Source organism: Lactuca saligna, chromosome 4 (assembly GCF_052625555.1).
Source record: "Lactuca saligna cultivar CGN05327 chromosome 4, ASM5262555v1, whole genome shotgun sequence".
Taxonomy (NCBI): Eukaryota; Viridiplantae; Streptophyta; class Magnoliopsida; order Asterales; family Asteraceae; genus Lactuca; species Lactuca saligna.
The window spans coordinates 170,903,377-170,975,465 of record NC_136420.1 but is presented as its reverse complement, the minus strand read 5'-3'; the positions used below and the strand labels follow the sequence as shown (position 1 = coordinate 170,975,465).

Sequence of the window (72,089 nt, the reverse complement as noted above, 5' to 3'; positions counted from 1 at the left end):
ACCATGTTGACACAGAAGGTCGTATCATTCAATTGGGAGGAGAAACAGGAGAAGGCATTCCAGACTCTGAAACAAGCCTTATGCACCGCACCAGTATTATCCCTGCCCGAAGGAGTTGAAGATTTTGTTGTGTACTACGATGCATCGAATCAGGGGCTCGGTTGTGTTTTGATGCAACGAGGTAAAGTTATCGTCTATGCCTCAAGACAGCTGAAAATGCATGAGGTAAACTACACTACTCACGACCTCGAGTTAGGAGCAGTCGTCTTCGCACTAAAAATCTGGAGACACTACTTGTATGGGACGAAGAGCGTGGTGTACACTGATCACAAGAGCCTCCAACACATACTAAACCAGAAGGAGCTCAACATGAGACAACGCCGATGGGTCGAGCTACTTAACGATTACGATTGTGAAATTCGATATCAACCAGGAAAAGCCAACGTGGTAGCAGACGCCCTGAGTAGGAAAGAGCATTTTGGTCGAGGAACCAAATCGTTAACAATGACTATCCATTCGCATCTGTCCTCACAGATCAGGGAGGCTCAGTTGGAGGGCTTGAAGCCTGAGAATGTGACGAGAGAATCCCTACGCGGAATGGATAAGAGTTTGGAGGTCAAGGGTGACGGAGAATACTATCTTATGGATCGAATCTGGACTCCGCGTCATGGAGGTTTCAGAGATCTGATCATGAAGGAAGCACACAACACTCGATATTCCGTCCACCCAGGTTCAGATAAGATGTATCTGGATCTCAAAAAGCTATACTGGTGGCCTAACATGAAAGCGGAGATCGCTACCTTTGTGAGTAAGTGCCTTACTTGCGCGAAGGTCAAGGTCGAATATCAAAAGCCATCAGGACTCCTCCAATAACCAGAGATACCAGAATGGAAGTGGGAGCGGATTACAATGGACTTTATAACCAAACTACCCAAGACAGCGGGTGGGTTGGATACCATTTGGATCATCGTCGACAGATTGACCAAGTCTGCACACTTCCTACCCATCAAGGAAACGGACAAGATGGAGAAACTCACAAGAACATACATTAAGGAAATAGTACGGCTGCATGGCATTCCTATATCTATTATCTCAGATAGAGATAGTAGGTTTACCTCAAGGTTTTGGCAATCACTACAAAAGGCACTAGGGATGAGGCTAATTATGAGCACAGCCTACCATCCGCAGACTGACGAACAAAGTGAGAGGACAATCCAAACTCTAGAAGATATGTTGCGAGCTTGCGTGATCAACTTCGGTAAATCGTGGGATACACACTTACCTCTTGTGGAGTTTTCCTACAACAATAGTTATCATACGAGCATCAAGGCAGCCCCTTTCGAAGCCCTCTACGGACGAAAGTGCAGATCCCCTTTGTGTTGGGCTGAGGTGGGTGATACTCAGTTAGCTAAAGGACGAACTCCTGATAGCGCTCTCACTGGTCCGGAGATCATTCGAGAAACGACCGAGAAGATTGTACAGATTCGTGAACGATTAAAAGCCGCTAGGGATCGACAGAAAAGCTACGCCGACAAACGGAGGAAACCCTTGGAATTCCAGGTAGGAGACCGAGTCCTTTTGAAGGTCTCGCCCTGGAAGGGCACGATACGCTTCGGAAAGCGTGGAAATTTGAACCCAAGGTACATAGGGCCATTTGAGATTCTCGCTAGAATCGGCCCAGTAGCTACAAACTCAACCTACCCCACGAACTAAGTAACATACATCCTACCTTCCACATCTCAAACTTGAAGAAATGCCTGTCCGATGAGACTCTCGTGATTCCACTCGACGAGATCGAGGTCAATGAGAGCCTCAAATTCGTGGAAGAGCCTGCGGAGATTATGGATCGGGAAGTGAAACGAATGAAACAAAGCCGCATCCCAATTGTGAAAGTTCGGTGGAACACTAAATGGGGACCGAAATTTACTTGGGAGCGTGAGGATCAAATGAAACTCAAATACCCCCATCTCTTCGCTTAGTAGTATTGTAATACTTATCTGTATGAATTCTAAATTTCAGGACAAAATTCCCTCTAACGGGGGGGTGATGTGGCAACCCAAAAATTTCCGTTAGTTTTAACGTCGAAGTTAACGTTAAAAATTAACGTCAAATTCTATTACGTCAAAAATTAGTCTAGTTTATCCCGAAAATATTTTTGACCGTATTTAAACCCGTTGGAATATTTTAATTAATATTCATCAAGAGAAAATAAATACACATAAATTATCTTTCCATTTATTTGGAAAAAGAAAAGTTTATTTTTATTTACGGCCATTTAACTGGGTAAAATTTTAAACCTCGTTAAACATAAGTATAGGGTAGTCGTATACCGGGTACAACACCCAAGCCCTATATAAGGGTGGGTGGACACTCCTTAGAAGCCTTTTCCCACCTTAGACTCTCTCTGTCTCTCTCTACTTTCTCTCTCTACAAACGGGTTTTGGTCAAAAATCGTCCCTTCGAGCCTCAAATTGGTAAGTAAACCTCCCTAGCTTGTTGTTTAACACTTCTATCTTGCAAAATCGTGACTTAATCATCCGGAAACCTCAAGAACATGATATTACGGCCCATGAGCACCTTCATGGACCGTAAACACTCATAAAATGGTTTTTATGCTCAAAAACCCTTCCAAACCACTTCTCATGCTTAACAATGGCTTAGATGCTTACCCGAAAGGACTTAGAACACCAAAATCGGACCAAATGGGGAATAAACATGAGTTTATGGTCGAAGAATGTTCTTGGACCGTAAACCCATGTTCATGGACCATAAACACCTTTTATGGTGTCAAACTACCCCTCAAACACCTCCAAGGGCTTCCATGAACTTCCTAGGGTGCATAGAACTTTATTTTCCCTCATTTTATGCACCAAAGCATACAAAAATCATGTCACACATGAGTTTATGGCCCACGAAGGTTCTTGGACCGTAAACACCCATTCATAGACCAAAAACACCCCCGAAGGGTGTTAAAACGCCCTTAACACTTTGTATGGCTTAGATTTGGACCTAGAACTTCGTATGCTTAACCTACAACCACAAAAACGCATGATTTGGGGACCAACATGAGTTTACTGCCATAAACTCATGTGTTTAAGGTAGTAAACTCCCCAAGTGTATCTCCTTAGACCGTAAACTCATGGGGGAAAGGATCTTGAAACCGTAAACACCCATAAGGGCCTTCATTTGAGGAGTAAACTCCAATGTGAGTCCATACACACCTTCTATGCAACCCAGGACACTTCTAGCACTTGTAGCAAAGTGTTTTTATGTCGTAATACACCCTTAATTGCTTAATTAGTTGTTAAGTGACTAATTAGATACTTAAATGTATCATTACATGTTAAATAGGATCCGCGTGTGTGGTCAAGTCCTCATTTGACACTTAACATCCTATACCGGCACCTCCGTCGGATCCACTTACAACAGGTGAGTTCATGCCCCTTTAATGAACCTTTCAAATGTTTTTATATGTTTTAGGGGGGGGGGGATACAAGTCAATTATACATGTTTATGGACATTAATCACATGTGATTCACTATACGTAGTTCAAATCACATGTGATTTACCACTATGCCTTATATAAGGATTTTACGTTTTCAAAACTATTTTGAATAAATAAACAACTTTTTAAATGTTCACTTTGGACAAGATTTTTCTTAAATAAATTTTCTTATAAAATGTAACTACACTAATATATTTATATAAGTAAGACTTGAAGGACTTAGGACTGATAGCTCACCTTATTTCCTGTTCTTGTTTGATTGTGGGCTTAGGGTAGTTGTTATCCGTCCGATTGTCATTGATTTCTTAGTTATATATCATGTATATTAGTGTTGGATACGAGCATTTTCATTTCATCCGATGTTTAAACCACTAAATTGGTAAGAACTATACACACTAAGTTAACTATAATAGGTATAGTTAAGGCCATTACTACTCGCTATCACTACTACTCTACACACCATAATACACACTATTATGAGACGATACATTAGTAAGAGAACACACTATGAGCTATACAAAAGACTACTACACTATAATACAAGAAAAGACACTAAACAAAAGATAACACACTAACTCACTACGAGATACTCTATTCGCTACATACTATGCCCAGAGTTTTTCCGACCGGAAGACGACACTACTTGTATAGATCTATACGGGGCAGACACTATAACATCCCGACTGTTAACTTCAGTCCGAGCCGTGCAGGCCCAGGGATGCCACTACTTCATTACATTGTGTATGACCGGGAAGGTCATGGGGTCCTCTATTGCTCACACTATCAGTAACATACAAGGAATACACTATATCTACACTAAAATACTAAACTAAAGTCTAATTTAACATCCCGAAGTAAACAAGTATCTATCACTCAAGAGAGTTTGCACCTTTATTACTAACTACAAGCATATCCTATCTTATCACATTACTTATTGGAGATTCCATAATATACTTTTACAATAAACGGCTTTAAAGATGAAGATTTCTTGTTTCTTAAAGGTTTTCACTTATAATGTATTTTCTGGAAAATATAGGATTTTCTAGGGTTTTCTACTACTTATGAATGTAAATTGCAGTTTTTCATACAATTGGTTCTAATGCATGTTATACAAAAACTCACACTAAACTCTTATGAACTCACCAGCTTTATGTTGATATTCGTTTTCAAAATAACTTGTATTCTCAGGTCAAAGATAGACAGGTACAGGTGCAGCATTTTGGAGAAGGTGGAGCATACAAGATCCATCTCTTATTTTTGTATTACTTTTGGTGTTGGTTGAACATTACAAAACACACTTGTAATTAAACTCACTATGTAAATGAAATGGTTGTATGTTTCTTGTTTTTACTATTATGCAATTGTGATGATACTGTACATGATGTCCTCCACCCCGAAACGTATTCCGCTGTTATCGGTTTTGGGGTGTGACAAAACAAGCCATGGTTAGTCTCTAGGTTTAGTTCCAAAGTTTGGAGGGACAATGGGCACACTTTGGCCCTAAATTTATTGTTCACGGTCCAAGAAGATCTTGGGCCATGAACACCATTTACTTGGTGTTTTGAGGTTGTTTTCTAGCCTTAAACTCATTAGTGTACAAGTCCAAACTAGTTTCATTGCTTAAGGAAGGGACTAGGCACCATTTGGCCTTTATAAAATAGTTTACTCCCCAAGTGTTCTTGGGCGGTAATCTCTCAAATCTTGTTGTTTTGTTATGATTTTGATGTTATTAGGCACAATCTAGGCTATATAATACAACTAGATAGAAGTACTCACGTTCAAGGACGAAAGTCCGAAGATCCGTGAGAGACAATTCGGCTTTTCTCTAGTTGGAAATGTAATTAATGAATAAATATGGTTCAGAATCCTATATATAGTCCTGGGATTTTGGGTAGAAAATATTTTATTCATGAAATGAACTCTAATATCATAGAGTTTTGGAATAACAGAGTTGCACAAAACCCTAGTGCATCCACTCTCCTGATATCTCCTTAGGTGTAAACCCTGAAATACTCAAACTTATACCCAAAAGTCCGGAAATTCACTGTAACTGTTCTAACTTCTATTGACTTGATATGGTTTGTTCAGAATGGAAATTTCGGGTTGTCACAGCTAGTCAGGAAAATCCAATCTGTATGCTACATTGCCAACCTTGTCAATGAGTTGAAATGGCCCAATATATCAGGACCCCAATTTGCACCTCTTCCTGAAGCGTATTACACTTTTCCAGGGTGATATCTTTAGCAAAACCATGTTTCTAACCTGGAACTCCAGCTTGGATCGACGCTTGTTGGCATAACTCTTTTGTCAACTTTGAGTTGTCGGCAACCTCTACCTGATCTGCTAAATAAGCTATGTCATCTGAAGGACTAATCCAATCCTTCCCATAACCTTGTGATCGACCTCTCCATAGTATACTGGGGTATGACACTTCCTCCTATAGAGAAGATTGAATGGTAGTTCACCGACACTAGAGTGATAATAGTTGTTGTAAGAAAACTTAGCTGAAGGAAGGTAGGAGTCCGAAATTCCATTGGAATCTATGACACAAGCTCTGAACATGTCCGCAAGTGTCTGAATGGTCCACTCATTCTAGCCATCAGTTTGTGGATGATAAGCAGTGCTAAAATACAAACTCGTACCCAGTTCTTGGTGAAACTTCTGCAAAAAACGAGATGTAAACTGAACATCTCAATTAGATACAATGTAGACTAGAATACCATGCCAAGAAAAAAAAATCTCATTTACATATAAATTAGCCAAATTATCAGCCAAATATCTCTCTCGAATGGCTAGAAAGTGGGAGAGCTTGGTAAGACGGTCCACTATAACCCATATTGCATCGAATCCCATAACAGCCCGAGGTATCTTGGTTTTGAAATCCATAGTAATATGTTCCCATTTCCACATGATAACCTCCAATGGCTACAGCTTTCCATGTGGCCTCTGGTGCTCGGCTTTGACCATACAAAAAGTCAAGAACCTCTCGATGTACTAGGCTATAGGGATGAGATTTAAAACCGAAAAACAGGACCAGAACCGGAGTCAGACCGGAACAGGAACCGTTAGAACCGGAATATATAGAACTGGTTCTAGTTCTGGGTTTACAAAATGGCTTTATTTGGGTTCCAGGTAATCTGGGTTTGGGTCCATCGGTTCCGAGCAAACCGGGTCTAAGAACCGGAACCGGTGTTAGGAACCAAAACCACTTTTAGGGGCCGAAATTGGTTTTTGTGAAACGTTTAAAACATGCATATCTCATTCGTTTCCAGTTGGATTGACATACGTTTTTTTTCCAACGTGTAGTTTAGAGTTTGAACATGATTTTAGACTATAAGTTTGTCATTTTTAGTTTTATATTCATTGAATTACAGTCCCCCAAAGTTGAGATATCAAAGCTGGAAGTTTTTAGTTTTTCAGCTTTTTTGTATTCTATGAAAGTTTTTAAAACATGCATATCTAATTCATTCGAAGTCGGATTGACATGATATTTTTTCCAACTTCTAGTTTAGAGTTTGTACATGATTTTAGACTTTAATTTTGTCATTTTGGTTTAACATTCAAGGACTTACAACCCCCCAAAGTTGGGATATCAGAGCTGAAAATTTCAACTTTTCAGCAATTTATTTTTGCACTTTGAATTCTATGACAATGTTAACACATACATATATCATTTGTATAAATTCGGATTGACATGTGGTTTTTTCCATATTGTAGTTTAGAGTTTGTACATGATTTTAGACTATAATTTTGTCAATTTTGGTTTCATATTCAATGACTTACAGTCCCCCGAAGTCGGGATGTTAATATGAAAAATTGTAAAGTCGAACCCACTTAGTAGTAAGCAATTACCAAAAAATTAAGGGTTTTTCGGGGTTTCCGGCTCTAAACTCACTTTATCTGGTTCGAACCTACCCACTTTGATGTTTCCGGGTTTTCTGGTTCTAGACCTACTTTACTCAGTACCATACCCAGAACCGAATCGGAACCAGTGCCTATATATCGGTCCGGTTTTTGGTTCTACAAAATCCTGATAACCGGTTCTGGGTTTTCCGGGTCGGGGTCCATCTAGTACGATTTTGGACCTACTTTCATCCTTACCAAGCTATCTCTCTCTCTTCATGCATGGCCACCCGTAACTGAGTTGCAGATCCCGATACATCTTGGTGGCTCCAAGGTAGGGGTGAGCACTTGGACATGTGGACCATACCAGAACGAACCAGACCGTTTTTTGGACCCCGGGCCAATTCTCGGTTCTAGGTTTTGAGCAAAACCGATCCGGTCCGGCTGGTTCTAGGTAAAAACCAGTTTTCGATCGACTTATTTTTTTATTTTTTTTAAATTGTATTATGTACAATTTTTTAAACAAGCATATCTCATTCGTTTTTAAGTCGAATTGACATGCAATTTTTTCCAACGTGTAATTAAGAGTTTTTAGATGATTTTAGACTATAATTTTGTTGTTTTTGGTGTTATATTCGATGATTTACAATCCTTCAAAGATGAGATATCAAAACTGAAATATTTATGCTTTTCAGCAAGATATTTAAACTTTTGTATTCTGTGAAATTCTATAAACAAGCATATCTCATTCATTTTAAGTCGTATTGACATGCGGTTTTTTCTAACGTGTGATTTAGAGTTTTTAGATGATTTTAGAATGTAATTTTGTTGTTTTTGGTGTTATATTCTATGAGTTACAATCCTTCAAAGATGAGATATCAAAGTTGGAATATTTCAGCTTTTCAGCAAGAAATTTAAACTTTTGTATTTTGTGAAATTCTTTAAACAAGCATATCTCATTTGTTCTAAGTCGGATTGACATGCGATTTTTCCAATGTGTAACTTAGATTTTTTAGATGATTTTAGAATATAATTTTGTTGTTTTTGGTATTATATTCGATTAATTACAATCCTTCAAATATGAGATATCAAAGTTGAAATATTTCATCTTTTCAGCAAGTAATTTAAACTTTTGTATTTTGTGAAATTCGTTAAACAATCATATCTCATTCGTTTTAAGTCGGATTGACATGCGGTTTTTTCTAATGTGTAATTTAGATTTTGTAGATGATTTTAGACTATAATTTTGTTGATTTTAGTGTTACATTCATTGAGTTGCAATTTGTCAAAGATGAAATATCAAATCTAGTATATTTCAACTTTTCAGCAGGAAATTTAAAATTTTATATTTTGTGAAGTTCTTTAAACAAGCATATCTCATTCTTTTGAAGTCGTATTGACATGCAGTTTTTTCCAACGTGTAACTTAGATTTTTTAGATGATTGTAGACTATAATTTTGTTGTTTTTGGTATTATATTCGATGAATTACAATCCTTCAAAGATGAGATATCAAAGCTAAAATGTTTCAGCTTTTCAGCAAAAAATTTAAACTTTTGTAATCTCTGAAATTCTTTAAATAAGAATATCTCATTGATTTTAAGTCGGATTGACATGCGGCTTTTTCCAAGGTGTAATTTAGAATTTGCATGTAATTTTAGACTATAATTTTGTTGTTTTTTGTGTTATATTCGATGAGTTACAATCCTTCAAAGATGAGATGTTTAAGCTCAAATATTTTAGTTTTTCAACAAGAAATTTAAACTTTTGTAATGTATGAAATTTTATAAACAAGCATATATTATTGTTTTTAAGTTTGACATGCATTTTTTTCCAACATGTAATTAACGTTTGTAGACGAGTTTAGACTTTAATTTGTTGTTTTTGGTGTTATATTCAATGAGTTACAATCCTTCAAACAAATGGTATAGAGTATAAACAATTAAAGTTTGATCGGTCCAAAGGGCACAAGAAACGGAAGCATATTCATTTTTACGAGTTGTACCATATCAAACCCAAAAAAGCATTCATTTTACCGAGTTGTAACTTATCAAACCCAACAACATATTCGTTTTGACGAGTTGTATCAAACCTAAAAACGTGTTTTAACAAGTTGTACCATATGCATGTAAAGTTGTAACGATCCAAAGGGGTCCAAGAACCGGAAATCCCGGACATGGACCTGGATTGAGTAAGTCTCATCCAATCCAATCCACAGTCCACAATATTCTCTGAAACCGGTCTGATACAAAAGTTGGTTTAGTCCGGTCCAGTCCAAATGCTTACCCCTACTCTAGGGTGTATCAAAAATCTTGATTTGTGTTCCTCCTCTAACACAACCTACCTGACCCTACCAAAATTTGGTACCCAAATTTAACTGTATCGGGTGAATAATCCATGATTGTCGGTAGAAAACCTATCAATCTCACCCCTAATTCGCTCTGGCTTCCATTTCTCTATCTTGATTCCCTCCACATGAGCCTCTCTATTCATACCCATCAATTTAGAATCAATAGAAATCCTCATACAAATGCTCCCCAACAGCAGAACTAGCCGTTTTACGGCTCAAAGCATCAACGACCATATTTGCTTTCCCAGGATCGTATAGAATCCCACAGTTATAATCCTTTACCACGTAAAGCCACCTGCGTTATCTAATGTTCAGATTTGGCTGATACATGAGGTACATCAGACTCTTGTGATCTGTGTAGATGGTACAACGGACCCCATACAATTAATTCCGCCGAATATTGAGAGAAAACACCACTACTCCCAACTCCAAATCATGAGTCAGATAATGAACCTCATGCCACTTCAGCTATCGAGAAGCATAAGTGATAACCCTCCCTCGATGCATAAGCTGTTGGATTAGTGTCTAAGTCCATAACTATTTTGGTATGTACTTGACCCGATGGTGCATGGTCCTTTTGGGTTGCCTTCACCAAAACAACTTGATAGGATGAATTATGGAGAGAAAGGATTAAATATGATTTATTAATATAATATGGGAATAATATATTAAAGGAGAAATCATATTGTTTAATTAATATTAGTCAAGAATTAATAAGAATTAAGTTTGTGACTAAAAGAGATTAATTAAACTTAAGGGATCGGAATTGTAATTATCAGATAATTGCAATTGGGCTATGGATTACCTTATATTATAAGGTTGGAAGAATTCTATGGGGGAACCCATAAGAAATCGTCCAAGGCCTTTAAGTAAAGGAGTCCATGGGTTGCTTCGGGCTTAAGCATCCAAATTAGGGTTTCCTTGTTAGATAACCCTAATAGCCTCACTATTTAAAGAGCCCTTATGCCTCAAAAACGTGGACAAGCTACCTTCTAGGGTTTTGGATGATTTTGGGCAGCCTCCTCCTCTTCTCCTCTTCATCCTCTTGCTCATGGTGTTTGTGAACCATTAGAGGAGTGACACTTGTGACTCTAAGCTTTCTAAAGTCATTACAAGAAGGAATTGTGATTGTTATTGCTACATAACAATCAAGGTAATATCTTAAACCCATTATTATGTTAATTTCGATTATCATATGCTAGAATTAGGGTTTATAGTGTTGGATTAATTGCATGTACAATAGAGAAAGTTAGATCCAAGCATTAGGGTTTGTATGAGCACATAGGATGTTCTTATGATCAAAACCCATCAGTGGTATCAGAGCCTAGATTGGTTTCTATTGTACTGATGCATTATGTAGCTGAAAATCGTATTCTGGCCTTCTGTTCGACCTGACTCGGTGAGTCACTACCTGGACTCGGCGAGTTAGCCCTACTTGGCGAGTTCCAGAGTGTAACTCGGCGAGTCGGAGCGTCAGACAGAGGTATTTTCGGATTTTGTTGCTGTTTTGCTTAAGGATTATTACCATATTCGTTTTACACCTATAAAATACGAATTTTATTGTTTCTTAAAGTATATCCTTGCCAAAACACAAGATAATTACCAACTGATTAGATAATAACTTCCTTATATGATTAAAGTTGATTATTTGTATTAATTGGGTAACTTATTTTGCAACACATTGAAATTAGGACAAATATAGATAATGATGAAATTAATTGTTTAATTTATATTATTTGTTATTTGATCCTTGATGTTATGAAAAGTTTCAATTTTTCACCTTTAGGTTTTATAATTTAAATTTGAACTTAAAGGTTTTGTTTTTGAAATTTAAATAGTTAAAACCCAAATGTTTTGAATGGTTTTAAAACTTGTCCTCAAGTTTTTGAATTTAAATGTTGATTAAAAGTTAATTTAGAAATGTTAAATTCTTATACCCTAGTATTGTTTTGAAAAGTTCAAATCACACCCTTATGGTTTTATTAATTAATTAAGGTGTATAATTAAAAGAGGTTTAATAAATCCATAATAGTTTTGGTTTACAATTTAATTGAATTAAAAGTATAATCGTTAAATTTGACCACCTAGTATTTTAAAAGTGTAAAGTACACCCTATACTATATATATATCTATATATATATATATATATCTATATATATATATATATATATATATATATAACATTGAAAGTCTAACATTATATATATGTATGAGTAAAAGTCAGTCTTACCGTTAGTAGGCCTCATTCACGAAGTTGGTCTATAAGGGGTGTTTAAGGAAATTGCCAATAAAATGGCGATTAAATGGGTATCCACTCTTACCCACCGCACTCTTGACTAGTGGAGGGTCGTTAGCCAAACGGGTAGGATAGGACAAAACCTTCCATTATAAGTATAATGAAGTACAAAAGTAACTGAATGTTTTACAAATTCCCAATCTTAGTTACTTAGGCAAAAGTGAATTGATGCAATTTCATGAAATTACACTTTGTGCCCTTGTGAAGACGTTAGTGGAGCGTGTGTGGTTTACCGGCACACTAAATGGTTCTAAGCAAAGGTAGCAAAGGGTGAATCAATGTTTGTCATAGTTCGGTGGAGCGTGTGTGGTTTACCGGCACATCGAATAGGTGACCATAACATGTGAGGGCACCATGTAAGTTTTCATGGTTATTCACACCCGCTTTGTGATCCTCGGCATCCCAGTCACAAAAAAGAGGGGCATATTGAGATTTAAACATGCCATTGAAAAGTTCAATCAATCTCAATGGATCTAGGAGTTTTCATAGATTTAAAACTTAAATGTATTTTTCGTTTTTCATGGTGGAAATTAGTGAATCGTCATTCACTTACCTTCAAATATTCTGCAACTAGATTACGGCATCCCTTTTCTAGGTTGTAGCATATTGTGTTGGGTCCTATCCTTAATATCTCATTTGGGTGAATTATTAAGGACACAATCTATCAACTAACTTGAATTTGCTTTCACCCGTTTTGTAGATGTCAAAGTTCGACAACTATGGTCTTCCCAAGTCCCGTGGAATAAGCATTCCACATGAAGATGATATTCCATGATTCGATCAAGGAACAAGAAATCATGCTTCACTTCCTCCTCCTCCTCCCGTAGTTCTCCCTAATCCACAAGTTCGAAGGCTTGAAAAGTTCAAGCTCACTCAAGCCCTTTTGGCAAGTAAACATGAAGAGGGAAAGTCGGTGTGTGCACACGTCCTAGGGATGAAGTCACACATTGATAGGTTAAGAATGTTAGGATCCATTGTCTGTGAGGAGATGGCTGTTGATTGGGTTCTTCAGTCACTTCCTAACTCGTATAGTGAGTTCGTAAGAGAGTACTATATGATGAATTGCGGTGTGACCTTTATAGATCTCACATGTATGCTTATTGCTGCTGAATCAGAAATGGTTTGGTGCAATAGAAAAGAAAAGTTGATTGGTGAATCTACCTTCAAGACCTCTATGGATATAGACAATGGCAACGAAGGACATCCTATGATCGAAAAGTTTGATCATAAGAGAAAGGCAATGTCTAAAGTAGTTCCATGTGTTGTTCCAAAAGAGTCAATTTGCTTTTATTGCCAAGAGAAGGGGCATTGGAGACGAAGCTGCCCTATTTACCTAAGAGATCTAAGAGATGGGAGTATCAAAATGTATGGCTCTGCTTTAGGTAAAATCCATTGACTAACTCTTTTAAGCTCCTATTCTAGATTCTTAATACATAATGTGATAAGATTACAATTGATGTTTTGTAGGATCGAAGAAAAGAGAGGAAGCTTAAGGGAAGAAGTGAGCAGAATCTGACCATGAAGAAATGGATTTCGATCGCATTACTTGAAGATTAGATTCTTGAGCTACTACTTAGAGTTAGAATTAGATTGCAAAGAAATATGTATTAGAATAGTTTTTCAATGAATTGCATTGTAAGGACAAGATTTTTTTCCACAATAAAATAAATTTTGATTTTATATTATCCTTGCAATGGCGTGTATGAAAAATTGATGTTTCTATTATTAGCAATAATGGATTTGATTCTTTATTATGGAAATGTCGAAAAATTTACCAAATAGGGAGAGTTTCTCATCGCCCAAGTTTCAATTGGATAGAAACTTGGAATCATGCAACTTGGTTGCACGATGAATGAGACATTTCATATTTGGAAATTAGACTAATTCATTGACAAAGTGTCAAGAGAAGGACTAGGAGATCAAGCACACAAAGTTGTGTGTTGATCAAAGTCCACCATAAGAGTAACAAAGATATTCGTCATGATTTGATAAAGGTTTAGTAAATATGATTATACTTATAAGATAAAGTGTAATTCTGAATTGATTGAAAAGGTTTAAATCAATAGCAGAACGAATAAGAAAAATCAAGTAGGCAGAAAGACAAAAGTTTCTCCATTCTAAGAAGAAGGGAGAGTACCTTTTTACGCTTTATGATAAGTCTTAATGATTAAGAACCATATCTCAATTGATCCTCTAAGTAAGTCTTAGTACAATTGTATGTCTAAGAAGAGGAATCAAGAATTGAAGAAATGGTTAAATCAAGAAGTCAATCATACTTCATTCCAAAACAAGTCTTAGAGTTAAGATTGTGACATCGAGTATTAAGAAGGTTTATAACATTCATCAAATGAGGAAAGTTTTCATGTCCTGAATAAGACAAAGACCAGTTAGGACCTATTTATGAAGTGTTTTGATAAAAACTACACTAACTCTTGAATATTTGTCAAGAAATGTTTATTGACAAGAGAATATTATATGTCGAAGAGTCAGTGGGAGTGTTAATTGTCTTGAAAGCTTTCAAGAACAAATCAAAATAGACCTTATTGATCATCACTAGCACACGACTTGAGGTTTATAACCTATCGTGTTGATGTTATTTTGTTTCTGTGCCATTCCAATTGAGTTAATTATGCATGTGAGCCCTATGAGTTCTCATTTGAATACATAAAAAGGAAAGGACCTTAATCAATGAAAAGTACATTGATAGGAAAGGGTGAGCTGCCTAACTACTTGGAAGACACGGTGGGCAGCCATGTTACCATAAGGAAAGAAATCAAGATTGAGAATGTTCGGTCCATATCAGTTTGGATTTTTCGCAAACTTGGGTTTTGACAAATTCACATGGATAGGAACAAACACATACACCATTAAAATCCAAGTGTCATAAGATTCCCTCCTTCATGAAAATGACTGTGAGGAAATGCTTTCACTAAGAGAGATTTTAAGAAGATAGCAATTGCAAAATTGTATTCTCGAATTCGATTATGGTTACGGTATCCCTTTCCATGATTTGAATTGTGAGATTTGGCAGTTAGTCTTAATTGTTTAGACACATATGAGCTATCTTAGACAAAGGTGTATGAGATTAAGAAGCCTTGATAAAAGATTATCAAAGCATTAAGTATTAGAAACATGAACTTAAGAAATTTAATAGGTATTGTTTTTCTGGAAGTTAAGCTGCTTTCTGAATACATGTCAAAGCTAGTGGGAGCATAAGTGTTATGTTTATAATAATCATCATGATAGTGGGAGGATAAATGTTATGATTGTATGATTATTAAGGCAAGTATTGCAAGTTAGCAATATTAATTATAGAAAACAAGAGTCAAACTTTGCAAAGTTGTAAGAGTTGAGTAGTTGTTTTGCTATAATTAAGGGAGATAATATTATGCTTCATTTCAAATTTAAAGGCTTAGGTTGTGGAATGTTAATAGATTAGTCAAGAGTACATAGTACATTCTCAAAATTTCGATTATGATTATGGCATCCCTCTTCATAATTTGAATTGTGAGAACATAGTACATAGAATATTATGGCAGAAGATTGATAAACTATCAAATCCTTATGTAAGACATTATGAATCGTGTCCCATACGCTTCGGATATAGGATCGATTGCAAATGCTATAATATTTGACCATTCTAAAAATTTCCAAATGTCTAGCGCATTTAGACGGAAAAGGACTAAGATAATTAAACAACTATCAAAGGACAATCCAAAGTTTGCCGAGGATTGGTCACTTGTGAGTAGTTGGAAGTATAGTATTGAATGGACCATATCGACATTATTATGAATAGATAAGATTCTATTGAGAATGAGTTGTCATATGGAAAATATGAAAAGGTGTCCACATTGGGAATTGAATATTGAAAATATATGTCTAGATTAGAAACTTTTATGCAAAAGGTTGTTCAAAGCAATGTACTTTGAGTGAGAGACATCATATCTAAGGAATTGTATTGTAACAATCTCCGATAGAGGACTTTGTAATATCGTTGGCAATAGTCTTTGTGATTTTTTGTGCTATGACATTACGAAAAGGATCATTGCATAAAATATTAGAATCTAACATATTCTATAAGTGGTAAGAATTTGATATTCTATCACTTGTGGAAAGGATTAGGAGTTGTGAAATGAGTATGATTGGAAATGTGTTCATTTGATCTATTTCACAAAAGTAAGAACCATAGGTAAACATTGTGTGCATGTTGAGAGCATGGGACAAGTGTTGTAATTCAAGTAAGAAGTTGATTATTCGAAACAACAAATAATGAGTAATCGATATGGTGATAAATAAAAGGTGTTTTATTTTATACTCAAAGGTTTGAGGCCATATGGAGTTAGTATTATCCTTGTGTTTCAATTTGCATGTTCTGACTTCCTGAATAATTTAATTGGTTTAGAACAGTCAAATTATTCAAACGGGCCACAGTCGCTCATATGTTGGAAGTAGGTATGAATGAAGACTGTTGTGAATTGGTGTGTGGATTGTCTAAAGGGTATTAGACATAAGCAAATGTTTGTTCCAATGTTCATGAATGCTTTTGAATATGATTTGAGCATTGGATTAAACCCACGCTCACTTGGATCACTTCATGGATTTTATCACGAGTGATTGGTGAGACGATAACATCTTATATTCTTGAAAACGAGATGTGTGAGTTGTATCTTGCGAGTCGATTGCACATTTTTGATTCGGTGAGTGAGTGCAAACGAGCATTGAATCAAATTTTATCCATTCCTTTCATCCAAAGTAGGATAAAAGCGATATATTTGGGCCCATCGATGATTTAGTGATGACAAACATAAATGCTCGGCCGAGCTAGGGCTAATTTGATTTGTTCAATTAGTCAGTCGTCATAAATCAGAAGTCGAAAATGGTACAGAGAGAATGATTAGAAATCATGTCTTATATGATATCTAGAATGGATGAATATATGATCCCTTGTCTAAAGGACATGCGTATCTGATAGGATCAAAGTTGACAGCGGTTTGGAAAGCTACGATTGCAGATCAGGATCTGAAGTCATACGCAGTATAGTTATTAGACTTATCCAAGTGGGAGACTGTTGGATTAGTGTCTAAGTCCATAACTATTTTGGTATGTACTTGACCCGATGGTGCATGGTCCTTTTGGGTTGCCTTCACCAAAACAACTTGATAGGATGAATTATGGAGAGAAAGGATTAAATATGATTTATTAATATATTATGGGAATAATATATTAAAGGAGAAATCATATTGTTTAATTAATATTAGTCAAGAATTAATAAGAATTAAGTTTGTGACTAAAAGAGATTAATTAAACTTAAGGGACTGGAATTGTAATTATAAGATAATTGCAACTGGGCTATGGATTACCTTATATTATAAGGTTGGACGAATTCTATGGGGGAACCCATAAGAAATCGTCCAAGGCCTTTAAGTAAAGGAGTCCATGGGTTGCTTAGGGCTTAAGCATCCAAATTAGGGTTTCCTTGTTAGATAACCCTAATAGCCTCACTATATATAGAACCCTTATGACCCAAAAACGTGTATAAGAATCCTTCTAGGGTTTCACACGTTTTTGGGCAGCCTCCATCCTCTCTCCTCTTCATCCTCTTGCTCTTGGTGTTTGTGAACCATTAGATGAGTGACATTTGTGACTCTAAGCTTTCTAAAGTCAATACAAGGAGGAATTGAGATTGTTATTGCCACATAACAATCAAGGTAATGTCTTAAACCTAATTATATGTTAATATAGATTTCCATATGTTAGAATTAGGGTTTATAGTCTTGGATAACTTGCATGTACAATAGAGAAACCTAGATCCAAGCATTAGGGTTTGTATGAGCACATAGGATGTTCTTATGACCAAAACCCATCAGGTACCATTAATTAGCCCTTCATCTTTTATTATTTTTCATTTTGGGCCTTTGTGTTGCATGTACAATGGAGAAGTCCACATTTTGGAACCCCCCCCCCCCACTGCATAACAACCTCAATCTTGGCCGGTTCAATTATAATATCATTTTGGTTAATGAGATGCCCCAGGAACTGGACCTCTCATAACCAAAAATCACACTTTAAGAACTTAGCATATAACTGTCCTCACCTCAAAAATTCCAGAAGCTCTCGAAGGTGCTCTTTATGCTTCTCCCTAGTTTTGGAATACACCAAGATATCATCAATGACTATATTGAATGATCGATCAAGCATCGACCTACATACCCGATTCATCAAATCTGTAAATGTCGTCGGCACATTGGTGAGCCCAAATGGCATCACCACAAACTCATAACGACCATAACGAGTCTGAAGCGTGGTCTTCTCCTTGTCTTCCTCTCTAACGATCATATGATGATGCCTAAACCTCTAATCGATATTATAGAACCAAGATACAACCTGCAACTAATAGAATAGGTCAACAATCTGTGGAAGTGGGCAACGGTTCTTCACCGTCAACTTGTTTGACACCTTGTAATCAATGCACATCCAGTGTGAATTATCCTTCTTATTGACGAACAAAATCAATGCTCCCTATGGTGAACTACTCAGTCTGATATATTGCTTGCGTAAAAGATCCTGAAGCTATAAGGACAACTCCCGCATCTCAGGCGGTGCCAATCGATACGACGCCTTAGCAATCGGAGCCGCACCTGGAACCACGTCGATCATGAACTTAACCTTCCTCTCGGGAATCATACTAAGTAACTCATCTAGGAACACATCAATAAACTCTGTAACAATAGGTACATCCGAAACTGAAACCTCCTTCCCAATTCGAGTATTAACTACATACAAGATATCCCAAACAATAATGTTGAATATACCGTCGAGCCCTAGAAGCGAAACAAAAAGTTGACCCAATCCTGGTACCCTCTCTATAGATAACTAGTTCTCCCCCACTTGGGGTTCGAACTACCACCCGCTGACCCTTGCACTCAATCATAGCACAAAACCTGTTAAACAAATCCATACCTACTATCAGTCATACATCCCATATGGTTTTCAATTTATGTTGTTGGTACTTCTGGCTCCAAAGGGAAGAGCTCGGGATGATTGCAGAGCACACACCACTCGATTCTGCATTTTGTGATTCACTATTATATGATATGATGATTGATAAAATTATTTTACTTGGACTTTTATGACGATGTTTTTGAGATATTGGTTTTATTAATTTAAAAATGAAATTTTTGGTTCTAATTTTTTTGGGACGTTACACTTTGGTATCAGAGCCTTGGTTTTATGCAATTTCGACATACTCTCGGGTGTGTCTAAACTCAACCTGAGGATTTTGTAAAGTTTTTTCAAAATGAAATGTATTTTTAAGAAAATAGTTTTCTAAGACAAGAAAGGGTGTGGTACATGCAACCGACCGAGCTCACATAAGTCTTCCTAAAATACCCATACATGTTATCTGATATGATTTGATTTGTGAATCTGTGAATCGCATGTAGTTAGGGATAAGGATCTACTCAATGTTTGCATGATAGAATGCTAAGAGATATGACTTTGTATGCCTATTGTATGGGTTTTTATATTTGCATGCTACTACAGATCATTCAGTGATAGGGTGGCCTGATTAGGTTATGCTTGGTTCTGATTAATTGATGCTTGAATGCTGCTTTCTTTGTGCTTTTTTAGGAGTTCTCACTAGCTTCATCTAACTAGTAAGCGAATATGCTAAGTTACATATTACAAAAAATAAATAATTTTAGGGGGTTAGGTTTTAACTCTATTGTGAAGCTCTTTTCTGAGTCTAACCATTGTAGTGTGAGACCTCTCATTTGAAGAATTATCTGGTTTTGGTCTCTAATATGATATGATGACTCATACATTTGTTTTACTTGGACTTTTATGATTATGTTGTTGAGATATTGGTTTTATAATTTAAAAATGAAATTTTTGGGTCTTATTTTTTTGGGACGTTACATAAATGATGGATTCATTTGCCAAGAAAATGGAATATAAGTCATTTCACCTAGTTCGAACCTATGTGCTAGGTCGTTTTGAGACATACTTAAAATGGTGTCATGTGACAATGCCAAGAATCCTCGAAAAGAATCTTGTATTTTGACCTCCTTCAAGATATTGTTAATTCATGCATAGAATTTAAAACTTTCAACATTTATCTTTATATATCTCTATAGATTTTACATTCAAGGAATGTATTTTGTTATTCCTAAGTCTTTTATTTTATAAACACTTTCTGAGTCAAGGAGAAACAACCTTGCATAGTTCGGATGTTATTTAAAATGATTAAGTATGTCTTACTTATACAAGATTAGGAATATCACTATCCTCCCACTGGTTCCTAATAAACACACATGTTATTTTCATTTTTATTTAAAACCATACCTTGTATCTTCATATTAAAATGACTACTCTAACCTTGAGATGTTTACTTTATATCCACAAGTGGACCTTAAGCATTACAAATTTTGTTAGGATGACATGGATTAAGAAAACATCTAGGCTAAGCTATATAAATGTCTTCTAGTAGATGTCTATTAAGAAAAACGGTCTTTCTTGAAATCTATTTGCTATATCTCATATTAAGAATATGAAGTTATAGTAAATAATATCCTTGTTGATCTAATCATAGCTACTTGTGAAAAGGTTTGATCATAGTCAAGGTCATGAGTATGATAAGGACCATAGTCAATGACACGAGTAGATAAAACCCTTTTATAAGAAGCCTTGCTAAATGCATATGATATATGTGCATGTATTATTTCTAAAAGAATCCCATACTCCTGCTAGCCTTGCTATATAAACGAATTTTAATCAAGGTCATACTTTATTATTACACATGGATTAAATCTCAATGTTCATGACTCTTCTTCATTTATCAAATTCAAGATTTCATATAGCATCTTGGTAGTTGATGGGTTTGCCAGAAACCATTAAGGAGAACTCATCAATGAGAGATTTCACATTTCTCAAGTCAAAGATGATTTCTATCATTAATGCAAAAAATTTGTGTTTGTTAATAACTAATATTCAAGTTCAATAATTCCTTATTGAAACTAGTACCAACAATTTAGTGAGCCCGTATTGGTGCCTTCGACTCACAACCACAAGAAGAAGACTCACCTCAATCCTATGGTAACCAAATAACTACTCGGATCGTTGAATTGGATAATCTCGAACCAACTAATAGTAAATACAACCTTAATCATTAATTAAGATATTACCCCACGAATGATCGAATCATTCCAAAAATGGGCAAAAGACCTTTTTACCCCAAATAAGTCCCAAGCCAATATACAGTTGACCTAAATTCAATAGGTTAACAAAAGTCAACGGCGGACCAACGACTGAGTATGCCATGCATACTCAATCTACATCTAGTGTATGCCACCTTTAGCCAGTATACGTTGTGTATGAGCTGGGTACGACCAATGTACTCCACATCAGCCCAAACTCATCATTAAGTGCTTAAATGGTTAAGCCACTAAGTCCACTTCTCATATTTGATCCAAAATAATGTCTTAACCCATAAAGTCTCTGACTTTAAGCCATCGCATGACTTTAAGTCATCCTAAATAATTTCTTAACCCACCTTCTTGAAAGGCCTTCTTCCTCAACAAGAATGAAAAAAAAAATCACCAAAAGACTCCAATATCTTCACTCTCAAGGATAGGGTATTAAGGCTTAAAGGGAGTGGAGGCTGATTATGGGAGGTCTAAGGGTGAGATAATGTGTTTAAATAGGGGTGAAACCCTTAAAATTAGGGTTTGGCATTAGCTTGCGTACAACCAACGTACTCCTAATATGCCCAACTTACTAGGCTAGACTTCGCAATCACCTCTCGCCTAGTATGTTGGGTGTATAAGCATATACCCTATACGCCCAATGTACTAGGCTCAACCTAAAATACCTCCTAACTTCAAATGACCATAGCTTCTTCCTTCTAACTCCAATGTTGACATTCTTTATATCCACGAAAAGGTGATGAAAAGCCCCACAATATTATCTGGCTATCTTGGACTAAAAACTTCTCAAACAAACTCCATATTTCATGTAAGGCCCTAACTTATGACTTTCCTTTTCTACTCTTCATCCCAAAACACAATTCAAAGGTTTGATCTCCCAACCCCAACGATGGCTACAAACAGAACCGAGTACTCACATCACATTTGGCTCCAAGCTAAACTATGATTTTCCAAGTATTACAAATGTTGAATCCCACGCACAACCCTTCACCCAACCTTGTGATGATCTAAATCATCCTATAGAATTCCAAGGGCCAAGTCATAGATTTCCATCACTGATACCACCACCTACCAACCTAATGAGTGTTATGGCTGCTCTATAGTCTTATAAAATTTCCACACCCGCATCCTATTCTAGTCAATTCTATAGTTGCTCTGTAGTCTTACATCACTCTTACAACTGCATACTAACCTGGTGAATGCTACGGCTGCTCTGCAATCCTACATCACTTCCACAACCGCATACTAACGTGGTGAATGCTACAGCTGCTCTGTGGTCTTACATCACTTCCACTACCTACACACTAACTTGGTGAATGTTATGGCTGCTCTGTAGTCTTACATCATTCCTACGATCTCACACTAACCCAATGAATGTTATAGTTGCTCTGCAATCTTACATAACTTCTACGACCGCACATTACCCTGGTGAATGCTACAGCTGATCCGCAGTCTTACATCACTTCTACAACCACACACTAACTTGGTGAGTGCGACTGCTACTCCACAATCTTACATCACCTCCAAAGAACACCATTCCTTGCTTAACCTTCAACCCTCTTGCAACCAGAACTGGCTCTCTAGTTGACTTAGGATGATAACATGTTAACTGGCCTTTTACAGTATCTTATCCGCACCACCCAATTAGTTGTTCATGGCCCCTACGGCCACACGCTAGTATGATCCACACTAACAATCTTGACATGTCCTGGTTTCTTTACAACATTAAGGAACCCTAGCATTGCCTCCAGCTATATTGATCCAAAACTCTAACATAGGCACAATTTCTAAAATGGCTCGCACTTGGAACTATCCCCGGCAACCCCAAGTGACTAACCCTGACTTGGATTCATCCACAATCTAATAACTTCATAATGATTGGATTACCTAGCCATCCCACAATCTTCCTACCCAATCACCACCATGTTGAGCTTACTGTACTCAGATCCCATGATCAAACGATATCAGCTAATCAGGTGCTTACACCCCAAACCAGATGAAGCACTTTACTACTCTCGTCGAAGATTGTCGTATCCAAAGTACCTTCCCTTGATACAATTCGACATCCTTTTACAATCCTAATTGACGAAAAGGAACCCAAAAGACCCACAATTGGAACATATAGATAATCACTTTAATGTTCTTCGTACTACCAAAACAAGCCTGAGTCTGCTATAGACCATAATTCCACAATCTAGCAATTCAGGGTAACATACCTAGAAGCCATGATATACCATAACAGAACATGAAGATTGGTTGTCATGATCATTGACCTCTAATTATACAACTCAAAAACCTTTGAATCATCCTTAAACATTGACGATGAACAAGAACAACCAGTGTTCAAGAAAGCACTGACAGCAATTTGATAATCCGAAGTTTTCCACTGAACTAAACTCATTCATAACTACATCTATCGAACCCTAAAGTTGATTAACAGATAAGCCACTGCTTATCTTAGACTATATGTAGCAATATATACCATGCTAACGAATCCTTCAACACCGATATTTAACCCAAGTGACCCAAATGACTTATGACCAAAACACTAGCGAACCCAAAAGAACCACTGACTACAACTAGCTTCGTGACTAATAACTTCTTGTTGTTAAAACGAATTGTGCATTCTTGAGCTCATACAACAAAGGTTAACTTGCTTTACTCCCCGTATTGACCACCTCTTGAACCAAAGCCTCGCAAATCCCTATAATGCATTATTCTGAAACTGTGGACTCAAACAGATCAATGATCTTTCAAGTAGCATGTCTTGTTCTCCACCACTTGGGTTTGAACTATCACCAACTGAAGTTCCAGACAACCCACACTTCAAACCGACTCATCCAGATATATACAATTCCTGAATCTTGGAATGTATAACACAATGCAAGACAATTTACCAGATAAAGACCCAGCAACTCAAAGACATTCTGAATCTCAGATGGGGACCTCGAAAATTACCCAAACCTAACTGCCTCTATCTTAAAGAATCCCATGCATTTGCACAAGCAATAACTCTAATAGCCTATTCATAGAACCGATTCTCTATCTAAGAACAATTGGACTACCACAAACTTCGCCTCTGATTCCCTGATCTTCACTCTATGGCGAGACGTAATCATGGAACATGAGGCATCATCCTCATAGTCAAGATACAATGAAAGTTGTCATTCCCGATTCACTTTTCTTGATCATCTTGAACAACCTGTCAGGATGCACTCTAACTGAACTCAAGGAAAGCATACCCCTGGTCCTCATCTTATACAGTATCCATGAAATGACACTCCTTCCACATATGAAATTTTCTCGAGACGATCAAACCATAAGAATCTTATCATGCATTTCCACCTTTGTCTCGGGTACCGCAACCATCCAGTTTCCCTCACTGGCTCATCTTCTGATCTCTACAATCCTACACTCGGTCACTCTTTCCCGGTAACATAGGAAATGGGAGGAACAAAATCCTCATCATATAAGATGATAGCATAAGCCATCAGCTGATCAGTCAAACTCAAGACTTCCATCCTCAAGCTGCTCATCCCTTGCTCCCTCATTGAGTCCCACGACTCAGAATGACACTACTTCAAGTAAGGACCTCAAGACCTTGAAATTAACTACTCATCCAGGTCTACACCATTCAACCCCAATTGACATGGCTACTAAGGCCCAAACAATCACCCAACCTGTCTTCTTCCCGAACAACCATAACTAGAAAGCAGCTGATAATACCCAAAATGCTACAACAAATTCATGGTGCCAAACCATGTTCCTACCCTCAACCAGTTCCTTAGAATTTTCAGGACTTTCCTTGATTTCGAGTATGGATCTTGTGCTTCCAGTAATACGGGCCCAATACTACATTCCACACCTATCCGTACTTTCCTTAGAATCATCTTGAATCCTCTAAGTAACTTCTTTATTAATGATACCCTCCAAAATCTGCTAAATAGCGGATCACTGTCACTAAAGTGCTTTCTAGTCTCTCCTAGGATTCCTACTTCACCCTGCTATCAGTTGCTTAAGGACCTCTACTAATTTTAGTTAACTACTTCAAAAATCGAATTACATGCAACAAAACTTAGATAATCCTTCGACTAAAAGACTCAACCCTACAATGGTTAGACTCAAATGAGAGTTATGCAATAAGGCCAAGTCAACTACTCTAAGATTATTTAACCCTTATTACATGTAACTTAACATATTCATGAGATAGCTAACTTACATCAATTTGAGTCCTACAAAGCACAAAACAAGCAACATTCAAGCATTAAGAACTAATAACATCACATAAATAAGCACTCCTATTTCAGAAGCTCATGATGATCTCTAGTCACTAGCATGTATCACTACCAACTCACACAACAGGCATAAAGGCAACTCTCCTAATCAGGTATCCTACCATGAAACAATAAGCATATACTTAGCCCTAATCTAGCATGCAATTCTCATATACTCATATCAAACATCAGTCATAAAACACATATGTGTATTTTGTGAAATACTAACTTAAGCTCAGTTGATTGCACGCATCACACCCCTTTTTACTTAAAACCTTTCTTAGAAAATTTTACCAACTCCTCGGTTTTAATTCAAGTACACCCTAGAGTATTCCTGAATCCCTCAAAACAAGACTCTGATACCAACTTGTAACTCCCTAAATTTCAACCTAAAATTTTCAATTAAAACTTTAAGTGTTTATTCAAATCACAACTACAATATCTTAAAACATTTATTAGAGTATCATTCAAAAGTTATCATGTACACAAGTCCCCCATTGCTGCAATGCAATTAAGCTGTGCCCCTCCTTTAATATAAGAAAACCTTAAACATGTAAACCATAAATCGTAAGCACAGAGCTTAATGAGTTCCCCAAAATACCTCATACATTACATCACAAATAAACAACTATGGGTTATCAACAACCATGGGGACTATCAACAGTCCCAATAGGCAAACAACACGCCTGGTGGATTATCAGCACCCCTGGAGACTATCAGCAGTCTCAGTACACAATATCACATATCATAGCAATAACAAGTAAGACCCATCTAGTCAACACACACACACACACACACACACACACACATATATATATATATATATATATATATATATATTACCATACAGGCTCATACAAGCATGCAAGAGTCTCATGGATATATATATATATATATATATATATATATATATATATATATATATTACCATACAGGCTCATACAAGCATGCAAGAGTCTCATGGACACACATCACAGGGAGTAGACTCACCTCAATCCACTAGTAACCAAATAACTGCCCGGGTCGCTGAACCGGATAATCTCGCACCAGCTAATGAAAAATACAAACCTAATCAATAATTAAGATATTAGTAGAGGAATGATCCAATTATTCCAAGAATGGGAAAAAGTCCATTTTTCCCCAAATAATTCCCAAGTCTATCCATAGTTGACTTAAAGTTATCAGGTCAACAAAAGTCAACCGTAGACCAACGACTTAGTATGTTCTGCATACTCAATCTACGACCAACGTACTCCACCTTTGGCCAGTATGTGATGCATACGAGTTGGGTACGCCTAACATATTCCACAACAACCCAAACTCATCATTAAGGGATTAAATGGTTAAGTCACTAAGTCCACTTCTTAGATCTGATCCCAAATAATGTCTTAACCCATAAAGTCTCTGACTTTAAGTCTTTGCTGACTAAAGAGGGATCAAACCTCAAAAATCTAACTTCAACAACACTCAAGGTTACTTAACTCATGCATGGGACAAAGGAAACGACCAAAAAACCATTTTTATGGATCAAGGCACTCAAGAACATCTAAAAGGTCAGCCAAGAACCTCTAGAGTACATCATACTCACATAGGTCCAAGCTTTTGGGAAAAAAGTTCATAAATACCCATCTAGAGAGATCTAGAAAGAAAATTAACAAGGTATGGAATTCATACCTTAAAAAGATGCACAAGATAAAGGAGTTTCTGGATCCACAAGCTTGCAAGCAACACCACCTTCTTCAAAGACCTTCTTCCTCAACAAGCATGCACAAATGACCAAAGACTCCAAGATCTTCACTCTCAAGGCAAGGGTTTGATATTATGGCTTAAAGGGAGAGGAGGATGATTATGGGAGGTCAAAGGGTGAGATAATGTGTTTAAATAGGGGCGAAACCCTAAAAATTAGGCTTTGGCATTAGCTTACATATGCCTAACGTACTAGGTTAGACTCCACGATCACCTCTCAACCTAAAAACCCTCCTAACTTCAAACTACCATAACTTCTTCGTTCTAACTCCAATTTTGATGTTCTTTATATCCACGGAATGGTGATGAAAAATCCCACAATATTATCTAGCTATCTTGGACTAAAAACTTCTCAAACAAAATTCATTTTTCATGCAAGGACCCAACTTAAGATATTCCTTTTTCTACTCTTCGGCCCAAAATACAATTCAAAGGTTTGATCTCCCCAAACATCAATACCCCCTTCTCAAGGACTAACTTCACCTCCTTAAGGACTCAAAGCTTTTATGGAATCGATTTCCAACCCATGAACATGAATCATAGAATGGACCGAAATAGGATGTTACAGGGACCCACCATATTTGGTCATCCTGTACGGAGCTACCATACATTGACACTTGATAGTATCATGGAAGATAACTTTACTCTCCATTCCTAGGTTGCACACATTATCCTAATGAGACTACCTAATATCAAATTGAATTGATTTAAGTGTCTTCCATGACTCTAAGTTTATCCTTAGACTAGATTACAGTGTCTGTAACCAACATTAATACCAACTCTATTCTTGGGTGACACCAACCTAATTCTAGTGTACTTATAAACCCTATAGAGCATTAGGTATTATTATTCTTTTATTTTCTTAGAAATGCTACTTTTAATACTATTATACGATGTTATCTATTTAATCATAAAATAGAACCATATATGGTTTGCACATAAGATATTATATATCCTAACATATAATCCAGAAAATAAGCACATAATTCACAGATGACTTCCAACAAATATTAAATACTTTAATTAATACTCGTATTAAATCATGTTCATGAAAAGGACTATGCACTCACTTGACTTAGGTGGGTGACTGATGATCTGGGTAGAGTTTCGCCTAATACCTTAGATATTTTTTGACATGACCTAAGTATAATTAATATAGAGTTTTAGTCTAATGATCCTGGAGACTAATAATAGTCTAGATCCTCACTAATCCCAATGTCTACATGATGATCTATCAAGTAAGGATCAACCAGGAAAGACGGTTGGGAAGCAAGATCATTTCAGCATAATAACTTTTCTAAACTCCAACAGCCAATCCAATGTATCCATTCTAGACACCTCTCCCATAATAAGATAAACCAATATGACAACGTGAAATTACTAATAAATCTTATTTATAGGTTCATAATAACGGCTTATGACTATAAATGTAAGTTACACTAAAAGTGATAGAGTGTAGCTTAACTTATAGAGATTATGCCCGACCAAAATTCAGAAATTTTCAATGGCAGAATTCTGGACTGATAGCTACTAGTCGGTGGGCTCCCAAGAATCTCAAGGCTTTTGTTAGTAACACTCCAAAAGCTATGAAAATCAGTTCCTAAGAGAGGAAAATTGATCTAGAGAGAAAGGGTATGAAATGTTGTGTGAAAAATGGCCAAGAAGGAACATCTATTTAAAGGACACGGAGGGCGCGTCACGCAGGGACAAGAGGCGCGTTGCGCACTCTTGCCTTGCTAGCTCTTCTAGCCTCCTGACACATGTTGTTTGCTTGTTCATTCGCGTCCTAGACTTCTAGAAACCATCACGTGTCACCATTTCATGGTGCCAAATGACGTCATTTCCATGGGACATGTCGCCTTGTCTCGGAAGAGAGAGGGGCATCCAAACCTGCCACATGTCGCCCCCAGATAGTGCTACGTCATTGGTGCATGCAGCACACTTTGCACACACACATGAATTTCCAGATTTTTAAAATGTCGCACACTTTGCTCTGAAACTTCAAAAAATCATAATTTCCTCTTACGAAGTCAGATTTGGATGTTCTCTACATGCACGATCTTGGTTTAACGATTACTATGACTTTATTTTAGATCATTTAGGTTAAAAATTAAACTATCAAAAATTCAATTTTACGATACATAGAGTTGTGTTGGTTTAATCGCTAAACTTCGAAAAACATAACTTCTTCATACGAAGTCGGATTTCAGCATTCTTTATATGTATGGTGTGACATCCCCAATTTCACGGCCAGAAAAGACCGGTTTTGTTTATACTTTATTTTAAAATCAGAGTAACCTTTTAATAAAAGAATTGCGGAATTTGTCCCAAAACAATAATATGATAAAGATTTATCAAAAGCATTTCCTTAGAAATGTATTTCATTAAAAGACTCGGGATGTCATGTTCAATACAGTACATAAGTATAAACAGTACATTATAAGCCTTACCATAGTTATTTACAACTAATGGCCTATAATCCAAAAGTCCCTCATCATCATCATAATTATGCTCTGAGTCCACTACCTGTGAAACAGTAAGCTGAGTGGGTCAGGCTTGGGAGCCTGGTGAGCATATAGGGTTTTCAACCTACAAATAATAATAAATTTATTAATTTCATCGATCAACAATAAATTTATTAATTTCATCAACTAACAATAACCCTGATTACCTATTCCCGTTATCCTCACTTTACGTCCCTAAACACCTATACAAGGAACATAGTCTAAGGATTTTATCATCAGGATGAACACTACTGCTAAGGGGGTTCCTCAACAATAAATTTCCTAAAGGCAACCATGAGGGGGATGGAGTACATCAGTGAACACATCGTTCACAACACCTACAGGTTGCGAGCCTGCTAGTGTTCCACTGGACTGTCTAGAAGAGTCTGTGGTCGTCATCCATAATCCGCTAGATGACTGGAACAACAACAACAACGACGCCTCTCATCATTTTAACACACATCAACTATTTCGTCTACCCATGTTTTACCCAACATATTTGTAGATAAAATACATATACAGTTTATAACTTGTATAAAACATTGTATTCAACAATCATCTCAAATAAACAATCAATATAATTACGCATAACACGTATTTTATAGAAAATACTTCATATCTATGTGTAAGATGAAAGTAACTATACACTCACTTGATTTGATGATAATCGGGCAGCAATTCGTTCCTTAAAATGATCGTTTCTGATAAAACCAGGAGTTTTATTGAGAAACCGGGCTCTGCGAGAGTTTGAGCTTCAAAACCGAAAAGATAAAATTTTCCGGGTTTTCGGGCACTTCGGGATGTATTCCGGGCTTTAAAAATGATACCGGGGCTTCGGGGGAAGTCAAAATAGTTAAAATATAAGTTTAGGGGTGAAAAATGTCAAATTTCCAAAAGTAGTCGGGAGATCTCGCAGCCCCCCCTATTTATAGGGTGTGAGGCCGAGGTCTTCGTGGCTGAGAAGATTCTACGTAGCACCTGCGAGGTTCGGACACGGAAGGGAGACGTGGCAGCGAAGGAGCGAGACAGGTGGTTGGTGCGAGGCGAGACACGGAGGCGAGCTACGAAGCTCGGACGTGGCCCTGCGAGACTCGGACACGCGGTGGCTACGAGGCGGCTTCTGATTGGCCGAGGCTTTGGTCCGAGGGAATAGCGACACACGTCAGATCCGGATTCGGCCACATCCTCGGTGACGCAGCAGCTTCGTGCGAGGTGACGTGGCGGCTACTGTTCATGCAAAAAATTTCGAATTTTGATCCCCAGACATCTAAAATCCATAATTTTCGCATACGAGCTTCGTTTTTTACGTTCTTTATATGCACGCGTAGCTAAAATCATTCTCTACAACTTTCGTTTAGACTTCGTCGGCTAATTTTGACTTTAATTTTAATATTATTATTTTTAACAGACCGGGACAGAAAAATCCATTAAAATTTCATAACTTCTTCATCCGACATCCGTTTTCGTTAGTCTTTTTACCGTTGTACTACTATTGACGAGACCTTCGATTCTTGTTTAGGTTGTGTCGGCTAAATTTCGCTCGATCTTAAATTCGAGTATTTAGCTGTCTACTGCTAAACTAAAACTTAGAAAAATCATAACTTCCTCATACGAAGTCAGATTTGGGCGTTCTTTTTATCAAAATTCTTGGTTTAACGAATACTATGACTTTCGTTTAGATTGTTAAAGCTAAAAAGCACTTTATCGCAAAATTCACTTTTTACGCTTCCCGGTGTCGTGCCGGTTTCGTCGCGAAACTTCGACAGGTCATAACTTCTTCGTTATAACTCGGATTTCGGCGTTCTTTATATCTCTGGAATCCTTGTTTCAGCCACTACAACTTTCTTAAAAGATATCGGCTTTTTTTCTAATATTTATTTTAAAGGCTTATTTTCATTATTAATTAATTAAATCATAATTAATTAAACAAATAAGCATATAATTCACATAATATTCACATAATTCCTATTTATTACTTCAAAATGTGTTACAACGGTTGACCTAGACTATTACAACTTTATTAATGCTTTTAGCCCAGAAACACGGGCGTTACATATGGACCCTTTGTCACATACACTATAACTTTGGTTGAAGTTATTTATCCTAAATAACCTTCTATAAAAAGTCATTGTTATAGTTTATTCTATTTAATTGACTAGCTCGAATCTGTGGGCGTAACAAATACCTAGATTTAGTAGTTAGAGAAATTAATCAAAACCCTTGAAATTTCGGTGGTGCCTTCGAAAATCCAGAAAACCCTAAAAGCTCCTCTAAGTGTTGAGTAACTCATCCCACGCACCATGTAGTGCAATTCCAGATTCAGATTGTTCTGATTTTTGGTGTGCTTTCATTTAGGGTATTTTCTAGTCTGTTGTTTACTTCTTAGATGTGATCACAAAAAAGGGATTCTTCATTGGATCCTCAAAGTCCAATTAACTATTGAAAACAAAGAAACCAAAGAACACAAGTGTATGTTTTTCTATCTCTCTCATTTTCATTTTATTAGTTGCCTAGATCTGATTAGATAGGTTTCTCCTATTTGTGTTATGAGTTTTGATTATATGTTTCTTTTGAGGGCTTATAACCCAACAATTTTCCTCGTCGACTCTTGACACTTCCAAACCCTATTTAAGCATGTATAGTATTGCTTTTGGTAATGGTAATATTCTCCATATCTCTCATATCGTTCAACCGTGCCAAAAAAAAAAAAAAAAAAAAAAAAAAAAAAAAAAAAACTTATCTTTTTTATGTTCTTGTTCATCATCTTACAAAAATTTACTTTCTATTAATAAATTAACAAATGATCGACTTGTCCATGTTTTATTTTTTCAAATCTTCTTGTGATATTCAAAATCGTCTCACAAGGACATTCTAGCTTGGGGATGGGTTGATTATGTTCTTTACATCCTTAAGCAAGACCAAAAGGCATTTTTTTGAGACCTTCTTCAAATCAACTAAAAGCCTACTTAGAAATTCGACATCTCTTTGCTATACTTCAAAAAAAATACATTATTCAGGTAAATCATATGATAATTATCTCCATCTCTTGGATATAGTTAAAGAGATGAGAAAATGTAAAATAACATAATCAAGCATATTTTGTGTGCCATAAGATTTAGTCAAAATGTTTATAGGGCATGAAAAAGTAGTGTTCTTCTCACCAAATAACCTTTAAAGAGTATTTATTTACATATATTTGATGATGTTTGAGAAGTTCTATGTGGGAATAAAGAATTTATCGAGGCTACCATCACCTATCTAATTTAGAAGTAATCACCCTTTTGCTTGGTTTTCTTGCAGAAAACAAGAAGACGCTAGCTATCACCTCTCCTGCATCAAGAACCTTACAGAATGTTCACAAAGTGATTCTTTCAACTGACATAGTGGCATTACATCGAGCACCGGTGGACAGAGTTTGCAAGGCATGTTTATTAGGATTCAATTGTACAACATAAAAAAGAATGCCGATTTCAAAAGCCAAATTTCAACACCTCACCACGTGTTTTTGGCACAATCTTTAATGGATTAGTCATGTGCTTAAGTAGAAGAGCGACGAAACCAAGAAACTTTCAAAGAAAACTAAAACTCAATAATTTATTCAGAACTATACATGCAAGCCCAAATTGAATTGTAGGGATGTTGAAAGATGAAAACGAACATATTCAAGAATCCTGCGATTCTTTCCATGGTAGTAAGTAAATGATAATGATCCAAAATGTTAAACATAAAGGATAAGAATGTAAAGTTGAACACATTTCCAACATATTTCCAATAGTTTTAACTTTACTCTACTAACAACATAACCTACATATAACCCTCTCTACTAATTATGGAAAGTCACTAACTTGTCACCATGAACATATTTCCAATAGTTTTAACTTCAAGATGGGCTAAATATCCCTACAATATGCATAAGTTGTAATAGTCAATCAGTAGTTTGATGAGCATACATTGTTATGTATAATGATAAGTCTTGACACATACACAGAATACATGATACCATTAGACAACTACTCTCAAGTTGCATTAATATTATCAATTTAAGTGAAGTGACCAAATAGTTATTAGATAGTATTTACTTAGTTGCATATAACATAATTGGATCATTGTAGGGGTCAACACCAACACGTTCCTATGATATAAAACGGTGGAGGTTAATCTTATATAGATGATGATTATTTAAAAATTTAATGATCATTAGCTTTAAATTATTATGTTATGATCACCCATGTGAGATAAAAGTGGGTTGCTTCGAAGGGAACTGTTGTTGCTCAATTCTTATGAGTTCTTGTAGAACTAGAAAAACGTTCACTATATAATAAACGTAACAACGTCAAGGACAATCATATAAGAAATATATTAATTGTTTACAAAAATGATAGAAGTAACAAAATAAATATCATATAAGAAATATATTAATTAGTTGTTGGACTTTATCTTAGTAGCTTCTGTTTTATTGATTTTCATGGAAGCTCGTTTCTTTTTACCCTTCTTATGCACTATTAATTTCCTACCATTTTTATTACTGATAAACAACTTCTTCCCCTTCACTTTTTTTCCTCCAATTTTCACTTTATCGGATTCTACAATCTTAACTTCATCTTCCACCTTCCTCATTGGCTTAAACACTTTTGTGATCAAAGGATTCAAAACATCACTCGAACACTCAAGTTTCAAATTCATACTCATTGCCTCATCCCAAAGCTCTTTCCCCTTTTCAAATTCACCATTTTTACAAAGCTTTGGTATCAACAAATCATAAACCTTTTCATACCCACCTAACGAGCTTTTCTTCATTAAATCAAACAACTCAAGTGCATAATTCACTCTCTCAACCCCACAAAGAACACCAATCAAATCATAATAAAACTTTCTTTCAGGAATCAAACCTTCTTCAATCATCTCATCAACCATTTGTTTCCCTTTCCCAAATCTACCTGTCAAATACAACACTCTTGCCACAAGATAATACGTTACCCAATCAGGAGCACATGAACATGAACATGAACATGAACACACTGTTTTTTTCATTGTGTTGAGAATTTGTAAGGATTCTTTAACTCTTCTAGTCCTACCCAAACAAGACAACAAGATATTGTAACTTAAAGTGGTGGGGGCAATTTTGTAACTTCTCATTTCAATCATCACATTCAATGCTTCCGGAACAAGCCCAGAAGGATTGGACTTCAAATTTTTCTTGCAAAGACATGTGAGAAATGTGTTGTAGCAGAAAAGGTCTGGAGTGATTCCTGCACCTTTCATGTCTTTGATGATTCTTCTTGATTCTTTCACATTTTCTTGAATAGATAACCCGTGAAGTAGGTTTTTGTAAATAACAAGTTTTACATTTGAGATTTTATCTTTATGGTGATAAATGACTCCTTCTGCCCTTTTGACATGCCCTTTTGAGCACAAAGCAGAGACTATAGCACTAACTGTGGTGCTATCTTGTGGGCATTTTAATTTGTGTAAGTTCTTGAATATTCCCAATGCTTCATCTACTCTTCCTAGTTTCACCAATGTCTCGGATACAGTGCTAAATGTTGAGGTTTCCATAGACCTGTTTTGTTTTCCAAGATTTGAGATTAACATGTCTAATGATAGGAAATCTTTCTTCTCAGCGAAGACTCTGATAGCATGGTTGTAATCTTTGTCTTCTAATCTAACATCTGAATGTTTTTCTGACCATAAAAAGAATCTAAGGAGACGTCTTGTGGGTGCTTCTTTTTTACTTGAATCAAGCACTTGGGTAATGAGTGATGAGCAGAAGGAAACGTTGACTGAGTTAAGAGTTGCTTCTAAGTCGTCTAGACTGCCTACCCCATGAGAAACCACATCGCACAGCTTTTGAAGATCATTTGATGGTGGTGTTGGGGTAAAAGTAGAGTAGTGATATAACAAAAAATGCTTCCGATTCAAGATAACGATATTTTGCCACTTGGGTTTCAGTAAAGACTTCATATTCTTGGATAAAACTGTGCAAACGCAGTACACACATAGTTACACGTCCATTGCTCTCTGAGGCATTTCATCGAACAACTGGTGTGTATGAAAAAATTCCAAGAGCAAGGCACCCCACACGTGCATCTTTGATCTATAATTATGAAATCTAGAAATTAAACAACAAAAGCTGCGAAATTGAGCTCTAGCTTTTGGGAACTAGTTACTGGTGGGACATGTCGGTGATTGTACGGTGGACTGGCGTCGGGGTGTCAATTGTCACAAGCAGAAGCACTCAAAGGGGATACGACGAGGCGCCGTTTACATGGAAAGGGGTTGGAGGAGGTGCTGCGTGTTGGTGTCCTACGTCGCGGCTCGGGGCAACACGGTGAGAGCAACAGCAGGTGGTCAAAGGGGAGCTTTTACGAGGGAGAGTGCTAAGCATTAAACCATCTTCGATCCTACAATGTTTGGTGGTGCGCTTCAGTTTTGCCACCGTAACATCCAATTTTCTAAATTTGGCATAATAGGTCCCTGGGGTTTGGACCATGAACAGAAAGAAAACCCTGCTTAACTTCTCTCTACATTATCAGTTTAGAAATGACACAATCTATTCTTGACTTATAAATCCAAATTTTTATTAAACAAAAACAAAAACCAAAATAGTGGCACCACTCTTTGTGTGTGATATGAAACAACATTTTTTTGGTAAATGGTTACGTGAGGTCTATGTGGCACTACGGTTTTGTGAGGGAGTGTGACATCATTCCCTCCAATCTTAAAACCAACAACGCATTTACACAAGTTAATTAATAAGCGAATATCTTCACCTGAAAAGGTTTTGCATTTTTAAGATTCAAGGATGGGACCTGGTCGTTTTCATTTCGACTTTGAAGTAAGATGTGATCAGGTTTGAAGCAGATCGTCTAGTGCTGAAACAATATTATTTGTAGTATGAAACAACATTATTTGTTTTTTAACGTTGCAGATTGTTGCAATAAGTTAAAGTAAGATGTGAACAAGTTTGAAGCAGATCGTCTAGTGTTGCGCCACACAGCACACGCGTAGCAGCTTTTAAGTTAGAAGTCTTCTAAAAAACAAATAGCTGTAAATGATCAAGTGTTGCGCGTGTGCTATACGGCATAACAATAAGTGGTTAGAAATGGTTTTAGAAAAAACAAACACCACCTTACTAATTGATTGGACGCTAAAATTACAGTAATTTACAAAACCGATCCTTGTAATATAGTATAAGTTTTATATCCGATCCAAAAAGGAAATTATTTTTATGAGAATTTTATGTTTCCAATATCCGGATGGATTCCAATTCGAGGCTTTGCATTAAATAAGTAAATAACCTGAAATTGGATAAAATAAATGAATTTTGTTGTTTCAATCCCATCCCAAATGGCAAAACCCATGCTTATTTTCATCGGTATAGAGTCGTAAAAATCAAATATGAATTTGTTCAAAATCAATATATATATATATATATATATATATATATATATATATATATATATATATATATATATATATATATATATATATATATATATGAATCATGGTAATCATTTTTGTTGCTTTGTTCACATTTAGATAATTTTTTTATTTTTTTTACATATTAGACCATTTAACTTGTTAAATATGTTCATATATCAGTATTGTACCTGGCTATAGCAGTTGATAATGGTAATATGCGAACAAATTAACAAATTAAATGATTAAATGTATATAAAAAAATTTATCTAAATGTGAACAAAATGAAAAGTTAATTACCTTAATAAGTCATTTTCCCTATTTTTAATAGCGATTTTATTTTTTATATTTGTTTGTATTATTTTTTCAAACGTTATTTTTAAAATACCCATAATTTCATAAATATTACTTAAATATTGATCAATTTTAAACTTTACTTTTTAATTAATATATATGTTTTTGTTTTATGAAATATTTTATATAACCTCTTATATTTTTGTTCTTTTGTTTTTTGGCATACACAATATTTTTAAAATAAATAGTATATAACAATAAAAATTAAATATGTAACAATAAGTATGGAGGGTTTTTTAGATGTATAACCCGAACAACGCTTCCGGTTCAAACTCTTCCAACTCATTCTTACTCATGAATTTGTGTGGGAGGGTGATCTTCGACGGAAACAATTTAATGATTGGATCCGTAACATACAAATGGTCACCTGCTGTGAGGACAAGGAGTATGTCCTCGACAAGGAGCTGCAAGAGGTGGATGTTAACACTACTACTCCCGAGAAGATCGCTGCCTTTGAGGCCCATGACCGTGATGTGTAACGTCTGTAGATCCGGGATAGTCAATTTAGAGACAATAAGTGTCGAAAACGACTTTTCGACAAAAGATTATTTAGAATAAATAATCTTAACCAAGTTGTAGAATATGTTACAAGGTTTCCGTACCTATAAAGACCGCCGAAATCTGAGTTATAACGAATAAGTTATGACCCGTTGAAGTTTCGCGACGGAACCGGTACGATACCGGGAAGCGTAAATAGTGAATTTACGATAGAGCGAGATTTAGCCTTAGCATTCTAAACGAAAGTCGTAGAATATGTTAAACTAAGAACATCGATAAAAAGAACGCCTAAATCTGACTTCGTATGAAGAAGTTATGATTTTTCGAAGTTTCGGATTAGTAGTGTACAACCCGAAATTCGAATATTAGATGAGCGGTTTTTAGCCGACACAACCTGAACGAGAATCGAAGATCTCGTTAAGAGTAGCGTAACGAGAAAAAGATGGGTGAAAACGGACTTCGGATGAAGAAGTTATGAGGATTTAACGGACCAATCCTGTCTCGGCCTGTTAATAATATAAATTTTAAAATCGAATCAAAATTAGCTGAGGGAGTCTAAACGAAAGTTGTAGAGTACGTTCCCACCTTCGCATGGATATAAAGAATGTCGAAAATGGAGTTTGTATGTGAAAGTTACGATTTTTAGAAGTTGAGAGTGCAATTTGCGAAGCTGGTGATGACGTGGCAAGATCCTAGCCTTCCCTTGCTCCCCACGGTCTCGCATCCGATGACCGACGCATCGCCCTTCGCTTTACGCCCCGCGTCCGAGTTCGGTACGCCCAGCGTACCTCGGTTCTTATCCGTCCAAGTCCAAAGTGCGAGCTAGTTGGTGCGAGCTGGCAACCCTATCCGGAGTTACGCCCAGCGTAACCGAAGGCTACGCCCAGCGTAGTCCGAAGTCAGGCGCCTATAAAAGCCATGCGAGATGTTCCGGATTTCTCACTCATTTCCACCTTCTTTCTCTCACTACTTTCTCTCTCTAAGTGCTATAAACCCCCCTAAGCCCTAGATAAAACCCCTAGCCCCCGAGGCTCCCGGAGTCCCGAGAAAAAGTGTCTTTCGGTTTCGAAACGCTGCTCCAATTAAGTTCCGGTTTTCGATAAAATTCGTTGTTTTATCGAAGGAAATTGTTTTGAGAGTATCGAAGCGTTGTTCGAGTACTAAGTCACCACCTTTCAAGTGAGTGCATGGTCCCTTTCATCTTACCTATAGATATGAAGTATTTTATTATAAATTACGTGCTATGTGCGCATAGTATCTGAATACTTGCTGTCTATGCTGGTGAAAGATTTTTATACATGTTTTAAATGATGTAAACTGTATAAAGTATTTTATATCTACAAAATATGTTGGGTAAAACATGGGTAGATGAATGATGAGGGATAAAAGCTGAAATAGAGGAACATTAGTAGCATGGACCTAGTACCCTATAGGTATACATTAGCAGCAGTGGACCTAGTACCCTATAGATGAGCACTGGCAGCTGCGCCACAACCCGTAGATGTTTCAGATCTACGGTAAACGTCCTAGCAGCTGCGCTCTAAGGACAGTATAGGCAGTTGCGCCTAATAGGGAGCCTTATGACCATGACAGTAGCGTTTAAAGGTCAATACCGGCAGAATCGCCTCATAGAAAATGTCCCAATTCTGGCAGCTGCGCCTAAGTGACCAGATTAGCCGCTGCGCTTGACCAATGTGACATTGGCAACAATGGACTTCATGTTATTTCCGTAGGATGATCCTTAGGAATTAATGAATGAGAAATAGTTGATTCTTAGGGTAGATCCTTAAGAATAAAGAAGATAATGGGGATGGGTAATTGGGTTGATTGTTTGATTGTTTAAACATAATAATTATATTATTGTGGGTTGAAAACCCTCTGTACTCACCAGGTTTCCCAACCTGACCCACTCAGTTTATTTATATCACAGGTGTTGATATGAAGTCACATTACACTGAGAGATTTAAAGAGATGTAGATCACTAGTGTAAATAAATGTAAGTTATGTTTATGCTTATGTTTCTGTATTAACGATGACATCCCAAACGTTTTGAAACGAATAAATATGTTTCATCGAAAATGTTTTAATAACGTATTTATCATGTTTTTCTGGGAACAAATTCCACAACATTTTTATTAAAAGAAGAACTCTGATTTTTATAAAGCATAAACAAAATCGGTCTTTTCTGGCCGTGAAAATGGGGATGTTACAGTTGGTATCAGAGCATTAGTTTAAGCGAACTAGGAATATGGATTTATTTCTATACTTAAACTTAGAATGCTAAGCGATGATTGTGAGGTATGAGCACTAGATTATTTTAGGGATTGTGCCTAAAGTGCTTCTATGTGCTAAATGCTTGTGCCTGATATGCTGTTATTTATTCGGATCTATGGTCTATTGCCGACCGGATCAGGAAACCTTATGTGTTTTGGATTCTAAGCGTTTAACTACGATATTAGAACTAGCATATAAACGTTTCGGAGTGATAAGGATGATTTAACCGTCAATCCTAAGTAAAGGTCTAGATTCACCTTATTCGGTGTATAGATCAAGATGGCAAGAACCCGTAGCAGAAACGTGAATGCAAATGGGAACCGAAACCATCCCCCAGTGATTGAGCAAATACCGGTTGTGGTAGCCGCTGCTGAGCCAATAACGATGGCCGAAGTGTAAGCAATGATCCGGGCGATGTTGGATCGTCAAATGGAGGAAACCAGACGTTTGCTCCAGCAAAATCGAGAGGAAGCGACTATTCATATCGAACGGCCCGAGTTGAATGAAGGGAAAACTGAGGAGGAGAACTACAGTGGGACTGTTGGTCAAGTCAACCCACCAATAGTTCGACAAAACAACCACGATGACGAAGTCGAGAGGAATGGATGCAAGTACAAGGATTTTCAGACTTGCAAGCCATCGACTTTCACTGGAAAGGAGGATCCGATCGGGGTCATGGATTGGATCTCGGAGATGGAATTAGCTTTCATGACGTGCGGTTGCAAGGGAAAACAACAGACCACATTTGCAGTGCGTCAGTTTCGAGGAGGCGCTGTATGTTGGTGGAATACCTTGGGGAAGACTCTGAGCCCCAATGAGCCCCTGCAACTGACATGGGCAGAATTTCTGGTGCAATTCAAACGTAGGTACTGCTCAGCCCAAAATCTGCTCGAACTAGAAAACCAATTCCTTACCTTGAAGAAAGGAAGCATGTTTGTTGATGAATACACCAACAACTTCATAGAGAAAATGGAGTTCGCATTACGTCTTGTTCCGGATAAGCTGACGAAAGTTGACAAGTATGCAAAAGGACTTCCATGGGAGTATGTGGTGCCAGTGCGTCAGGCACCTACCTTGGAGGCAGCTATCTGGGCTGCCAAGTTGGTTGAGGAGATGATCAAGGGAAGAGCCGCCAACAAGACCGAGGTTGGCGAAAAGAGAAAGTTTGAGGGGTCTGCGAAGCCCGATGAGAAAAGCAAGTCCAGTACAAGGAAGTTTAAAGGAGGAGGGAGTGAAGAAAGATGGTGCGAGAAGTGCAAAAAGAAACACTCTGGAAAATGCGGTGAGGAGGTGACTTGTTTCAAGTGTGGGGATCATGGGCATTATGCCAACGAGTGTAAATTCAACAAAAGGGTGTGTTTTGAATGTAACGAGGAAGGGCACTTCAAACAAGATTGCCCAAAGAGAGAAGGGGCTACAAAGCCAAATGTGCCGCCAAAACCAAAGGCAAGAGCATTTCAAATGATCATTGACGAAGCAGCTGACGATGCAAGGAATCAGGAGTAAGGATGGATATATAGAGATCGAGTTATGAAGAAGCCATATAGATAGTGTCACATGATGTAGCCTATTAGAGGTATAATCTAGGGTGAACTTGAACACCCATGAAATCGTTTCAAGTAATAAAATAAAACCTTTGTTTTGTTATCTGATGTGTTGAATGATTGTGTGATTTGTTGCATGGTGACTTGGGAAACTGCGGGACAATACTTGGGACGAGTATGAGTAGGTGTGAATGGTAGTAGAGGCCTATACTACCGGAAGCACAGGACTCACACTTAGATCAGGGAAAGTCACAAGGTTACCAAGAAGCTAGTAATTGATTTCGTTTTATTCAAGTATGTCGTTACCATCGTTTCGGTAATATCTAAAAAGATTGTTGATATTCCGACCCCAGTGGTCATATCAAATTGAGTCTGACTACGATGAGTATGTTACATGGTTCAGAGAGCCAAGTTGGATGTAGCGTCCGAATTAAACCCAACGATTGAAATCAAAGCGATCAATAGAAGTACCGCGCTCATTGTTAAAGAAGTTGGTAGCTAGAAATGCTACATGTTAAAGTGTGATTATATCACATTAGAACATGAAGGAATGCATAGTCTGTTTTAGAATTTAACTCTAAGAGACCTGAGTCTAAACATGAAACACATGATGATAGATCATAATTTGGAGTCTAACCTGAGGCAGAGAGCAGGTGCACGATTAAATACTGCTTACAGTCAATAAGTCTAAGAGATAGACTTGAAGGAATATAGAAGTTATAATTATTACCTAGGATTAAGAGATAACGTATGGAGTCATTATACTGCCCTTTTTCGTTGATGATTACGGGACGTAATCATCCTAAGGGGGAGATAACTGTAACGCCCGTAGATCCGGGATAGTCAATTTAGAGACAATAAGTGTCGAAAATGACTTTTCGACAAAATATTATTTAGAATAAATAATCTTAACCAAGTTGTAGAATATGTTACAAGGTTTCCGTACATATAAAGAACACCGAAATCCGAGTTATAACGAAGAAGTTATGACTCGTTGAAGTTTCGCGACGGAATCGGTACGATACCGGGAAGCGTAAATAGTGAATTTACGATAGAGCGAGATTTAGCCTTAGCAATCTAAACGAAAGTCGTAGAATATGCTAACTAAGAACATCGATAAAAAGAACGCCCAAATCTGACTTCGTATGAAGAAGTTATGATTTTTCGAAGTTTCGGATTAGTAGTGTACAGCCCGAAATTCGAATATTAGATCGAGCGGTTTTTAGCCGACACAACCTGAATGAGAATCGAAGATCTCGTTAAGAGTAGCGTAACGAGAAAAAGACGGACGAAAACGGACGTCGGATGAAGAAGTTATAAGGATTTAACGGACCAATCATGTCTCGGCCTGTCAATAATATAAAATTTAAAATCGAATCAAAAATAATTGAGGGAGTCTCAACGAAAGTTGTAGAGTACGTTCCCACCTTCGCGTGGATATAAAGAACGTCGAAAACGGAGCTCGTATGTGAAAGTTACGATTTTTAGAAGTTGAGAGTGCAATTTGCGAAGCTGGTGATGACGTGGCAAGATCCTAGCCTTCCCTTGCTCCCCACGGTCTCGCATCCGATGACCGACGCATCGCCCTTTGCTTTACGCCCCGCGTCCGAGTTCGGTACGCCCCGCATCCGAGTTCGGTACGCCCAGCGTACCTCGGTTCTTATCCATCCAAGTCCAAAGTGCGAGCCAGCTGGTGCGAGCTGGCAACCCTATCCGGAGTTACGCCCAGCGTAACCGAAGGCTACGCCCAATGTAGTCCGAAGTCAGGCGCCTATAAAATCCATGCGAGATGTTCCGGATTTCTCACTCATTTCCACCTTCTTTCTCTCACTACTTTCTCTCTCTAAGTGCTATAAACCCCCCTAAGCCCTAGATAAAACCCCTAGCCCCCGAGGGAAGCCCCGAGGCTCCCGGAGTCCCAAGAAAAAGTGTCTTTTGGTTTCGAAATGCTGCTCCAATTAAGTTCCGGTTTTCGATAAAATTCGCTGTTTTATCGAAGGAAATTGTTTTGAGAGTATCGAAGCGCTGTTCGAGTACTAAGTCACCACCTTTCAAGTGAGTGCATGGTCCCTTTCATCTTACACATAGATATGAAGTATTTTATTATACATTACGTGCTATGTGCGCATATTGTCTGAATACTTGCTGTCTATGCTGGTGAAAGATTTTTATACATGTTTTAAATGATGTAAACTGTATAAAGTATTTTATATCTACAAAATATGTTGGGTAAAACATGGGTAGATGAATGATGAGGGATAAAAGCTGAAATAGAGGAACATTAGTAGCATGGACCTAGTGCCCTATAGGTATACATTGGCAGCAGTGGACCTAGTACCCTATAGATGAGCACTGGCAGCTGCGCCACAACCCGTAGATGTTTCAGATCTACGGTAAACGTCCTAGCAGCTGCGCTCTAAGGACAGTATAGGCAGCTGCGCCTAATAGGGAGCCTTATGACTATGACAGTAGCGTTTAAAGGTCAATACTAGCAGAAGCGCCTCATAGAAAATGTCCCAATTCTGGCAGCTGCGCCTAAGTGACCAGATTAGCCGCTGCGCTTGACCAATGTGACATTGGCAACAATGGACTTCATGTTATTTCCGTAGGATGATCCTTAGGAATTAATGAATGAGAAATAGTTGATTCTTAGGGTAGATCCTTAAGAATAAAGAAGATAATGGGGATGGGTAATTGGGTTGATTGTTTGATTGTTTAAACATAATAATTATATTATTGTGGGTTGAAAACCCTCTGTACTCACCAGGTTTCCCAACCTGACCCACTCAGTTTATTTATATCACAGGTGTTGATATGAAGTCACATTACACTGAGAGATTTAAAGAGATGTAGATCACTAGTGTAAATAAATGTAAGTTATGTTTATGCTTATGTTTCTGTATTAACGATGACATCCCAAACGTTTTGAAACGAATAAATATGTTTCATCGAAAATGTTTTAATAACGTATTTATCATGTTTTTCTGGGAACAAATTCCACAACATTTTTATTAAAAGAAGAACTCTGATTTTTATAAAGCATAAACAAAATCGGTCTTTTCTGGCCGTGAAAATGGGGATGTTACAGTTGGTATCAGAGCATTAGTTTAAGCGAACTAGGAATATGGATTTATTTCTATACTTAAACTTAGAATGCTAAGCGATGATTGTGAGGTATGAGCACTAGATTATTTTAGGGATTGTGCCTAAAGTGCTTCTATGTGCTAAATGCTTGTGCCTGATATGCTGTTATTTATTCGGATCTATGGTCTATTGCCGACCGGATCAGGAAACCTTATGTGTTTTGGATTCTAAGCGTTTAACTACGATATTAGAACTAGCATATAAACGTTTCGGAGTGATAAGGATGATTTAACCGTCAATCCTAAGTAAAGGTCTAGATTCACCTTATTCGGTGTATAGATCAAGATGGCAAGAACCCGTAGCAGAAACGTGAATGCAAATGGGAACCGAAACCATCCCCCAGTGATTGAGCAAATACCGGTTGTGGTAGCCGCTGCTGAGCCAATAACGATGGCCGAAGTGTAAGCAATGATCCGGGCGATGTTGGATCGTCAAATGGAGGAAACCAGACGTTTGCTCCAGCAAAATCGAGAGGAAGCGACTATTCATATCGAACGGCCCGAGTTGAATGAAGGGAAAACTGAGGAGGAGAACTACAGTGGGACTGTTGGTCAAGTCAACCCACCAATAGTTCGACAAAACAACCACGATGACGAAGTCGAGAGGAATGGATGCAAGTACAAGGATTTTCAGACTTGCAAGCCATCGACTTTCACTGGAAAGGAGGATCCGATCGGGGTCATGGATTGGATCTCGGAGATGGAATTAGCTTTCATGACGTGCGGTTGCAAGGGAAAACAACAGACCACATTTGCAGTGCGTCAGTTTCGAGGAGGCGCTGTATGTTGGTGGAATACCTTGGGGAAGACTCTGAGCCCCAATGAGCCCCTGCAACTGACATGGGCAGAATTTCTGGTGCAATTCAAACGTAGGTACTGCTCAGCCCAAAATCTGCTCGAACTAGAAAACCAATTCCTTACCTTGAAGAAAGGAAGCATGTTTGTTGATGAATACACCAACAACTTCATAGAGAAAATGGAGTTCGCATTACGTCTTGTTCCGGATAAGCTGACGAAAGTTGACAAGTATGCAAAAGGACTTCCATGGGAGTATGTGGTGCCAGTGCGTCAGGCACCTACCTTGGAGGCAGCTATCTGGGCTGCCAAGTTGGTTGAGGAGATGATCAAGGGAAGAGCCGCCAACAAGACCGAGGTTGGCGAAAAGAGAAAGTTTGAGGGGTCTGCGAAGCCCGATGAGAAAAGCAAGTCCAGTACAAGGAAGTTTAAAGGAGGAGGGAGTGAAGAAAGATGGTGCGAGAAGTGCAAAAAGAAACACTCTGGAAAATGCGGTGAGGAGGTGACTTGTTTCAAGTGTGGGGATCATGGGCATTATGCCAACGAGTGTAAATTCAACAAAAGGGTGTGTTTTGAATGTAACGAGGAAGGGCACTTCAAACAAGATTGCCCAAAGAGAGAAGGGGCTACAAAGCCAAATGTGCCGCCAAAACCAAAGGCAAGAGCATTTCAAATGATCATTGACGAAGCAGCTGACGATGCAAGGAATCAGGAGTAAGGATGGATATATAGAGATCGAGTTATGAAGAAGCCATATAGATAGTGTCACATGATGTAGCCTATTAGAGGTATAATCTAGGGTGAACTTGAACACCCATGAAATCGTTTCAAGTAATAAAATAAAACCTTTGTTTTGTTATCTGATGTGTTGAATGATTGTGTGATTTGTTGCATGGTGACTTGGGAAACTGCGGGACAATACTTGGGACGAGTATGAGTAGGTGTGAATGGTAGTAGAGGCCTATACTACCGGAAGCACAGGACTCACACTTAGATCAGGGAAAGTCACAAGGTTACCAAGAAGCTAGTAATTGATTTCGTTTTATTCAAGTATGTCGTTACCATCGTTTCGGTAATATCTAAAAAGATTGTTGATATTCCGACCCCAGTGGTCATATCAAATTGAGTCTGACTACGATGAGTATGTTACATGGTTCAGAGAGCCAAGTTGGATGTAGCGTCCGAATTAAACCCAACGATTGAAATCAAAGCGATCAATAGAAGTACCGCGCTCATTGTTAAAGAAGTTGGTAGCTAGAAATGCTACATGTTAAAGTGTGATTATATCACATTAGAACATGAAGGAATGCATAGTCTGTTTTAGAATTTAACTCTAAGAGACCTGAGTCTAAACATGAAACACATGATGATAGATCATAATTTGGAGTCTAACCTGAGGCAGAGAGCAGGTGCACGATTAAATACTGCTTACAGTCAATAAGTCTAAGAGATAGACTTGAAGGAATATAGAAGTTATAATTATTACCTAGGATTAAGAGATAACGTATGGAGTCATTATACTGCCCTTTTTCGTTGATGATTACGGGACGTAATCATCCTAAGGGGGAGATAACTGTAACGCCCGTAGATCCGGGATAGTCAATTTAGAGACAATAAGTGTCGAAAATGACTTTTCGACAAAATATTATTTAGAATAAATAATATTAACCAAGTTGTAGAATATGTTACAAGGTTTCCGTACATATAAAGAACACCGAAATCCGAGTTATAACGAAGAAGTTATGACCCGTTGAAGTTTCGCGACGGAATCGGTACGATACCGGGAAGCGTAAATAGTGAATTTACGATAGAGCGAGATTTAGCCTTAGCAATCTAAACGAAAGTCGTAGAATATGCTAACTAAGAACATCGATAAAAAGAACGCCCAAATCTGACTTCGTATGAAGAAGTTATGATTTTTCGAAGTTTCGGATTAGTAGTGTACAGCCCGAAATTCGAATATTAGATCGAGCGGTTTTTAGCCGACACAACCTGAATGAGAATCGAAGATCTCGTTAAGAGTAGCGTAACGAGAAAAAGACGGACGAAAACGGACGTCGGATGAAGAAGTTATAAGGATTTAACGGACCAATCATGTCTCGGCCTGTCAATAATATAAAATTTAAAATCGAATCAAAAATAATTGAGGGAGTCTCAACGAAAGTTGTAGAGTACGTTCCCACCTTCGCGTGGATATAAAGAACGTCGAAAACGGAGCTCGTATGTGAAAGTTACGATTTTTAGAAGTTGAGAGTGCAATTTGCGAAGCTGGTGATGACGTGGCAAGATCCTAGCCTTCCCTTGCTCCCCACGGTCTCGCATCCGATGACCGACGCATCGCCCTTTGCTTTACGCCCCGCGTCCGAGTTCGGTACGCCCCGCATCCGAGTTCGGTACGCCCAGCGTACCTCGGTTCTTATCCATCCAAGTCCAAAGTGCGAGCCAGCTGGTGCGAGCTGGCAACCCTATCCGGAGTTACGCCCAGCGTAACCGAAGGCTACGCCCAACGTAGTCCGAAGTCAGGCGCCTATAAAATCCATGCGAGATGTTCCGGATTTCTCACTCATTTCCACCTTCTTTCTCTCACTACTTTCTCTCTCTAAGTGCTATAAACCCCCCTAAGCCCTAGATAAAACCCCTAGCCCCCGAGGGAAGCCCCGAGGCTCCCGGAGTCCCAAGAAAAAGTGTCTTTTGGTTTCGAAATGCTGCTCCAATTAAGTTCCGGTTTTCGATAAAATTCGCTGTTTTATCGAAGGAAATTGTTTTGAGAGTATCGAAGCGCTGTTCGAGTACTAAGTCACCACCTTTCAAGTGAGTGCATGGTCCCTTTCATCTTACACATAGATATGAAGTATTTTATTATACATTACGTGCTATGTGCGCATATTGTCTGAATACTTGCTGTCTATGCTGGTGAAAGATTTTTATACATGTTTTAAATGATGTAAACTGTATAAAGTATTTTATATCTACAAAATATGTTGGGTAAAACATGGGTAGATGAATGATGAGGGATAAAAGCTGAAATAGAGGAACATTAGTAGCATGGACCTAGTGCCCTATAGGTATACATTGGCAGCAGTGGACCTAGTACCCTATAGATGAGCACTGGCAGCTGCGCCACAACCCGTAGATGTTTCAGATCTACGGTAAACGTCCTAGCAGCTGCGCTCTAAGGACAGTATAGGCAGCTGCGCCTAATAGGGAGCCTTATGACTATGACAGTAGCGTTTAAAGGTCAATACTAGCAGAAGCGCCTCATAGAAAATGTCCCAATTCTGGCAGCTGCGCCTAAGTGACCAGATTAGTAGCTACGCTTGACCAATGTGTCATTGGCAACAATGGACTTCATGTTATTTCCTTAGGATGATCCTTAGGAATGAATGAATGAGAAACAGCTGATTCTTAGGGTAGATCCTTAAGAATAAAGAAGATAATGGGGATGGGTAATTGGGTTGATTGTTTGATTGTTTAAACATAATAATTATATTATTGTGGGTTGAAAACCCTATGTACTCACCAGGTTTCCCAACCTGACCCACTCAGTTTATTTATATAACAGGTGTTGATATGAAGTCACATTACACTGAGAGATTTAAAGAGATGTAGATCACTAGTGTAAATAAATGTAAGTTCTGTTTATGCTTATGTTTCTGTATTAACGATGACATCCCAAATGTTTTGAAACGAATAAATATGTTTCTTCGAAAATGTTTTAATAACGTATTTATCATGTTTTTCTGGGAACAAATTCCGCAACAATATTATTAAAAGAAGAACTCTGATTTTTATAAAGTATAGACAAAATCGGTCTTTTCTGGCCGTGAAAATGGGGATGTCACATGATGCCATAAAAGTCCATTGCATCATGCTCGTGACCATGACTACTGAACTCCAAAAGTCCTATGAGGACTTCTATCCCTACGAAATGCACCAGGATTTACTAGACAGGTACCACCAAAGTGCCAAGCATGAGAGGTACGAGATCATCACTTCGATGATCACGACCAAGATAAGGGACAAAAAGTCTATCACTGCTCATCTGCAGAAAATGCAAAGATATGTCGGCCGCCTGCAGAATTTAAATGTTGCCTTCGATGAAGAGCTGTCGATTGATATTATTCTTAACTCCTTGCCTCCTTGCTACAACCAGTTCTGCATGACCTACTACATGAAAAAAGAGAAGGCCACGTTGAGCAAGCTTCAAGGACTGTTGAGGACTGCTGAGAGAAACCTCAAGGACAAATCTGTTGCACCAACTCCTACTGCTACTGTTGCCCCAGTCTTGGTTATTGGGCAAGAGAAGGGTAAGAAAAGGAAGGCTCCTTCAAAGATCCACCATAAGGGAAAGTCTCATGATGACACTTCTTCTAGTGGAACCAAGGATGGTCCCGTTGCACCCACCTCAAACCCGAAGGATGCAGAGTGCTACTAATGTCATGACAAAGGGAATTGGAAACAAAGTTGCCTGAAATATCTGCAAGATATCAAGGATGGAAACATGAAGTCGTCCTTCGCAAGGCCGAAGAAGAAATAGGGATGTGGGGCATGGGAAGATAAAAGTTTTTATATAGAAAAAATAAGATTTTTATGTGAAAATATGTTTTTTTTTGTATAAATATAAGTTTTAAAGAAAAAACATATTAGAAACAAAATTTTGAGAAAAAAAAAGTTGTAAAGAAAACTAAAGTTAGGATGAATTCATAATAAAAATCCTAAAATTTGGGCAAAAACGGTAAATTTTGGACCAAATTTGTAAAAAAAATTAATAATTTGGGCCAAAAGTGAAAATTTTTGACCAAATTTGTAATAAAATTTGAAATATGGGCCGAAAATATAATTTTTGAAAGTTGGATAACCTGTTGACCGGGTCAAAGGGTTAAATTGAATACGATTACCGGTATTTGGGACTTAATTGAATAAAAAAAATATATAAGGGCTAAATCGATTATGAAGCCAATATGTAGCGACTTTATTGCAGTTTTCTCTATATATTTATTTTAGTTAATGTTATTATTATTATTGTTGTTGTTAATTTAACCCTTAACATCTATATAATGATTTTTATTTAAATTAATTAACCTGTCAAACTTATAAAACTTAGTCTTTAATTATATAATTTCTCGTTATAATTTATCAATCATATTTCGAAATCATTAAATGGAAACGAAAGTTACAATTCACCCCACTTGAACTGGATTTTGTCTCGAAATCTGCCACGACTATCTCAAAGAATACAAATTAGAGGCAACACTTTTAGTGAATCAACAAAAGGGTTCTCTAGATATACCCATCACCCTATCAATGGATAACTCAACACATAACATCCTATAGCACACAATCTAAAACCTGACGGGCTCCACCCCATCATGAGTAAAATAATCTCAATCTATAAATCTACACATTCTGGTGGAGCACCAACTAATTCCAACTATATCACTTTATCCCCATACTTAAAGAAATATATCATCGAACACTTATTTACTTCTACACTTGCGATGATGCTTGATTACAATATAAGACAGGGAAATCATGCATACCCTTTCTGAAACTAGCCTACAATTACCTATCTATGGCAATAGATAACCGATTTATATTGTGAGGTAACCAAGTTCCAACATTCCAATACACGGCCCGGTGATCCAAATATTTCCTCACAAACATATATGACACTCCCATATTGATCCATTGTAAAGACAAGTTCCCAGTATTTCCTATAAGTTAACTTCAATACACAACCCGAGTTGTTCATATGCTCCCTTTCAAAGATACTTAACGCTCCGAAGGGGAACTTACTTAACAGATCTCATATGTCGCAAGGACACCTCATGCATCACTTCTGAAGATACTCAAAGTTTTCTCGACTTCAACTTATGTGTTGTTGGGTTGTTGTGTTTTAACCTATTTTCCAGGAAGTATAAAAATGTGAAATAGATTCCAACCAAATTTAACGAGTTCATAGACTAGGGTTTGCACAATTTTTAAGTTGAGAAAGAGATTGGGATTTCGATTTCAAGCTTCTAATTCTAATTTAAGTCGTAATCTCTAACCTAAGTTAAATAAAAATAAAACACACTTCTTTTAAGTTTTAAAATATACATATGTTATACACACTTCTTTTAAGTTAAATAAAAATAAAACACACTTCTTTTAAGTTATACATATGTTGGGTCGGATTTTTTTGTTTGGTTTATACATTAGGTTTGTTCGGTTTTTTTTGGTCGGCTTGTAAAGTTGATAACAATAGTCTCTTGAGGATATATAAACACAAGTATAGAACAATAGCAATAATAATCCTAACATTAGTATTTAGTAATGAACAATTAACTTCTTGGCCACTAAACGGATTCCAGCATTTCCTGGATAGTTATACGGTTCTAAACACAAGTTAGCGTCCACAAAGCCACCGGGACAAAACAACCAATCCAATTCTGCCACATCATAACTACTATTTGAAACCAGTTGTGGTGTAGACAAAGACGATGATGATGATGATGATGACTCCTTTTGGTATATCTCTGTCATCCACCCTCTACTATCTCCATGTTCAGTCCTTAAGCTGTACAAATTACAAATTACTCATACTAATAATTCAAATACAATCATAGTTTTTTATTTTTATTAAAACAAGGACTGTATATATATATATATATATATATATATATATATATATATATACACATATATATATATATATATATATATATATATATATATATATATATATATATATATGGTTGGGTTCAACAAGGAACCATTTTAAACCTTATAACCAACGAACTAATCTTTTCTCAACTTTTAGAGCAATTTTTTCATCAAACAAAAATCTGAATATATAGATATTCATAACTATTTATCCTCCATCCATTGATATCAAATTTGATAAATAAAAAAATTAATCTGTTTAGATTCACACTGTGAATTTGTTTAAATTCACATTGTGAATCTATGCAGATTAACCCTGTGAAATTTGTATAGATTCACACTATGAATTTGTGCAAATTTATATAGTGAATTTATACAAAATTAGTGATTTATACTGTAGATTCACAATGTGAATCCGAACATATAAAAGAAATAAAATAAAAAAATATATTAAATTTGATATCAATGGAAAGAAGATAAAAAGTTATGAATTTTTGTATTTTTATAATTTTATAATTTTTTTCGATGAATAATAAAATAAAAAGTTATGAATTTTTGTATTTTTATAATTTTTTTCGATAGATATATATATATATATATATATATATATATATATATATATATATATATATATATATATTCATTGTGACCCCTATTTCTACTTTAGTAGGTGTTAAAACTAACATGATTTTTTATTTATCATACATACTTTATAAAATAGCATCTTGCTTTTTGAAACGATTTCTCATTTTATAGGTTAGTCATAAAACTTACTTTAATCTAATGGTGGGTGAGTCATAAAACATTCTGTTAACAAGAGGTCTCCATTCAGAGTTGCAATCAAAACCTATGAATCTCTTAGTAATATTATCACATGCATCAAGTAGATCACATAGATTTGGAGAGTTTGCATCCACCACAAAACTTAAGAGTGGTCTTCCAGCATGATCGAGATATTTTGTGCTTAATCCAAACCGTATTCTCATCGAATCACATCGGATCTGTAACGGGATGTCTTTATGAAGGATTTGTATTTTGTGGAACCTATGAAAATAGGGAGAAACGGATACTATAGTGATTGACGCCATGGAAACTTCATTATATGGAATGGCGTTATCAGATTCAACTAGAAATTGAATTTGTTCCCTTGGATTTATAGATTCCTGTGTGATTGATATGTTTGAGTGAGTTTGCATTATAACACGGAGATAATAATTGTGAAACACAACAACCCAACAACACATAAATTAACAACATTCCAATACACGGCCTGGTGATCCAACTATTTCCTCACAAACATATATGACACTCCCATATTGATCCATTGTAAAGACAAGTTCCCAGTATTTCCTATAAGTTAACTTCAATACACAACCCGAGTTGTTCATATGCTCCTTTCAAAGATACTTAACGCTCCGAAGGGGAACTTACTTAACAGATCTCATATGTCGCAAGGACACCTCATGCATCACTTCTGAAGATACTCAAAGTTTTCTCGACTTCAACCTATGTGTTGTTGGGTTGTTGTGTTTTAACCTATTTTCCAGGAAGTATAAAAATGTGAAATAGATTCCAACCAAATTTAACGAGTTCATAGACTAGGGTTTGCACAATTTTTAAGTTGAGAAAGAGATTGGGATTTCCATTTCAAGCTTCTAATTCTAATTTAAGTCGTAATCTCTAACCTAAGTTAAATAAAAATGAAACACACTTCTTTTAAGTTTTAAAATATACATATGTTATACACACTTCTTTTAAGTTAAATAAAAATAAAACACACTTCTTTTAAGTTATACATATGTTGGGTCGGATTTTTTTGTTTGGTTTATACATTAGGTTTGTTCGGTTTTTTTTGGTCGGCTTGTAAAGTTGATAACAGTAGTCTCTTGACGATATATAAACACAAGTATAGAACAATAGCAATAATAATCCTAACATTAGTATTTAGTAATGAACAATTAACTTCTTGGCCACTAAACGGATTCCAGCATTTCCTGGATAGTTATACGGTTCTAAACACAAGTTAGCGTCCACAAAGCCACCGGGACAAAACAACCAATCCAATTCTGCCACATCATAACTACTATTTGAAACCAGTTGTGGTATAGACAAAGACGATGATGATGATGATGATGACTCCTTTTGGTATATCTCTGTCATCCATCCTCTACTATCTCCATGTTCAGTCCTTAAGCTGTACAAATTACAAATTACTCATACTAATAATTCAAATATAATCATAGTTTTTTATTTTTATTAAAACAAGTACTATATATATATATATATATATATATATATATATATATATATATATATATATATATATATATATATATATGGTTGTGTTCAACAAGGAACCATTTTAAACCTTATAACCAAGGAACTAATCTTTTCTCAACTTTTAGAGAAATTTTTTCATCAAACAAAAATCTGAATATATAAACATTCATAACTATTTATCCTCCATCCATTGATATCAAATTTGATAAAAAAAAAATTAATCTGTTTAGATTTACACTGTGAATTTGTTTAAATTCACATTGTGAATCTATGCAGATTAACCCTGTGAAATTTGTACTGTGAAATTTGTATAGATTCACACTATGAATTTGTGCAAATTTATATAGTGAATTTATACAAAATTAGTGATTTATAGTGTAGATTCACAATGTGAATCCGAACATATAAAAGAAATAAAATAAAAAAATATATTAAATTTGATATCAATGGAAAGAAGATAAAAAGTTATGAATTTTTGTATTTTTATAATTTTATAATTTTTTTCGATAAATAATAAAATAAAAAGTTATGAATTTTTGTATTTTTATAATTTTTTTCGATATATATATATATATATATATATATATATAATATATATATATATATATATATATATATATATATATATATATATATATATATATATATATATATTCATTGTGACCCCTATTTCTACTTTAGTAGGTGTTAAAACTAACATGATTTTTTATTTATCATACATACTTTATAAAATAGCATCTTGCTTTCTGAAACGATTTCTCATTTTATAGGTTAGTCATAAAACTTACTTTAATCTAATGGTGGGTGAGTCATAAAACATTCTGTTAACAAGAGGTCTCCATTCAGAGTTGCAATCAAAACCTATGAATCTCTTAGTAATATTATCACATGCATCAAGTAGATCACATAGATTTGGAGAGTTTGCATCCACCACAAAACTTAAGAGTGGTCTTCCAGCATGATCGAGATATTTTGTGCTTAATCCAAACCGTATTCTCATCGAATCACATCGGATCTGTAACGGGATGTCTTTATGAAGGATTTGTATTTTGTGGAACCTATGAAAATAGGGAGAAACGGATACTATAGTGATTGACGCCATGGAAACTTCATTATATGGAATGGCGTTATCAGATTCAACTAGAAATTGAATTTGTTCCCTTGGATTTATAGATTCCTGTGTGATTGATATGTTTGAGTGAGTTTGCATTATAACACGGAGATAATAATTGTGAAACACAACAACCCAACAACACATAAATTAACAACATTCCAATACACGGCCTGGTGATCCAACTATTTCCTCACAAACATATATGACACTCCCATATTGATCCATTGTAAAGACAAGTTCCCAGTATTTCCTATAAGTTAACTTCAATACACAACCCGAGTTGTTCATATGCTCCCTTTCAAAGATACTTAACGCTCCGAAGGGGAACTTACTTAACAGATCTCATATGTCGCAAGGACACCTCATGCATCACTTCTGAAGATACTCAAAGTTTTCTCGACTTCAACCTATGTGTTGTTGGGTTGTTGTGTTTTAACCTATTTTCCAGGAAGTATAAAAATGTGAAATAGATTCCAACCAAATTTAACGAGTTCATAGACTAGGGTTTGCACAATTTTTAAGTTGAGAAAGAGATTGGGATTTCCATTTCAAGCTTCTAATTCTAATTTAAGTCGTAATCTCTAACCTAAGTTAAATAAAAATGAAACACACTTCTTTTAAGTTTTAAAATATACATATGTTATACACACTTCTTTTAAGTTAAATAAAAATAAAACACACTTCTTTTAAGTTATACATATGTTGGGTCGGATTTTTTTGTTTGGTTTATACATTAGGTTTGTTCGGTTTTTTTTGGTCGGCTTGTAAAGTTGATAACAGTAGTCTCTTGACGATATATAAACACAAGTATAGAACAATAGCAATAATAATCCTAACATTAGTATTTAGTAATGAACAATTAACTTCTTGGCCACTAAACGGATTCCAGCATTTCCTGGATAGTTATACGGTTCTAAACACAAGTTAGCGTCCACAAAGCCACCGGGACAAAACAACCAATCCAATTCTGCCACATCATAACTACTATTTGAAACCAGTTGTGGTATAGACAAAGACGATGATGATGATGATGATGACTCCTTTTGGTATATCTCTGTCATCCATCCTCTACTATCTCCATGTTCAGTCCTTAAGCTGTACAAATTACAAATTACTCATACTAATAATTCAAATATAATCATAGTTTTTTATTTTTATTAAAACAAGTACTATATATATATATATATATATATATATATATATATATATATATATATATATATATATATATATATATATATGGTTGTGTTCAACAAGGAACCATTTTAAACCTTATAACCAAGGAACTAATCTTTTCTCAACTTTTAGAGAAATTTTTTCATCAAACAAAAATCTGAATATATAAACATTCATAACTATTTATCCTCCATCCATTGATATCAAATTTGATAAAAAAAAAATTAATCTGTTTAGATTTACACTGTGAATTTGTTTAAATTCACATTGTGAATCTATGCAGATTAACCCTGTGAAATTTGTACTGTGAAATTTGTATAGATTCACACTATGAATTTGTGCAAATTTATATAGTGAATTTATACAAAATTAGTGATTTATAGTGTAGATTCACAATGTGAATCCGAACATATAAAAGAAATAAAATAAAAAAATATATTAAATTTGATATCAATGGAAAGAAGATAAAAAGTTATGAATTTTTGTATTTTTATAATTTTATAATTTTTTTCGATAAATAATAAAATAAAAAGTTATGAATTTTTGTATTTTTATAATTTTTTTCGATATATATATATATATATATATATATATATATATATACATATATATATATATATATATATATATATATATATATATATATATATATATATATATATTCATTGTGACCCCTATTTCTACTTTAGTAGGTGTTAAAACTAACATGATTTTTTATTTATCATACATACTTTATAAAATAGCATCTTGCTTTCTGAAACGATTTCTCATTTTATAGGTTAGTCATAAAACTTACTTTAATCTAATGGTGGGTGAGTCATAAAACATTCTGTTAACAAGAGGTCTCCATTCAGAGTTGCAATCAAAACCTATGAATCTCTTAGTAATATTATCACATGCATCAAGTAGATCACATAGATTTGGAGAGTTTGCATCCACCACAAAACTTAAGAGTGGTCTTCCAGCATGATCGAGATATTTTGTGCTTAATCCAAACCGTATTCTCATCGAATCACATCGGATCTGTAACGGGATGTCTTTATGAAGGATTTGTATTTTGTGGAACCTATGAAAATAGGGAGAAACGGATACTATAGTGATTGACGCCATGGAAACTTCATTATATGGAATGGCGTTATCAGATTCAACTAGAAATTGAATTTGTTCCCTTGGATTTATAGATTCCTGTGTGATTGATATGTTTGAGTGAGTTTGCATTATAACACGGAGATAATAATTGTGAAACACAACAACCCAACAACACATAAATTAACAACATTCCAATACACGGCCTGGTGATCCAACTATTTCCTCACAAACATATATGACACTCCCATATTGATCCATTGTAAAGAGAAGTTCCCAGTATTTCCTATAAGTTAACTTCAATACACAACCCGAGTTGTTCATATGCTCCCTTTCAAAGATACTTAACGCTCCGAAGGGGAACTTACTTAACAGATCTCATATGTCGCAAGGACACCTCATGCATCACTTCTGAAGATACTCAAAGTTTTCTCGACTTCAACCTATGTGTTGTTGGGTTGTTGTGTTTTAACCTATTTTCCAGGAAGTATAAAAATGTGAAATAGATTCCAACCAAATTTAACGAGTTCATAGACTAGGGTTTGCACAATTTTTAAGTTGAGAAAGAGATTGAGATTTCCATTTCAAGCTTCTAATTCTAATTTAAGTCGTAATCTCTAACCTAAGTTAAATAAAAATGAAACACACTTCTTTTAAGTTTTAAAATATACATATGTTATACACACTTCTTTTAAGTTAAATAAAAATAAAACACACTTCTTTTAAGTTATACATATGTTGGGTCGGATTTTTTTGTTTGGTTTATACATTAGGTTTGTTCGGTTTTTTTTGGTCGGCTTGTAAAGTTGATAACAGTAGTCTCTTGACGATATATAAACACAAGTATAGAACAATAGCAATAATAATCCTAACATTAGTATTTAGTAATGAACAATTAACTTCTTGGCCACTAAACGGATTCCAGCATTTCCTGGATAGTTATACGGTTCTAAACACAAGTTAGCGTCCACAAAGCCACCGGGACAAAACAACCAATCCAATTCTGCCACATCATAACTACTATTTGAAACCAGTTGTGGTATAGATAAAGACGATGATGATGATGATGATGACTCCTTTTGGTATATCTCTGTCATCCATCCTCTACTATCTCCATGTTCAGTCCTTAAGCTGTACAAATTACAAATTACTCATACTAATAATTCAAATATAATCATAGTTTTTTATTTTTATTAAAACAAGTACTATATATATATATATATATATATATATATATATATATATATATATATATATATATATATATATATATATATATATATGGTTGTGTTCAACAAGGAACCATTTTAAACCTTATAACCAAGGAACTAATCTTTTCTCAACTTTTAGAGATATTTTTTCAGCAAACAAAAATCTGAATATATAAACATTCATAACTATTTATCCTCCATCCATTGATATCAAATTTGATAAAAAAAAATTAATCTGTTTAGATTTACACTGTGAATTTGTTTAAATTCACATTGTGAATCTATGCAGATTAACCCTGTGAAATTTGTACTGTGAAATTTGTATAGATTCACACTATGAATTTGTGCAAATTTATATAGTGAATTTATACAAAATTAGTGATATATAGTGTAGATTCACAATGTGAATCCGAACATATAAAAGAAATAAAATAAAAAAATATATTAAATTTGATATCAATGGAAAGAAGATAAAAAGTTATGAATTTTTGTATTTTTATAATTTTATAATTTTTTTCGATAAATAATAAAATAAAAAGTTATGAATTTTTGTATTTTTATAATTTTTTTCGATATATATATATATATATATATATATATATATATATATATATATATATATATATATATATATATATTCATTGTGACCCCTATTTCTACTTTAGTAGGTGTTAAAACTAACATGATTTTTTATTTATCATACATACTTTATAAAATAGCATCTTGCTTTCTGAAACGATTTCTCATTTTATAGGTTAGTCAGAAAACTTACTTTAATCTAATGGTGGGTGAGTCATAAAACATTCTGTTAACAAGAGGTCTCCATTCAGAGTTGCAATCAAAACCTATGAATCTCTTAGTAATATTATCACATGCATCAAGTAGATCACATAGATTTGGAGAGTTTGCATCCACCACAAAACTTAAGCGTGGTCTTCCAGCATGATCGAGATATTTTGTGCTTAGTCCAAACCGTATTCTCATCGAATCACATCGGATCTGTAACGGGATGTCTTTATGATGGATTTGTATTTTGTGGAACCTGTGAAAATAGGGAGAAACGGATACTATAGTGATTGACGCCATGGAAACTTCATTATATGGAATGGCGTTATCAGATTCAACTGGAAATTGAATTTGTTCCCTTGGATTTATAGATTCCTGTGTGATTGATATGTTTGAGTGAGTTTGCATTATAACACGGAGATAATAATTGTGAAAACTTAGACAGTGTAGTTGGAAGTTAAAAAATCTTGTTTGTTAACAACAACAAATAAATAAATAAATAATAAAAAAATAAAAATTCAAACATTCCATACTGAATGCGAAGCCTTCTCTAGGGATGTTTTTATTCGGTGGGGAGGGAAGAGTGTTTTTTTTTCTTCCCTCCTTAAATGATATGTTATAATTATAAATTACTTTTATTATATCATCTTCAATAATTTTAATCTTTTAAAAAATTTTAGAATTTCAATTAATTTTTTAATCTATCCAAAAAGTAAACAATATTATTTGAAATACATTTAACATGTATTTTAAAAGAAAAGTAATATGCACATGTGCACTTTGTTTAAAGATATATCTTTATTTACTTACAATTTAGTTTTATGATTATTTTTATTTACTTATCAATTTAGTTTTATTGCTTTATCATTTATACACTATAACATGGATTAAAGACTCATTCTATTCCTTCAAGCCAACAAAATATGATAATAAAATATAATAGAAAAATATAATAATAAAATATAATTATCTATTGGGAAAATGATATGTGAGAGTAATTAATTTTCGTCTTGTTCAAATTTAAGCAATTTTATTTTTTTTATACACATGTTTACAAAAACATAAATTGTCAAAATATGAATATATATATATATATATATATATATATATATATATATATATATATATATATATATATATATATTATAAATTTCTTTAATTTCTTACAATACTTTTAAGATATTTTTTTCTAAAGGTTTTTCTAATAAAATGTTTTAAACTTTTCTTATATTTTTTAATACTTTTTTAATATTTTCATATAATTTTAATACAAGTGTTTTTAAACCAAATATTTTATAAATGTTTTAAAATTTTCTTCCAAGTTTTTAAGTTTTTTTTTACATGGTCATATAATTTTTTTTTTGTAACTTTCATACATTTATTTCTAAACTTTCTTTTATAATATTTTTAAAGTGTTTCATAGATTTGTATAACCATTTATTATTTTTTTATCATTTTAAAATACTTTCGTTAAATACTAGTTTAAAATATTGTATTAAAAAAAATTTAAAAGTTTATAAACTTCTAATTAAAAGGTATTAAAAAGTTGTAATATTTTAAAAACATTTACATTATAAAGTTTTTTTTTTGTTTTTTGATATGCTAAGTAACTTTTGCTTTTTATTTTTTTAAAAGATCATCAATACTTGTTGTTATATATTTAATTTATTTAATTTTATTGTTAAATACTATTACTTTAAAAATATTTTATATTCTTAAAAGACAAGAAATAATTTATAAGATGCTATGTAAAATATTTCAAAAAACAAAAACATATTTATTATTAAAAAATAAAGTTTAAAACTGATCAATATTTAGAAGATTTTGGATACTTTAAAAATAACATTTGAAAAAAAATATATAAACAAATATGAAAATAAAATCGTTATTAAAAGTGGGGAAAATGACTTATCAGAGTAATTACCTTTTCGTTTTGTTTATATTTAAACAACTTTCTTTGTATATATTTAATCATTTAACTTATTAATATATTCAAATATTATCATTGTAACCTGCTATAGCCGGTAATAATAGTAATATGTGAATACATATAACAAGTTATAAATAATCAAATATACACAAAATAAAGAAGTTGTCTTAATATGAACAAAACGACAAAAATAATTACCCTAATAAATTATTTTTCCATATCTATTTTATTAGTTTGCTTATTTCAGTACGTTATGATTCTATTCCATCATACCAAATAAACTCATAAACAGATTCATAGAGAAATTAATGTTTAATTCCTTGAGAAATTACCAAGAAAAGAACTGTCGCGCAACACTTGACAACTTCAAAATTCATTCGAACGTCGGCTAAACTCCTGAAAGTTGATGTTGAAGGAGAAGAGTTAAGATGATGATGTTTTTTATATGAAAATTTTACAAATTTTGAATTCTAAAATGTGGTGATGCATTATATATTTGTCGGTGGATAGGGAAATTACCTGTGTCTTTGTTCTCCAAGCTCAAAATAAGCAGCCAGACTATCCATCTGAACAAATAAAATCATGAGAAATAGTCTGAAACAAAAAATTTTGAAGAAAAAAATATCGATAAATTACAAAAAAAAAAGGCAATTTGTCTGTCTTTAAATACTTTTATGTGCAATAGATGTTTTATTAACACGTATGTAGATATGTATGTGTGTACATGATGGATGTGTGTCTACTTTTATGAACAAACAAACAAAAAAATTTAAATGATTCATCTTCATAACGAAAGTTAGAAAGTATAAAACTTTATTCCAATAATTTTGTTTTCTAATTGCAAACAAAATAGAATATTGTTGTAATTAGTTGTCTAAAATCGAAAGGGAAATGATTCGTACACAACAATTTTTATCCATCCACAAAAATTCATGTTTTATAGAGTTATACAATACAATACTTTAATAAATAAATAAATTGTTATGTATGGAAAAAAAATTAATGTGTAAGAATCAATTACCAAATCGAAACTTCATAATTTAAAACGAACATATTCAATATTTAATTTACTCATAATGACAGATAAAAATAAAAGGGAAATCATTGTAATGCAATTATTTATACGTGTTTTTGTACCAATGGGCGGATGCAAAAGCATTGAGAGGGGGGAAAGTGCCCCCAATGATCAGATTTTTTATATATTATTTATATATGATTTTGGATAAAAAAAAAAACTATATATCTAATGTCAGCTGCACTTAAAATTGGGCTAGGATAGGATCTTCAAAAAAATGAAACTTGGGGGCACAAATTATCATTCCTCTACAATTAATATGTTTCCTTTTACATCTAAATGATTCACGAGTCTTTCTATTATCATTGTGTTTCAAGATATATTATCTATATTGAACTACTTATTTATAAGATTTATAAAGATCGTTAAGGATAGATGATTTATCTTGAATAATATTTATTTGAACTCCCATATTTTCAACTTATTCTAATTAATTGTTTGATTAATTGAAATTTTTTCTATATAAGAACATTATTTCATGTTTGGTTACTCGTAATGAAAGAAAAAGTTAAATGATGAAATGTGTTCGGGGAAAGTAAATGTGAATATAATAATCAAGGGTTTGAAAGCCTAAAATGTATTTAGGTGATTTTTTTCAATTTTAACTTATACTTACATCTTTTTCATTCTATTTTCTTTATATTTCAAGAAAATATTCATGGTTGTATATTTTGAGCCAAATTATATGAAATAAAAGTTGTGACCTATCTAAATAAATTGCAAATGAAGCATCTTAATATCTTTGGCAATAAAAAAAATGTAAAAATTAGATTTTTGAATTCCATAAATTTTAATAGTCCAATATCTTTTAAAGTATTATCCAATATGCATAGGCAAATACAATTTACAATAAAAAAAATGAATCATAAATCATCGTTTCACAACACGTTAACATTCGATCTTCAATTTTTCATAATTGTCAATCCAATTTGCAACCATCGGTAAATAAATTCAACTTTATTAACTTTGTGAAAATTGATTAAAGTATATTGAAATTATATTTACAATTCGAGTATTTCATGAGCATCAAAAAGTCGACAATGCCATTATTATAATGCGTGAATTGAATATTTATAATTTTGTTATAGGTTTAATTGTATTCGTTGTTGGTTTTCTTTTCTTTTGTTTTTCTAATTATTGCTTGTTAAAATTTATTCGAGAAGCATCAAAGACAAAACTATTAAATATTTGGTAATACTTAGTGAATATATTTTTCATTTTTCTATTGTTCTATGAGTTCATACTAGGTAGTTTTATTGTTTCAATATTTCAATGTGAATTGATTATTTGATTGTTGTTTATTTCAAAATTCAAAATCAAGAATGTCTTTAAAAATAATTTGACTTTTTTGCTTATACAATTTCATTTAAATAGTGAACCATAATATATATATATATATATATATATATATATATATATATATATATATATATATATTATCGGTTTCATTTAAATAGTGAACCATATAATTTTACTTTCTAGACCCGCCATTGTTTTTAAGTGATGGTTATTCATTAAGAATAATGACTTAAAAGGGTAACATATTTTTCGATTTGTATACATTTGATCGCTGAGTTTTTTTTTTTTTTTTCGTCCACATTTACTCTTTTAACTTGTTAAACTGTAGACATTCAGTCCTTATGATCGATTACTCCAGGTTAGCTGAAAATAATGACTTATTAGGGTAATATATTTTCACATTTTCTACACGTTTAATCCTTAATATTTTTGTAAACATTTAATCGTTAATTATATTTCTTTTTTCTTTCAAAATAAATCTCTTTTTACTGTTTTACCCACCACCATTTAGCCCCCAAAAAAATTTCTCAAGAGAAAACATGTAGATCAACATGCCCTTCCCATTTACATCCTATTTTTCTTATCTATATTCTCTCTTCTCCACCCTCAATCTTTCTGGATAATTATCGTTTATCTATTTTCATCCATGTTTCTTTTCCGTATTGTTTGCATTTTGCACGTGCGTATCTCTTTGTGGTTTGATTACAAAATATAAGTTGAACCCAATAAATAAATTTCTAATTATAAAATTCAAATTTCGACGCTTCTAAAAATTCAATTTTTAAAGATGGCTTCATCAAAAGATTCCGGGAATCAGTAACTAACATACCTTCATGTCACCGGCTCTCCTCCCAAACCTCTGTGTCAGCAACGCCAATGAATCAATGGTTCCTTTGGGTTCCGGCGGCGGCCGATTTATCTGCGCATACGCCTCCCTTAACCTCACGCAATCAAACCTCAATATATTGTGACCCGCCCATACTCTTCCTGTTAAAGATTCAATTCACAATTCAGTTACCACTTTTATACAAAATTCTGTAGTATAAAGGGAGATTGGCTGATTGGGGATATCAATTTTACCATGTAAGATGTCGTAAACCCTATCTGCGATATCCGAAAAGGACGGGGCGGAGAAGACAGCGTCGGCGGTGATTCCATTGGATCGAACGAAGGAGTCAGAAATTAGAGAGCGATCGTGTGGTCTAACCAGTGTATCGAAGCTATCCAGCTCAATCAGCCTCTCAGGGCAAACTAAAATCGACCCAAATTCCAAAATTGCATGCGCCTCTCCGGGTCGGGTTGGGATAGTGGTTTCCAGATCGAAGAAAGCTATCTCCGATCGGTCTACGCTCGACGCCATATTGCAACTCTGTGTGTATGTGTGTGTCAGAGAGAGAGAGAGAGAGGGGGAGAGAGAAACGGAAGAATTAAGGCGCGATATCGGAGTTAAACATCAATGGCGATGTAGTGTGCGTGATCATGAATTCATGATCCTGATCCCCTGCTTTATATATAGAAAGCGGAAATACAAGTGGTTTAAGCTTTGGAGAAGAAACTTACTTTTGATAATGGAGTGTTCAATTATAAATAAAAAACTAAAAGTTTAAAAATTCTAACTTATAATTCGTTAATCGTTTAAGGTTTGTCAAACATGCACAAGGACTAAAATATGAATTTTTTTTTTTTTTTTTAAAATTCTTAAATGAACTTTTAATGAGTCGTGATTATTTTGTTTTAATGGAACTTATGACTTGTCATTCTTTTGGAAAAAAAAGTTAATAATAATGTGATCTTCTTAATGTTATCATGAGTTGAGCTTCTCATTTCCATTTTTATTCATGAAAACATAATTTTAAAGTGAAGATCTATTAATTCTTGTCATGTTTTAATAAAGGGCAAAAGGCACTTCGTTGCTAGAAAAAGATTAACCAACATAGGATTTGTTAGTAGCTTTTCTTATTCATTGGTCACTTTATCGAAAATTATTACTCCTTCGTCAACATTTTCTGTATTTTCTTTGACACGTATTCCATTCAAATCAAAAGGAGCTCCTTTATGCATAGTTGCCCAAAAAATATGTAAAAAATGAATCTGAAAAATGATAAATAATTCAACATTTCTTAAATTTCAATAATTTATTTCTTTCTCTTCTTAAAAAGTTTAAGATATTCCCGCTTAAAACATAGGAGCATTACCCCTACTAATAATCCTGATTGAAACCTCTATAATTTAAACTTTTAGACCTTCTCTATGTATGCTTACCCAATAAGTCATCATAGGAATGATTATTTTAGAAATACAATAATTAATTTTGACTAGAAAATGTAAATTACCTATTTTGTACTGCATAAAGAATCTAATGTTTATTTTTGAAAATTTTCCATCGTTTTGTATCTTTTTACCTATCAATAAATATTGATTCAAATTTCAGAGTTTAATTAAACTTTCATTGTGTTGTCTGTACAAGATTTTAAGTGTTTGACAAGAAAGTAAAAAAAAAATTTAAAATGTGAATATAAATAAGTTAGATCAATTACGTAGAATATTTCTACCAAATTTCAATAAAAGGTATTTTATTTTATTGAACAATTTTGAAACTAAATTAAAAACGAGTAGAAGAAGATGTTAAATAAGAAGGGAAATTGAGAAGTTACCTAGAAACGAAGGAAAGTTTAAAGTGAAAAAGAGAAATGACGTACGTGCATGGATTCTTTGTCTTCCTTCCCCCGCAAGTTATTGGTTTTCATTTATTTTTTAATGATGCACATTCCATATATTTATGGGAAATCTCCAATAAAATCCTAAAAGTTTAGTCCGGTTTATGTTTTAGTCCTAAACTAATTTTTGTTTACGAAAAAGTCACAAAAACCAGCAAAAGTTTGCATTTTGACCCTTTTTGACTGGTTGGAACCGGTAACAAATTAATTTAGGATTATTTCATAAATTGACCCAAAATATTGGGACTTTTTTGCAAAAACAAAAAGTATTAGGGTTTTTCTGCAAACAAAAACCATATTATTATTATATTTAAAATATAAATAAGTATACTATTTTTTAAATTTGTTATTATTAATATTATTAATAATACATATAAATACATTTAAATTAAAAAAATATTAAAGATATTTTATAAAGGTGAAGATTGAGCGGATGGTAATGCTTTAAGCTTTGTAATCATGAATGTTTGTTTGTATATTCTAACTTTGTATATGGTCATTTCACATTTGTTATTATTGTTTTTAATTCAGAATATTAACATTTAACAATTTAAAAGAAGCTACTGATTTTTCAAATTGTTTACAAATAGTGAGCATATGATATGCGTGTATGTCTTTTGTGTAAGTATTTTTGAATTACCAACATGTGTGTTGCTCTTTTTCATTACTTTATCCTTGTGGTTTTTTTTGGAAACATAGCAGATATAGTATGATAAAGCAAAATAAATCATATTACTTTCTATTAAATAAGATATTTTAATTAATATTTTCGAATTTTGATATGGACCACCAATGTAAATATTTATTGGGGATCTGTTGGATTTGAAAAGAAATTATTCTACCTTAAGAAATTTTATATACAAAATGAGAAATCCTTTTATCTTAAACTACTTATACATAATTTTATAAATAGACAACTTCTTTGAAATTGAAAACAATAATAAGAAATGTGAAATGATCATATACAAAATAAGGACATACAAGCAGTGATTTCAATGCTTAAAGCATTACCATCACCACCACCTTCACCTTTAAATAATTTCTTTAATATATTTTTATGTAAGTGTATTTATATGTATTATTAAAAATATTAATAATAATGAATTTAAAAATTAGTATACTTGTTAATAATAATAATAATAATAATAATAATAATAATAATAATAATAATAATAATAATAATAATAAGATTTTTGTTTGCAGAAAAGTCCTAATATTTTTTTTGCAGGAAAAATCCCAATATTTTAGGTCATTTTGTGAAATAGTCCAAATATTTTAGGTTAGTTTATGAAATAGTCACAAATTAATTTTTTGCCGGTTCCAACCAGTCAAAAGGGGTCAAAATGCATACTTTTGCCAGTTTTTAGGACTTTTTCGTAAACAAAAATTAGTTTAGGACTAAAACGTAAACTGCGCCAAAATTTTAGGATTTTATTGGAGATTTCCCTATATTTATTTAAAAATATATAGTTTATGAGCGTGTTTGGTACGAAGAGTTTCGGAGTTTCTAACTTCTACCTTTTGATAAAACATTTTAGTTTAAACAAAAAAACTTTATTTGCTAGTACGAGTGTTTAGTTTTTAATTTAAATAAAACGTTTCAAATCCAAAAGTTACTTAATGTAGCGTTTAAAAAAATGCTACTGAACTTTTTAAATCAATTTCCAGAATCATTCTTATATATATATATATATATATATATATATATATATATATATATATATATATATATATATATATATATATATATATATATATATATATATATATATATATATATATATATATATAAGGGAAAAGTGAATATACCCTTAAGGGTATATAAGCTTAAGTACTCAAACTCACCATAATACATCGTTTTGTTTGATATATTCATTATAATGTTCTCAAAATTCAACCCCTAACCTTATTCACTTTGAAGATTTTTGAAATTTCACTATTAACTTACTCTTACATCATATCTTTTTGTCTAACACCTACTAGGCTTCTAACACCCCATTTATGGTATGTAATTCAATAAAGTTTTTTCATTTCTGAAGGAGGTACTCGAACGCTGCCTGCTGCTCAGGCCCCCATCGAAAGACCACGATCTTCCTAGTCAACCGTGTCAGGAGCACGGCTATCTTGGAGAAATCTTGAATGAATCTTCGATAATATCCTGCTAATCCTAGGAAACTCCGAATCTCAGATGGAGACTTCGGAACCTCCCATCTCATCACGGCCTCCACCTTGGCCGGGTCTACTGAAATCCCGTTCTGGTTGACGAGGTGCCCAAGAAACTGCACCTCGCGCAACCAAAACTCACATTTGGAGAACTTGGCGTACAAGCTCTCCCTCCTCAAGGTCTCCAAAACCTCTCTCAGATGCTCCTCGTGCTCCTCCTGCATCTTGGAATAAACCAAGATGTCATCAATGAAAACTATCACTGACCGATCCAGCATCGGTCTACACACGCGGTTCATGAGGTCCATGAACGTGGCAGGAGCATTGGTGAGCCCAAACGGCATCACCACGAACTCATAATGGCCATAGCGCGTCCGAAACGCGGTCTTCTGTACATCCTCCTCTCTGACCCTCATCTAATGATAACCTGAACGCAAAACGATTTTAGAGAACCAAGATGCTCCCTGCAACTGATCAAAGAGGTCATCAATCATCGGGAATGGGTAACGGTTCTTCACCGTTACCTTATTCAGCTCCCGGTAATCTATACACATCCGATGCGACCCGTCCTTCTTCTTCACAAACAGGATTGTGGCTCCCCAGGGTGAACTGCTCGGTCGAATAAATCCCTTGTCTAGCAGCTCCTGCAGCTGCGTAGACAACTCCTGCATCTCGGGAGGAGCCAACCGATAGGGTGCCTTGGCTATCGGAGCCGCACCAAGAACTAGGTCGATCCTGAACTCTACCTGATGCTCCGGAGGTATTCTAGGAAGCTCCTCCGGGAAAACATCAGTGTAGTCTCGCACCACTGGAACCTCGCTCACCGTCGCTTTACCCGTCTCCCGGGTATCCAGAACATACGCGACATATCCCGCGCAACCCTGCTGAAGGTAGCGCCTAGCTCTCGCTGCTGAGCATACTGCAGGTCCACGCTGCGGCCTCTCGCCGTAGATCACCAACTCTCCCCCACTCGGGGTCCTGATCCGCACTAGCTGATGTGCGCAATCTATTACCGCCCTATTAGGGCTCAACCAATCCATGCCTATAATCACCTTGTTCCCCCGCAACGGAATGGGAACCAAGTCCACCAAATAGTTCTCCTCAAATAACCTCATAACACAATCCCTGAACACTGCTGATGCTCGTACCGATCGATCATCGCCAATCTCTACCTCTAAAGGGCAATCCAACATGCCCGAGGACTCAGTAAACCTCTTGCTAAGCGCAAGGGAAACAAATGACCGAGTGGCACCCGAGTCAAACAACATCTGAACTGGGATACTGTTCACATGGAACGATCCTAACGCATAAACACAGGGCACATATCAATAACACAACATCATAAAAATAAAATAGAGGGAAAGAATCATACTCGTCACCACATCAGGTGCGGCGCGTGCCTCCTCTGTAGTCAGCTGAAACGCCCGACTCTTCACCACTGGAGCCTCTGCCTTGCCCTACCATCCATCTGTAATCCGCAGGGTAGCTGGAGCTGGCGCCTTAACCGGTGCTGATGATGTCAACTGGGGGCAATTGGCCTTCTTATGGCCCCTCTGGTTGCAATGGAAACATAGAAACTCAGACGTCTTCATCGCAGGTGCAGGGGAGGTACAATCCCAGCTGAAGTACCCTGGCTTGCCGCACTTGTAGCAGCCTGACGATCCTATCTTGCACACTCCCTCGTGTGCCCTGCCGCATTTCTTACAGCGGTCCCGCCCCTTTTGGCCTTTCGGCCCCGCACCCAATCCCTTGGGCTTCTTTCCCGAAGCCCCCGTAACATGCCCCTCTTCCGCCTTCCTCTTCCGGATGTGCTCCAGATCTATCTCCCTCTCCCTTGCCATGGCAATCATAGAGTCCAGGGTAGGGCAAGCTAAAAAACTGACATGCTCCCGAATATCATCTCGTAGCATGTCATGATAGCGGGTCCTCCTCATATCCTCATCACCCGCGTACTGGGGCACCAGCAACACTCTCTCGGAACTTGGCGGTGATCTCCGCCATAGTCTCCGTCGTCTGCCTCATATCCAAGAACTCCCTGGCCAGTTGCTGAAGCTCGACAGCCGGCGCGAACTCTGCCTTGAACCTGGTCGCAAAGTCCGACCAAGTCATAGCCTCAATAGCCGAGACTCCCTACGAGTCACCCACGGACTCCTATCAATCTCTAGCTCGATCTCGTAAACACCCCGCTGCGAACCTCACCTTCGACCCCTCAGGGCAGAAGCTGATCATCTGTGCAGACTCAATGTCTACAATCCATCGTCTGGAAGCTATGGGGTCCTTCGCCCCGTGAAAATCCGGTGCACCACTGCCCCGTGAAGCTATGGGGTCCTTAGCCCCTCATCTACTGGCTCGGAACCTAATCCCGATCCCGATCCCTCTCCTGTACTTCCAACTGCTGGCCTCGAGCGTAGTACCACCATTCTAAAAAACATAATTAATAACCGTTAGTGATACTGATACCTCTGGAGGAATCACACCTACTACAAGTTTCCTGGTCTTATCTTGGCCTTCCTCGGTTCGGGTACGGATCCTCTGCTTTCAGTAGTACGGGCCCATACTACCTTCCACATCTATCCGTACCTTCTCCAAGGACTGCCTTGACTCCACCAGGACCCTATCACTACCACTGATCACCGTTATACTCATCCTAGGCTTGCCCCAGGAAAATCTATAACTCCACTCGACCCGGTCCTCAGCTGTTGAAGGCCTCCTTGTAATGCCAGTTAGCCATTACCTGAACACCATCACATGTGATGAGGCTCAGATAATCCTTCGAGTAACAGATTCGTCCCTATAACGGTTAGACTCAAACGAGAGTTGCGCAACAGGGCCAAATCCAACACTCTAAGATTATTCAATCC

At 35.4% G+C, this 72,089-nt stretch overlaps 5 protein-coding genes across 5 annotated transcripts; all 5 read right to left on the bottom strand.

Annotated features, from left to right (window-relative positions):
* Positions 1 to 34,052: 34,052 nt before the first annotated feature.
* Positions 34,053 to 36,165, bottom strand: LOC145043077 (Pentatricopeptide repeat (PPR) superfamily protein). Its single transcript, XM_078991619.1, has one exon. It carries the CDS (start codon positions 35,678 to 35,680, stop codon positions 34,139 to 34,141), a length of 1,542 nt encoding a protein of 513 aa, XP_078847745.1. The 5' UTR covers positions 35,681 to 36,165; the 3' UTR covers positions 34,053 to 34,138.
* Positions 36,166 to 52,022: 15,857 nt separating this feature from the next.
* On the bottom strand, positions 52,023 to 53,538 carry LOC145043074 (protein NEN1-like). The gene is made up of 2 exons (XM_078991616.1): positions 53,166 to 53,538; positions 52,023 to 52,305 (listed from the first exon to the last, which is right to left on the bottom strand). Exons 1-2 carry the CDS (start codon positions 53,477 to 53,479, stop codon positions 52,056 to 52,058), a joined length of 564 nt encoding a protein of 187 aa, XP_078847742.1. The 5' UTR covers positions 53,480 to 53,538; the 3' UTR covers positions 52,023 to 52,055.
* A 764-nt stretch (positions 53,539 to 54,302) lies between these two features.
* On the bottom strand, positions 54,303 to 55,832 carry LOC145043075 (protein NEN1-like). Its single transcript, XM_078991617.1, has 2 exons — positions 55,460 to 55,832; positions 54,303 to 54,585 (listed from the first exon to the last, which is right to left on the bottom strand). The coding sequence occupies exons 1-2, from the start codon at positions 55,771 to 55,773 to the stop codon at positions 54,336 to 54,338; spliced, it is 564 nt and encodes a 187-aa protein (XP_078847743.1). The 5' UTR covers positions 55,774 to 55,832; the 3' UTR covers positions 54,303 to 54,335.
* Positions 55,833 to 56,597: 765 nt separating this feature from the next.
* Positions 56,598 to 58,130, bottom strand: LOC145043076 (protein NEN1-like). The gene is made up of 2 exons (XM_078991618.1): positions 57,758 to 58,130; positions 56,598 to 56,880 (listed from the first exon to the last, which is right to left on the bottom strand). The coding sequence occupies exons 1-2, from the start codon at positions 58,069 to 58,071 to the stop codon at positions 56,631 to 56,633; spliced, it is 564 nt and encodes a 187-aa protein (XP_078847744.1). The 5' UTR covers positions 58,072 to 58,130; the 3' UTR covers positions 56,598 to 56,630.
* A 765-nt stretch (positions 58,131 to 58,895) lies between these two features.
* Positions 58,896 to 65,882, bottom strand: LOC145043073 (protein NEN1-like). Its single transcript, XM_078991615.1, has 6 exons — positions 65,429 to 65,882; positions 65,178 to 65,335; positions 62,494 to 62,540; positions 62,307 to 62,370; positions 60,031 to 60,419; positions 58,896 to 59,178 (listed from the first exon to the last, which is right to left on the bottom strand). The coding sequence occupies exons 1-6, from the start codon at positions 65,706 to 65,708 to the stop codon at positions 58,929 to 58,931; spliced, it is 1,188 nt and encodes a 395-aa protein (XP_078847741.1). The 5' UTR covers positions 65,709 to 65,882; the 3' UTR covers positions 58,896 to 58,928.
* Between the last annotated feature and the right edge of the window lie 6,207 nt (positions 65,883 to 72,089).

Coding starts and splice junctions, on each gene's coding strand:
- LOC145043077 (XM_078991619.1), bottom strand. CDS start 35,680: ATGAAGTCTTTACTGAAACCCAAGTGGCAAAATATCGTTATCTTGAAT.
- LOC145043074 (XM_078991616.1), bottom strand. CDS start 53,479: ATGGCGTCAATCACTATAGTATCCGTTTCTCCCTATTTTCATAGGTTC. Junction 52,306..53,165: donor TCACCCACCATTAGATTAAA/GTAAGTTTTATG, acceptor TAATTTGTACAG/CTTAAGGACTGAACATGGAG.
- LOC145043075 (XM_078991617.1), bottom strand. CDS start 55,773: ATGGCGTCAATCACTATAGTATCCGTTTCTCCCTATTTTCATAGGTTC. Junction 54,586..55,459: donor TCACCCACCATTAGATTAAA/GTAAGTTTTATG, acceptor TAATTTGTACAG/CTTAAGGACTGAACATGGAG.
- LOC145043076 (XM_078991618.1), bottom strand. CDS start 58,071: ATGGCGTCAATCACTATAGTATCCGTTTCTCCCTATTTTCATAGGTTC. Junction 56,881..57,757: donor TCACCCACCATTAGATTAAA/GTAAGTTTTATG, acceptor TAATTTGTACAG/CTTAAGGACTGAACATGGAG.
- LOC145043073 (XM_078991615.1), bottom strand. CDS start 65,708: ATGGCGTCGAGCGTAGACCGATCGGAGATAGCTTTCTTCGATCTGGAA. Junction 60,420..62,306: donor GCGCGACAGTTCTTTTCTTG/GTAATTTCTCAA, acceptor TCAATCACACAG/GAATCTATAAATCCAAGGGA. Junction 59,179..60,030: donor TCACCCACCATTAGATTAAA/GTAAGTTTTCTG, acceptor TAATTTGTACAG/CTTAAGGACTGAACATGGAG.